This window comes from Mus musculus, chromosome 12 (genome assembly GCF_000001635.26).
Source record: "Mus musculus strain C57BL/6J chromosome 12, GRCm38.p6 C57BL/6J".
In the NCBI taxonomy this organism is placed as follows: domain Eukaryota; kingdom Metazoa; phylum Chordata; class Mammalia; order Rodentia; family Muridae; genus Mus; species Mus musculus.
Genome location: NC_000078.6, coordinates 88,074,913 through 88,147,001, shown reverse-complemented (window position 1 = coordinate 88,147,001; position 72,089 = coordinate 88,074,913). Strand labels below are relative to the sequence as shown.

The following is a 72,089-nucleotide window of genomic DNA, read 5'->3' as shown; positions in this document are numbered from 1 at the left end:
AAAATGAGCCTTGACTGTAAGAAAACATAGCCATCTCACGCCAAACACCTTTTTTTTTTTTTTTTTTTTTTTTTTTTTTTTTTTTTTTTTTTTTTTTTTTTTTTTTTTTTTTTGGTTTTCTGAGACAGAGTTTCTCTGTATAGCCCTGGTTGTGCCTAGAACTCACTTTGTAGACCAGGCTGGTCTCCAACTCAGAAATCTGCCTGCCTCTGCCTCCCGAGTGCTGGGATTAAAGGTGTGTGCCTTCACACCTGGCTCCTTTTTTTTTAAAAGATTAATTAATTCATTTATTTTATGTATATGAGTACACTGTAGTTGTACTGATCGTTTTGAGCCATCATGTGGTTGCTGGGATTTTAATTCAGGACCTCTGCTGCTCTGATCGGTTTTTTTTTTTTTTTTTTTTTTTTACCTTGAGCATTTTTATTGAAAAAATATTTATGTTTTATCTATTACAGCTGCATGATTTTCTATTCTTTTTTTTTCCATTTTTTATTAGGTATTTCGCTCATTTACATTTGCAATGCTATACCAAAAGTCCCCCATAGCCACCCACCCCCTCTCCCCTACCCACCCACTCCCCTTTTATGGCCCTGGCGTTCCCCTGTACTGGGGCATATAAAGTTTGTGTGTCCAATGGGCCTCTCTTTGCAGTGATGGCCGACTAGGCCATCTTTTGATGCATATGCAGCTAGAGTCAAGAGCTCCGGGGTACTGGTTAGTTCATAATGTTGTTCCACCTATAGGGTTGCAGATCCCTTTAGCTTCTTTGGTACTTTCTCTAGCTCCTTCATTGGGGGCCATGTGATCCATCCAATAGCCGACTGTGAGCATCCACTTCTATGTTTGCTAGGCCCAGGCATACTCTGACAAGAGACAGCTATATCAGGGTCCTTTCAGCATAATCTTGCTAGTGTATGCAATGGTGTCAGCATTTGGAAGCTGATTATGGGATGGATCCCCGGATATGCTAGTGTCTACATGGTCCATCCTTTTATCTCAGCTCCAAACTTTGTCTCTGTAACTCCTTCCAAGGGTGTTTTGTTCCCACTTCTAAGGAGGGGCATAGTGTTCACATTTCAGTCTTCATTTTTCTTGAGTTTCATGTGTTTAGGAAATTGTATCTTATATCTTGGGTATCTTAGGTTTTGGGCTAATATCCACTTATCAGTGAGTACATATTGTGTGAGTTCCTTTGTGAATGTGTTACCTCACTCAGGATGATGCCCTCCAGGTCCATCCATTTGGCTAGGAATTTCATAAATTCATTCTTTTTAATAGCTGAGTAGTACTCCATTGTGTAGATGTACCACATTTTCTTTATCCATTCCTCTGTTGAGGGGCATCTGGGTTCCTTCCAGCTTCTGGCTATTATAAATAAGGCTGCTATGAACATAGAGGAGCATGTGTCATTCTTACCAGTTGGGACAGCTTCTGGGCGGCGACATCTTCGACTCCAGACAACTGGCCACCTTCCTGGCCAAAGCAACACAGCTTCTGGGAAAGATCCTGTTTTGGGCCTTCACCTTCAGCCAGGAGGAGGTCCAAACACCAGATAACTGTACACCTTCCCTGAAAGAGGAGAGCTTGCCTACAGAGACTGCTCTGACCACTGAAACTCAGAGAAGAGAGCTTGTCTCCCACGCCTGCTGATAGAGGGTAACAAAATCAACAGAGGAACAATCTCTTAACAAAGACAACTATAACAACTAACTCCAGAGATTGCCAGATGGCGAAAGGTAAACGTAAGAATCCTACTAACAGAAGCTAGGACCACTCACCATCATCAGAACCCAGAACACCCACTTCGCCCAATCCAGGACACCCTAACACACCTGAAAAGGTAGACCTGGATTTAAAAGCATATCTCATGATGATGGTAGAGGACATAAAGAAGGAATTCAATAACTCACTTAAAGAAATACAGGAGAACACTGCTAAAGAGTTACAAGTCCTTAAAGAAAAACAGGAAAACACTGCTAAAGAGTTACAAGTCCTTAAAGAAAAACAGGAAAACACAACCAAACAGGTAGAAGTCCTTAGAGAAAAACAGGAAAACACATCCAAACAGGTGATGGAAATGAACAAAACCATACTAGACCTAAAAAGGGAAGTAGACACAATAAAGAAAACCCAAAGTGAGGCGACGCTGGAGATAGAAACCCTAGGAAAGAAATCTGGAACCATAGATGCCAGCATCAGCAACAGAATACAAGAGATGGAAGAGAGAATCTCAGGTGCAGAAGACTCCATAGAGAACATCGGCACAACAATCAAAGAAAATGGAAAATGCAAAAAGATCCTAACTCAAAACATCCAGGAAATCCAGGACACAATGAGAAGACCAAACCTACGGATAATAGGAGTGGATGAGAATGAAGATTTTCAACTCAAAGGACCAGCAAACATCTTCAACAAAATTATTGAAGAAAACTTCCCAAATCTAAAGAAAGAGATGCCCATGAACATACAAGAAGCCTACAGAACTCCAAATAGACTGGACCAGAAAAGAAATTCCTCCCGACACATAATAATCAGAACACCAAATGCACTAAATAAAGATAGAATACTAAAAGCAGTAAGGGAAAAAGGTCAAGTAACATATAAAGGCAAGCCTATCAGAATTACACCAGATTTTTCACCAGAGACTATGAAAGCCAGAAGAGCCTGGACAGATGTTATACAGACACTAAGAGAACACAAATGCCAGCCCAGGCTACTATACCCAGCCAAACTCTCAATTACCATAGATGGAGAAACCAAAGTATTCCACGACAAAACTAAATTCACCCATTATCTCTCCACGAATCCAGCCCTTCAAAGGATAATAACAGAAAAAAACCAATACAAGGACGGGAACCACGCCCTAGAAAAAACAAGAAGATAATCCCTCAACAAACCTAAAAGAAGACAGCCACAAGAACAGAATGCCAACTTTAACAACAAAAATAACAGGAAGCAACAATTACCTTTCCTTAATATCTCTTAATATCAATGGACTCAATTCCCCAATAAAAAGACATAGACTAACAGACTGGCTACACAAACAGGACCCAACATTCTGCTGCTTACAGGAAACCCATCTCAGGGAAAAAGACAGACACTACCTCAGAGTGAAAGGCTGGAAAACAATTTTCCAGCAAATGGTCTGAAGAAACAGGCTGGAGTAGCCATTCTAATATCGGATAAAATCGACTTCCAACCCAAAGTTATCAAAAAAGACAAGGAGGGACACTTCATACTCATCAAAGGTAAAATCCTCCAAGAGGAACTCTCAATTCTGAATATCTACGCTCCAAATGCAAGGGCAGCCACATTCATTAAAGACACTTTAGTAAAGCTCAAAGCACACATTGCACCTCACACAATAATAGTGGGAGACCTCAACACACCACTTTCATCAATGGACAGATCGTGGAAACAGAAACTAAACAGGGACACAGTGAAACTAACAGAAGTTATGAAACAAATGGACCTGACAGATATCTACAGAATATTTAATCCTAAAACAAAAGGATATACCTTCTTCTCAGCACCTCACGGGACCTTCTCCAAAATTGACCATATAATTGGTCACAAAATAGGCCTCAACAGATACAAAAATATTGAAATTGTCCCATGTATCCTATCAGACCACCATGGCCTAAGACTGATCTTCAATAACAACATTAAGAATGGAAAGCCAACATTCACGTGGAAACTGAACAACACTCTTCTCAATGATACCTTGGTCAAGGAAGGAATAAAGAAAGAAATTAAAGACTTTTTAGAGTTTAATGAAAATGAAGCCACAACGTACCCAAACCTTTGGGACACAATGAAAGCATTTCTAAGAGGGAAACTCATAGCTCTGAGTACCTCCAAGAAGAAACGGGAGAGAGCACATACTAGCAGCTTGACAACACATCTAAAAGCTCTAGAAAAAAAGGAAGCAAATTCACCCAAGAGGAGTAGACTGCAGGAAATAATCAAACTCAGGGGTGAAATTAACCAAGTGGAAACAAGAAGAACTATTCAAAGAATTAACCAAACGAGGAGTTGGTTCTTTGAGAAAATCAACAAGATAGATAAGCCCTTAGCTAGACTCACTAGAGGGCAAAGGGACAAAATCCTGATCGGTTTTGTTTATTGTTATATCTAATTATACTGGAACTGTCTTTAGATGCACCACAAGGAAGCGTCAGAACTATTTATGGATGGCTGTGGGCATCCATGTAGTTTTTGGGATTTGAACTCCGGACCGTCCCAGGGCATTCAGTGCTAACAATCACTGGGCCAACTCTCCAGCATCATCCCCTTTCTGTCAACCGTACATCCCAGGTTTTGGTCTATGTGTTTCTGATTTCCCACATTCATTATTTTAAATTTGTCCTCAGTAGCCTGTTTTGTCTCTCATTACCAGAGAAAACCAGTAGGCAGTAAGAAGTGTCCAGACTGGCCTCGAACTCAGATATCCACCTGCCTCTGACTCCTGAGTTCTGGGATTAAAGGCGTGGGCTACCACGCCCAGTTAAGAAGTGTCCTTTTGTTTCTTTGCTTCTTTGGTGTGGTGATTGAATTATGCTTGGATCAGGGTGTGGTACTATTGGGAGTTGTGGCCTGGTTGGATTAGAGTTGCATCACTGTGGAGGCGGGGCTTTGTGGACATGTATATATACTCAAGCTCTGCCCAGGGTGAGACACAGTAGCCTCATCTCGCTGCCTTTACCTTGGGAGACATAGGCAAGAGGACATCCAACCTAGGCCAATCTGTTCTGTAGAAAGCGATCCAGGACAGCCTCGAGTACACAGAAAAACCCTATCCCAGAAAGAAAGAATCATCGTTCTAACGGCTCTTAGTCTTCCTTCAAAGAAGATGGTACTCACCAGGTAGGTCATGGATTTGGGTTCTGGTTATAGGAAGTTCTGGGAGAACATATATTTTCCATTTTTCTTTGAGGATTGATATAAGCTGCGGAGCAGAGGTAACCTGGCCACAACCATGTCTAGAACCTCTTGTGCGCTTCATTGTTGATTATGCTCCTCAGAAGCTGGGGTCTTTCATGAGTTGCCTTCCCTGCCAGCTTCCTTCCTTCATTCCTTCCTTCATTCCTTCCTTCGTTCGTTCGTTAGTTCCTTCCTTCCTTCCTTCTCTGCAAGAAAGCACATTCCTCTTGCTTTTGGGATTTCACTATCTGCCTTGACATCCCTTGGTGGGTTGTAACCTGGAATTATAAGCCAGATAAGGCCCTCCTCCTGGAAATTGTGTTTTGCTGGAGTATTTTAGCAGCAGCCACAGAAATGAAACTGGAACCAACAGATGATGTTTACTAGTGTGGTCCTAGCCTTTGTCCAGAAAAGTAAGAGTGAGTTATGCTAAGTGTTAGAGGTAGCCAATATTGGAGTCTTCTTCAGGCACTGTGATATAGATTAATAGGACTATAAGGGGAAAGGTAGAATTTGAAATGGATGCACAGAAGAAAAATACCAGGGGTGTAGAGTGTGTCTTGTGCTCACCATAGCAATGGCCAAAAATAAAGTCTCAAAAAGGCTGGGCTTGGAGAACACAAAGCTTTCAGTTAGCTTTCATTTGTATGTTTTTAAATGTCCTTTGTATAAACTAGCAAATAGGGACTGGAGAAATAGTTCAGTTGTTCAGAGCATTGGCTGTTCTTGCAGAGGACCTGGTTTGGTTCCTGACACTATCTCTAGTAACTGCTCCCAAAGGAAAAGTTGGTTTTCTCCAAGGGGGTCTCACTATGTCCAAAACCACTCTTAAGGGAAAGCCCCATACCCAGAAGGAGATGGCCAACAGAAAATGAACTCAACAGTGTTTCTGGAGATGTTGTTGTTGTTGTTAATTTGTTTTGTAGTATTCTGGCTGGTTGGCTTGTTACTAAGCCTTTCTCACATCTTAGGAGATGGAGATGAATTTTCTGGTTGGCCTTTGCTTTTCTGTTTTCACTGGATGCACCAGGACTTCATACAGTTGTCATATGTGCCTGTGTCAACTGCTTTCATGTGTTATTTTGTGTCCCAAAGTGGATCTAAGTAACACAACCTGTGACTTTCTTCAATTTTTCATTCTTCTGTGAACTGAAAAAATTTTAAGAGTAATTTATATTTATGACCATACTGTACCTGTCCTAGATGCAAGAACCAAAAGCGGGTGTGAGGTACCCATTACAAATGGTTGTGAACCACTGTTTGGTTTTTGGGAAGAGAATGCACTGAGCAATCTGTCCAGACCTGAAATTGTTTTTATTATGCTCAAGCATGTCCATTTAAAGTGCAATGGTACACATTTTGAGTGTTCTTGTGATATATTAAAGGCCTGAACACCAATGAACTTGTAATTTTGGGAACTCTAAACTTGTTTAAAAATGTATTAAAATGGTATCTGAATCTACTAAGTGTTCTATTAAGTTTTAGAATGATTTTTTAAAATAGAGAACCACATACCTCAGAATGATACTTTCAATTTTTTTATTAAGCTATACAATTCAGCCACCTGGAGGAACAGAAATATGAACTAACCAGTAACCCCAGAGCTCCCTGGGACTAAATTACAAATTAAAGAATACACATGGAAGGACTTGTGGCTCTAGCTGCATATGTAGTAGAGGATAACTGAGTCAGTCATCAATTGGAGGAGAGGCCCTTGGTCCTGTGAAGGTTCTATGCTCCAGTAGAGTGGAATGCATTTGCCAGTAAGCAGGAGTGGGTTGCTTAGGGAGCAGCAGGAGGGTAGAGAATAGGGGATTTTTGGAGGGGAAACTAGGAAAGGGGATAACATTTGAAATGTAAATAAAGAGAATATCTAATTTTTTAAAAGCTATACAATTCATCGTTGTGTGCAGAAATTTTGATAAAAATTATTTCCCAAATAGATTTCAAACGAAAACTTATTTAATTTTTTTTAAGGTCAATGCATTAACTGCAAAGGTAAAGGAGTCCTGCTTCATTTTGTCACTACTGAGGAGACTACAACTTCCTGAGCACCAGGCCAGAAGCTGAAGTACTATTTTGTAACTATCAGAAGCCAGTACTCTGGGACATTTTGTGGCTTGTGGATCTTCTATACTTAGTTGCTTTCAGATCTACCACTGTTAGATACTTCCTGGCCCCCATCCTAAGACTGTAGTAGCTCTTGGAACTGAGTCACAGCCACTCTCAGCCACTGTCTGCCAGGAGTCCCTCACTTGACTCCTGTGGTTGCCTTTTCCATCATGCCAAAGAATAAAGGCAAAGGAGGCAAAAACAGGCGCAGAGGTAAAAATGAAAATGAATCTGAGAAAAGAGAGTTGGTGTTTAAAGAATATGGGCAAGAGTATGCTCAGGTGACCAAAATGCTGGGATGTGGATGGTTGGAAGCAATGTGTTTTGATGGTGTAAGGAGGCTGTGCCACATAAGAGGAAAGTTGACAAAAAAGGTTTGGATAAATACCTCAGACATTATATTGATTGGTCTACGAGACTATCAAGATAACAAAGCTGATATAATATTAAAGTACAATCCAGATGAAGCAAGAAATCTGAAGGCCTATGGAGAACTTCCAGAACATGCAAAATCAATGAAATGGATACATTTGGTGCTGGGGATGATGATCAAATCGTGTTTGATGATATTGGAGAGGATGATGAAGACATTGATGACATCTAACATAAACTAAGCTTGCTATATTCCAAGTTCTCTGAAGATTACTCAACACAATTGGCATCTTGACATTCAACTGTTAAGTAAAACTTCATTTGGCCTCCGTGTGTCTTGTTAATGCAAACTGATGTATTTTATGTTTTGAAGTATTATATATCTTTGCAAACCTAAGATGTTGAGTTATTTATCTTAAGTGACAAGTTAACACTTTGTGCTTATGGGTATAATTGAACTTAGGGCACAGCAGTGTACACTGTTAAGGGACTGACATTCCATTTGTGACCTTTCATTTCTAGCCCTTGTTTTATACACTCCCTTGATCCTTTAAGTTGTTTCCACCCATAAGTTGTTGCATCTTACAGTGCAGTTTTTAAGTTAGATGGGTAGCAATTGTGAGTTTTAAGAATTAGGCATAGCAGAAATTAAATGCTTAGAGGAGATGATCATTTTCTTGTGTTTAAAGATATAATACTTGACAATGTTTAGATAGAATCTTGTAAGGCATACTCAAAAAAAGAATGAAAATAAAAAAGAGAAGTAAATCTCTGATTCTTGCATAGAGAAATTTTCAAAGCAGGTAGTTGTTAAGAGCACATAGAGTAGTGTTTACTTTGTAAAATACATCCTTTGTCTTAAGCCATTTTCAAGAAGTTAGCTTCTGTATTGAGGCTTTGGAAAATGAATTACTGTGTATTGAGTAAAATTAGTTACATAATTGTAAAAGCTTAGTTTTCCTTAACCTAAGCTTAAGTTAATGGAAAAGGAGCCAGAGCTTAATGAAAATGATGTTACTGTTTTCTGAATGGAGGAGTCCAGAAACAGAGACACATTAAAAACGTGTTGGTATATACACATTGTTTTCTTTTTAATATGTTCATTATATCTCTGGTGTATAATGAAAATAAATGATTACATGACTCCTGAAAAAGAAAAAGATTAATGCAGTCTGATGGTCTCTGCTAGCAAACTAGGAGGGGACTCCCCAACACAAGCCTGCAAGTACTATGACTACCAGTATCTGCTCTGCTACCAGAATGTTTTGGAAGAATGCAGGTCTCTTCCAAAACCATCTTCTTACTCTGCATGGTTTTAGATCACAATTTCCTCAATCCCGCATGGTACTCACAAGAAAATGCTCCTTACTCTGATAATTCACCATCTGATTCTGTTTCAGGCCAGTACCAATTCTCAACACTCATAGAGTTAACTTTCTAGGATTGAGTTCAATGTAGCTCGTGTATCTGTATGGAAATTTACCCCCTTCTTTCAACCACTCCAAATTTTTATACCTTTTTTTTGGGGGGGCGGGATGGGTGTTAGACAGGTTTTCTCTGTATAGCCCTGGCTAGTCTGCAACTCACTTTGTAGACCAGGCTGGTCTCAAACTCCAAACTCAGAAATTCCCCTCCTCTGCCTCCCGAATGCTGGGATTAAAGGTGTGCAACACCATGCCCTGCCTTTTTTTTTTAAAAAAGACTTATTTATTTTATGTATATGAGTACTATAGCTGCCTTCAAACACACCAGAAGAGGGCATTTGATCCTATTATAGCACCCTTGATGAGGGTGCTCCCTCAATCACACAACCACTCCTGCCTCACCACCCTTTCATTACCCTATACTAGGCCATCAAGCCTTCACAATACCAAAGGCCTCCCTACCATTGATGCCAGATAAGGCCCCCTCAGCTCCTTCAGTCCTTCCCCTAACTCCTCCATTATGGTTCCTCTGCTCAGTCTGATAGTTGGCTGCATGCATCTGCACTGGTATTAGTCAGGCTCTAGCAGAGCCTCACAGGAGACAGCTCTATCAGCCTCTTGTCAACAAGCACTTCTTTGCATCAGCAATATGTCTGGGATTTGGAGTCTGCATGTGGGATGGGTCCCTAGGGGGAGCAGTCTTTGGATGGCCTTTCCTTCAGTCTCTGCTCCACTCTTTGTCCCTGTATTTCCTTTACACAACAGTAATTTTGGGTTAAAATTTTGGATATGGTTGGTGACACCATCCCTCAACTGAGGGTCCATGCCTAACCTCTGGATATGGTCTCTATAGATTCTCCCTCCCTCTCTTCTGGGGTATTTTAGCTAATGTCATCCCCATGGGTTCCTGGGAGATTACTGCTTTCCTGGCATCTGGGACTTTCTGTTGGCTACTCCCAGTTCTCCTTCCCTCGTTGCTACACACCTCAGTTCAATTTGCAGACCCTCTGTACATCTCATTTGTCTCCTCCCATACCTGATCCTGCCTCCCCCTTTCTCCCTTGCCCTTCTCTCTTCCTCCAAAGTCACTGCTACCCTCTCCCTCCCGTGACTGTTTTGTTCCCCATTCTAAATAGGACGGAAGCATGCACTCTTTGGTTTTCCTTCTTCTTGAGATTCATCCAAATTTTATTTTAGGGCTCAAGGAGGCCTTGTGCTTTTATTTTGACCCGGTTGCCACTGGGATATCAATTATCAACTGATGAAGAGACATTATCTTCAGGTTTTTGCAATACAGAATGTTGAACTGTATTAATTATCAACAAAAAAAAAGGTGGTTGATTTCCCTTTTACTTTCAGAGTTACACAAGGATTGCAGAGGGGGCACTTTTATCTTTAACCCCCTCCCCCGCTTATCTGTTTCTTCTGAAAGTGTCTGTTTTAGACATCTCTTAGAATCTTCTGATTTGTCTATGACTGCCAACAGGATCTCCGCGTGTTCTCAAGTCTGTTGCTTTTGTCTTTTTATCTGCTTCTCTTGTATAGTCTCTCTTCTATTAAATACTCTCTCTACCACTATCACTAAGTCCCTCAGACTCTTTTTGCATAACCTCTCAACTGTCTGTAGATTTTTCTTAATATCTGGTGCTGTCTGGATAATGAAAACTAGAGTGACTGCTACTTTTACTTCCAGTGATTCAGGGTCCATGGGACTGTGTTGTTGAAATGTCTCTATGGCCCTCTTTAAAAAAAGGTGTAAGGCATTTATTTTCTTGCTGCCTAATGTCATATACTCTGTCCAAAGGTGTGGTCTGTCTTGTGGCTGACTTGAGACCTGCCAGCAGAGCCAAATGGTAGACCAAGTGTCCCCTATTTCCTTCAATGGGGTTAAAATGCCAGTCTGGGTGAGTCAGAGGAAAGCGAACGTGTGTGTGTGGGGGGGCACTATATGTGTAATCGAACCTGTAGAATGTGGTAGACATAGCCTGTTAATAAGTCTGACAAACTCAAAGTTAAATCATCAAATTCATCTCATCAAATTCACCTCATCAAGGTTACATCATCAGAGTCATCTGACAAAGACATTTCCTCAAAGTTATCTTGTCAAAGTCATCTCACAATGAGCAATACAAAAATACAAATAAAACCTTCCCTGTCTGTGGAGCAGGAACAAGAAACAATCAGAAAATGTTGCTCATGAAATAGACCTCTCGATGACACCCGAAACACAAGTCCAACCATTTCTCTCTATCAAGTAGAAATGAGAAACAGCCAAAAGTGGTGAACAAACAAAAGAAAAGAACCAGACTGGTGGGCATCTCTCTACTCCCATAAAAATAAGTCCACCCCAGACCAAGAATCAGGACATTTCCTCTATCTGCAGTAGCCACACTCACAGATATGTCTATCTCTAACTGCAAATGGCCACAGGTACAAAATCAAGGAATTGTTTCTAGATGGGTGAACCTTTTAGTTCTCTGAGTCACGCCCACCCAAACTGGTACTAACAGTGTCTCCCAGCTCCACCATTGCCAAGGCTCCCAGACATGTCTGTCCTAAGCTTAAATCAACCACAGAACAAATTCAAGGTCTTGTTCCAAGAAAGATGTGGCAACATGTAGAATTAGTGAACAGAAAAAGGCACAACCAGGAACAAAAACTAACCAAAACCATTAAAAGATATAGCCTGAAGTAACAAGAACAAACCAGAAGGTGGTGCTCACAGAAGATGGATGTAGTACCACTCAGACATGGGGAAAAAAAATGATGCAGCATGCAGTAATAAGAACAACCATAAGTTGGTGCTCCACATGAGACAACTTGGAGTACTAATGTTTACTCAGGCCTGGGAAAAGTACCTTAACAACATAAGTCATTTCTCTTTACACAACTTTTGTTCTGCTCAGTAGATCTCATAGAAAGTTTCTAACACTCAGACAAATTTGGCACCACACAAATCACTGCACAAGTACTCACCTGTTCAGATCACATAGAAAACTTCTGGCACTCAGACAAATTCCTCAGCATGGCTTCAAACTTAGAAGAATTACCACGGCAACACAAGCCACCAGGTTCCACACAAATAAATCATCTCAACACAGCTGGAAGAGTTCCACATTTATCTTTACACAAGCTTGCTTCTGTTTTGCTCTGCAGATCTCAGAGAAAGCTTAGAGAAATTCAGGGATCAGATAGGAAAGAAGCAGGAAGTTTTATGCAATGTTACAAACATAAAAACAGAAATATCTAGACTAGTTTTGCCGCCTTCAAGACCCTCCAGATAAGTAGTCCTGTGTGTCATGTGCAACTTCCCAGCCAATGTAACAAAATATAATGCCACGGAATTGTTAGTGGCCCAAATCAGGACCTGATCTGATGCAACTAACAGCAGGGTCTTTATTCTATTTGAGCTAGCTCACCCACACCCCAATAACACAACTGTCACACAGAATGATTTGGTGGGGGTGGGGGGAGAATCAAATGTCTGTCTGGGCAAGGCTTTGTAGTAAGCAGTAAACTGAGGATACATGTTCAAGAATCTTATTACAAAGACATTGTGGCCTTTAACATAATTGACTGGTGCTGGCAGTCATATCATAAACTTAATTTCTGCATCACTCTGCATTAGTGGTTGTTAAGCAGGGGGTAGAGTATTGTTGTAGGATTAACCTGGAGATGCTGGTCATTTGGGTGTAACCTGAAGAAACTGGTCTGGTTGGGGATTAGCCTAGAGAGTGGAGCTAGTCTCAGGTTTTGTTGGGGAGTATCCTGGCAAGTATTGTGTCAACTTGACACAGCTGGAGTTATTACAGAGAAAGGAGCTTCAGTTGAGGAAATGCCTACATGAGATCCTGCTGTAAGGCATTTTCTCAATCAGTGTTCAAGGGGGAAAGGCACTTTGTGGGTGGGACCATCCCTGGACTGGGAGTCTTGGGTTTTATAAGAAAGCAAGCTGTACATGCCAAGGGACACAAGCCAGTAAAGAACATCCCTCCATGGCTTCTGCATCAGATCCTACTTTCTGACCTGCTTGAGTTCCAGTCCTGACTTCCTTGGTAATGAAAAGCAATATGGAAGTGTGAGCCGAATAAACCCTTTCCTCCCCAACTTGCTTCTTGGTCATGATATTTGTGCAGGAATAGAAACTCTGACTAAGACAGGGAGCAACTTGGAAACTAATGCTAGGTAACAGCCTGTTAGTTTACCTGACTTCAAACTTACGTCAGGTTCTTTAAAATGAAGTCTGAACTTAAAAGATTTGGTATCTCAAAATCTTCTGGGATGTATACTCTGAGTGCACAAAGAAGCTGTGTTCCAGAGATAGGCAATGTTTTACCTTGTAATGCAGCTGTACTTGGTAATGAGCAAGAGTCACCCAGGTGATACTGGTTTTGAGATCATGAAGAGCAGCTGAGCCTTGGGATTGTGTGAGATCAGGGAAGGACATTGGTGAAAGTGCATCCTCAGTTACAGTTGATGCCTCAGGACTTATGGGGTAATGCAAAGGATTTGAGACTTGGCACCTTGACTAAAGCTTATGAGAGACTATTTGTGAAGCCTTGTTGCTGCTGAAGACCCCAGTGTATTGGAGATGACATTACTATGGGATGATCACCATTAACAGCAGCAGTGATGGAGTGAATCAACCTGATCTTAGGATGCTATAACAGGCAGAGCTGGTGAAGTGATGCCAGGCCTTTGGAGTTGCCCAGAAGATCATGTGTGGATCTCAGTCATAACAAGGTATAACATTGAAATTGCATTGGAGACCCTAAGATGTTCATGATGCCAGAGCCATGGGGTATCTGCTTAGGAAAACTGCTAACAGGGTGTAGAACGAGCCCAGGGGAAAGAAGTTTGATGCAGTCAATAAAGCCAATACAGGAGTAGATATGAGCACAGCTTTGACATTAGACATGGAGATGCAGAGTTTTGAGTTTGCCCAGCTTATTTCCTGTCTTGCTTTGAGGATTACAGTTATGTGATTGGATGAAACTGAGAAGAGACCTTGAACTTTGGACTTTTAACATTGTTAAGACTGCTATAGGCTATGTTGGCTTAGGAAGTTATAGTAAATGTACTTTTTTATTATGCTATGATTAGATATGGCCATGGTCAATAGGTAGTGGCACTTTTAGGCATTGTAGCCTTGTTGGAATAGGTGTGTCACTGTGAGCTTTGGCTTTAATACCCTCATCCTAACTGCCTGAAAGTGAGTCTTCTGCTAACTGCATTCAGAACAAGATGTAGAACTCTCAGCTCCTCTAGCCCCATTTCTTCTTGGACACTGCCATTCTCCTGCCTTGATGATAATGGACTGAACTGCTGAACCTATGAGCCAGCCCCAATTAAATGTCATCTTTGTAAGTGTTGACTTGGTCCTGATATCTGTTCAAGGCAGTATAACCCTAACTAAGATACGTACAAAGCATTACACAAGTTTTTATTATTAAGTTAGCCAAAAGTATTCTGAAATGTCAAATATCAAGTTTTGATTATCCATGGCTTTGAGATTTGATCCTGTAGCCCCTTTGGACTGAGCTGGTTTTGTGTGTGTGTGTGTGTGAGGAAATAGAAGAAAAGCATTGCTATTGGCTGGCTGCTTCCTTGCTAACACTGATATTTCCTATTTAAAATTCTGTGGGAACTCCAGACCCTATTCCTTCCCAGATTTCATTATTCCTTTGGAACAACCCCATTCCTTCCCAGATTTCATTATTCCTTTCGAACACTGGCAATTAACCCCTTGCTCTGAGCCCTGCCATTTACTTTGATAATCTTCATTACTACCTAGTATTTTGTGGCTCAGAAGGCAGCCTTCTGATATCTGAGGCCACTCTTTTACAGTCTGTCTTAGCTATGGATTCTATTGCTGTAAAGAGACACTATGACCAGGACAACTCTTTTTATTATTATTAAATATTTTCTTCATTTACCTTTCAAGCGCTATCCCAAAAGTCCTCTATACCCTCCCCATGCCCTGTTCCCCAACCCACCCACTCCCAATTCTTGGCCCTGGCATTCCCCTGTACTGGGGCATATAATCTTCGCAAGACCAAGGGCTTCTCCTCCAATTGAAGGCTGACTAGGCCATCCTCTGCTACATATGCAACTAGAGACACAAGCTCTGGGGGGTACTGGTTAGTTCGAATTGTTGATCCTCCTATAGGGTTGCAGACCCCTTTAGGTCCTTGGGTACTTTCTCTAGCTCCTTCATTGGGGGCCCTGTGTTCCTTCCAATAGATGACTGTGAGCATCCACTTCTGTATTTGTCAGGCATTGGCAGAGCCTCTCAGGAGACAGCTATATCAGGACCCTGTCAGCAAAATCTTGCTGGCATATGCAATAGTGTCTGGGTTTGGTGGTTGTTTATGGGATGGATCCCCGGGTGGGGCAGTCTCTTGATGGTCCTTTTTTCAATCCCAGCTCCAAACTTTGTCTCCGTAACTCCTTCCATGTGTATTTTGTTTCTCATTCTAAGAAGGAAGAAAGTATCCACACTTTGGTCTTTGCAATGCGTGCTTTGAGCTTTACTAATGTTTCTTTAATGAATGTGTATGCCCTTGCATTTGAAGCATAGATATTCAGAATTGAGAGTTCCTCTTGGAAGATTTTACCTTTGATGAGTATGAAGTGCCCCTCCTTGTCTTTTTTGATAACTTTGGGTTGGAAATCAATTTTATTTGATATTAGATGGCTACTCCAGGTGTTTGCAGCCTTCACTGCACGGCCAATGCTCTCAAATGCCAGAACCGCCTCTCGCTTGCTGAGCTCCAGCTGAAGGAGAAGGAAGGTAAGTAACGAGGTGTCCATACCATGGCTCGTACAAAGCAGACTGCCAGTAAATCCACAGGTGTTAAAGCACCGAAGAAACAACCGGCTACAAAAGCTGCTAGCAAGAGTGCACCCTCTACTAGAGGGGTGAAGAAACATCATTACAGGCCTAGTACTGTGGTACTCCGTGAAATCAGACGCTATCGGAAATCCACTGAACTTCTGATCCACAAGCTCCCATTTCAGCATCTGGTGTGAGAAATTGCTCAGGACTTCAAAACAGATCTGCGCTTCCAGAATGCAGCTATTGGTGCTTTGCAGGAGGCAAGTGAGGCCTATCTGGTTGGCCTTTTTGAAGATACCAATCTGTGTGCTATCCATGCCAAACATGTCACAATTATGCCAAAAGATATCCAGCTAGCACACCGAATACACGGAGAACATGCTTAAGAGTCCACTATGAGGGGAAACATTTCATTCTCAGAAAATTTTTTTTCCTCTTCTTCCTGTTATCAGTAGTTCTGAATGTTAGATATTTTTTCCATGGGGTCAAAGGTACCTAAGTATCTGATTATGCGTGGAAACATAGGGGACAGAATCAGGTATTGGCGTTTCTTTACGTTCATTTGTGTGTGAATTTTTAATATAAATGCAAGATGTAAAGCATTAATGCAAGCAAAATGTTTCAGTGAACACATTTCAACAGTTCAACTTTATAACAATTATAAATAAACCAGTTAAAATTTTCTGGACAATGCCAGCATTTGTATTTTTTTAAGATAAGTAAAGTTCTTATTGATGGAAAAAAAAAAAAAAAAAAAAAACAAAGAAAGGCTAATCCAGCTTGTTTCTTCAGACCATTTGCTTGGAAAGTTGTTTTCCAGCCTTTTACTCTGAAGTAGTGTCTGTCTTTTTCCCTGAAGTGGGTTTCCTGTATGCAGCAAAATGTTGGGTCCTGTTTATGTAGCCATTGTTAATCTATGTCTTTTCATTGGAGAATTGAGTCCATTAAAGTTCAGAGATATAAAGAAAAAGTAATTGTTGCTTCCGGTTGTTTTTGTTGTTAGAAATGGGATTCTGTTCTTGTGGCTATCTTCTTTTAGGTTTGTTGAAGGATTACTTTCTTGCTGTTTTCTAGGGAGTAAGTTCCCTCCTTGTGTTGGGAGTTTTCCCTTTATTATCCTTTGAAGGGCTGGATTCGTGGAAAAATATTGTGTGAATTTGGTTTTGCCATGGAATACTTTGGGTTCTCCATCTATGGTGAGAGTTTTGCCAAGAGACATTCTGAGTTTCAGTTTAATTGGGCATGGCTCAGGAAGTTGAGGCATCCACCTGTGTAGGAACAAGGCCTTGATTTTGTATCTGTGGCCAGTTGCAGTTAGAGCTATCCATGGCTACATTGGGGCCAGGAGATGTCCTGAGTCCTTGTCTGAGGTGGGTGTGGTCTCAGGGGAGCCGAGAGATGGCCACCAATCTGGTTCTTTTCTTGTGTGTGTGCACCACTTTTAGTTGTTTCTCCTTTCTACCTAATAGAGAGAAATGACTGGAATTGTGTTTTGGGTGTCATAGAGAGTTCCTTTTCATGAATACCACTTTCTGGTTGTTTCTTATTTCTGCTCCATAGACAGCAAAGGTTTTATATGTGTATTTGTGTTCCTCATTATGAGATGACTTTGACAGATGACTTCCTGCATGAGCAATAAGTACTATATGGAGTAAGCAACATCCTCCTCAGCCCTTGTCATCTCACTTTAACTTTCTAATAACTTCAAGTTTCCAGAGTTTAAAGATGAGCTAGAGAGAAGTTAGGTCTTCTAATTTTTTTTGTTGTTGTTTATTTGTATTTTACTGCAAATTTTGGGTGTAGGGGGCTGAAACATAGACAACTTAGGTAACTTGCTATGTTCCAGAACCAGATAACATAGGGAAACAAATGAAAATCCAACAAAATAGAACCAAACCCACACCCCAAATAACTAAACGAAATCATTGCCTGGGGTAAGTCATTTAAAAATAAATTTCATTAGGTTGAAGAGACCACTTAAGAGCACTAATTCCTGACACACACATGGTATCTCAAATATCTGCTACTCTAGTACCCAGTGGGTCCAATGCCCTCTTTTGCCTCCTTGATACCAGGGATACATGTTGTTACAGATATACTAGAAGACAAAGCACCTTTATATATATAATAAAATTGTAAACTACATTTTGTTACATTTAGTACATGAGTGTATGGGAAACATGTTTGTGTATTTGAATAAAACAACAACAGCTTTGTGAATGTCAGAGAACAACCTGTAGTGATTCCATTTCTCTGAGACAGTACTTAAGGTAGTCAAGCATGGCAGAAGAGCCTTTACTCACTGTGACACTCAATCAGTTTTACAAAACTACTCTCTTAATTGTGTTCTAGTATAATTGCTGTTCTCTACATAACCATAGCACAAGGATCATCATAGTACAAGCATGACATATGATAAGTCTTTGTGGAAAATGAGACTTGAATGAAGAACAGATATCCATTCTTTTTTTTAAAAAGATCAATTTATTTATTTAACGTATATGAGTACACTGTAGTTGTACGGATGGTTATGAACCATGATGTGGTTGCTGGTAATATGAATTCAGGACCTCTGATAGATCTGGCTTGGCCCTGCTAGCTCCAGTCAGACGTAGTTGTCCTCAGGTGCCAGAATAGGTTGTCAGATACCTTTATTTGTGGTTGTGATCCTCCATGTGATGTCTGAGATTTGAACTCTGGACCTTTGGGAGAGCAGTTAGTGATCTTCTATCCAGCCCCATCACTTTCTTATAATCCTACACCCTAGGTTTTGGTCTATGCCTTCCTGATTTCTCACATTCATTATTTTAACATTGTACCATAGAAAACCAGAATGCAGTAAAAAGTTTCCTTTTGTTTGGTTTGGTGATTGACTTATCCTTGGAGCAGGATGTGGTAATATCAGAAGATGTGGTCTTGTTGGATTAAACATGCATCACTTTGGAGGCAGGGCTTTGGGGAAATATATGTATACTCAGGCTCTGACAAGGGTGAGACACAGTAGTCTCATTTTGCTGCCATTGACTTGGGAGAGGGAGGCAAGCAGTTATCTGATATAGAAAGTCCTAGTCTGTAGAAAGAGTTCCAGGGCAGCCTGGAGTACACAGAAAAGCCCTATCTCAGAAAGAAATAATCATCTTTCTTACTTGTGTCTTATTCCTCCTTCAAAGAAGATGGTACTCACCAGGTATGTTGTTGATTCAGGTTCTGGTTATGGAATGGTCTTGGAGTACAAATATTTTGCATTTTTTTCTACGGGGATTGTTCAAGCTTTCACATCTGATAGAGGATCCATGTTTAAGATCTGTGCCAACCAATGCCAGCCATGATACAAGCCATGATTGTGAGCCTCCTTCTGGATTCCATAGGGCCACTGTAGTTGGATGATGGTGGCATACAAATGGATCACCCCAGACATGAGTTTTAGAAAGTTGTCCTGTTGCTCAACCTTAGAATCCATCACTTGGTAGACAAGTATCCTTTGAGAATCCTCCAGAGTCATCCCTTCCTTGACACCTGGGTAGAAAGGAACAGAGTATGGACATTTCTTGTGAAGATGAGCAAAAATGAGGTCTCCCAGTTTGGTGTGTGCTGCAGACAGATATCACTTGGGTCCTCAATCCACAGGCAAACTCGGGTTCCGGTGGTTAAAGGCAAGCAAGGAGTTGGTGCAGATGACAGGCACAGAGAGAGTGTGTATCTGGATGTAATTTGTCAAATCAGGCATCAAACTTTTAATACAGAAGAAAATAGGGAAGTTAGGTGACACATTGGCAAGGTACAATGAGGGTACCAGATGCTTAATTACTCTTACACGAAACAGAGGAATGCAAACTTAAAGGCTGTCTGAAACTGGGCAATAAAACAACTGAGACAAAGTCAGCTCTATCTAAGGTCAGCTATATTCTTAGAAGCCAGGTGTGAGGTCTTTACACTCCCAGGCCAAGGGCTTTCATATCCAAGCCATAGTTCTAATTAGGGAGTTCCACTCTAGCTAACCTTCTCATGAATAATGCAATACTCTAGTTCCTCCTCAAACCACAGCCTACTACTACTTGCTAAACCATTGTAAATTCCTGTATATGGGAGTGACTCAGCTTTTATTCTAAGAGATTGTGTGGGGAGACTTTCTACTAATAAGTAATGTAGTCTGGCATACGTACTACAATAAGAATTCTAAACTTACGTTGCTAAGCTTGCCCTGAGATTTCTAACTCTATGTAGTAGATAGTAATGCCTGATTTCTCTCACTATCTCTCTTAGAATACTAGAGGCAATTTTGAATGTTACTGAATAGGTAATATTCTTACTGAATTGCAAGCCCAGGGTCAGCTCAAGGACTACCTAGGGCATTGGTGAAGGCCAGGAAGCAAAGTTTGATTTTGCTTAGGTATTTGGCAAGTCATTGCTTGGAGACACCTATAATATAGCAATCCTGAAAGAGAGCACACAGATCCATTCGCAAGGACAAGTTTGGAGCATTCGTTATATGGGATGCCACAGTTCCAGGAAACTATGTTTCCATGAACTTTTCACCTCGGGACTGTGTCCAGGTTTCTAGGACTGTCATGCAAGTCACTACTGGAGTGGGTGTAACAGGGGTGGAGCATCCAGATACCAGATGCCACCACTGCAATGGAGAATGCTGCTTCATGGTGAGAGCCCACTTCCTCCTCCCCTTGTTTCACAAATTTCTCTGCCAGTTTCTACTGGACAAAATCAAGTTCCTTAGGGCTAAGAGTGACAGACACAGAATGCCCACAGGATTGGACAGACTTTCCAGTGAGCAGGCTATGGATCTTGTCAAAGACCTCCTTTACCTTGAACCTGTGATGCTGGAGATATGGCTCACTGGGATGGTGGATGCTTCTGCAAGTCCATCTTTATCTTTTTGGTCTGTAATTTCTTACTGATATTCAAGTCAGCAAAGACCAACAAACATTTGGCAGAAACATCCTGAAGTTGTTGATAAAACTTCATCTTATGATCTTGTACCTTCCCCTGCAGGTTTTCTCTGCTGGGCTTGGACTGGGTACAGAGGTCTGGCCTGGAGCCCCTGTCCCATGCTGCACCTGAACTCCTGGGCTGCCTCCTGCTCTTCCTCTTCCTCCTCTTCGACCACCACCTCCTCCTCCACCACCATTTCAGAGATTCTGCTGATCTCCTGCTCCAAATTCAAGAGGAGATCCTACATTTCCTAAAGGGCTAGCCCATCCTCAGCTTGGTTCTCTGCTGGGGGATACCAACTCTCTAAGTTGTTGCGAATGATTCTTGAGATGAGGCCACACAGTTAGTTGCTCTGGGTCTGCAAGGTAGCCAGGTCCACAATCAGCAGGTGTTTGTGCTGACTGGAGGTGTCCACCTGCTGGATGAACTGTGGGGCCTCCTCTTGCAGGGGGTACAGGCTGTGCAGATTGACCTGGCCTTCCTCCTTCTGAATTTGCTCATGCTCTTCCTGATTCACTTCCTGCTGCTCTGACTCTCCTAGCTTTAGGTTGAGAATCTGGGCCCTCACCCCATGCTCAACTTTCAGCATCTGATGACCCAGGGCTTCTCTGGTATTCTTCTCCATCACTTCCTCTAAGCCCTGGAACTCCTTATGTAGCCTCAGAGGCTTCATCTTCTCACACCTCTTTAGCTGCTAGACAATTCTACCATCAGTATACACACACATGTCAGTGTCCGTCTGGGCCTGAGGTAAATTGATGTGGACTCACAGATGCAAGAACATTCAGCAAACTAAAAGACCAACCTTCTGATCAGCAATGGAAAGTGCTTCATCCAGTTTGTCAAGATATGACCCATGTGAAGACTTTCATCAGAAGCCAGCCATATATGCAGTGGTATTGTAAGGTATTGTATAACACTCTTAGTTCTTCCCCTTTGATAAATATGTTGGGATCTCACACATCTGCTGTGTTTGTACATGAGAAGAACACCAAGAACAGCAGCAGCAGTGGAGGACAGGCACCTGGAGCCTAGAAGTTGTGAATGATTTTTGAGATGAGGCCACACAGCTAGTTACTCTGGGTCTGCAAGGTAGCCAGGTCCACATTCAGCAGGTCTTTGTGCTGACTGGAGGTATCAAAGGGCAGAGCTACAAAGGGCAGAGCTGGAGAGGTGACCCAAGCTCTTGGAGGAACCTACAAGATCCTGAGTGAATCGCAGTCATTGGATGGTTGGAGTTTGATTGTGCTTTTAATTGTGACTGTGCCCTGATATGTTTCCCTCTTGAAGTAAGAAGGCATTTTAGTGGAGCCCACAGTTAAGAGACTTTGAATTTAAAAGATATTGGATATTTGAAAGGGATGGAACTTTTTTTTGACATCATCAAAGGTTTTATTCATGTGAACTATTAAAAATGACCATCTATAGAAGTGTCAAATGAGGGTGGGATAGGAAGGCAGGGTAGAGTGGGGCAAGGAGGAGGAAGAATTCCACTCTACTGGTAATAAAGCTCCAGCTTCATCCCATCATGGATTTCATAGTCTCCCAGAGACACGTGGTCCTTATAAATCGTGTACCACTTTTTAAGAATGATCTCATTCCAGCGGGTGCCAGTTTGAGCGGCTATCAGTTTCTTCAAGTCACCAATGGTATCATCAGTGGTGCACTGCACTTGGACTTTCTTTCCTGGACAGTCATTACAAACCACCTCAATCATTATGGCTGGAGCTCCAATGTCCTCAAACTTATGGATGGAACAACTTGCAGCTCCAATGCTGAACTCCAATTGAACTTTTAATATATAAAGACTGTGGAACTTTTAAACCCTCTTATAGAGGTGCAGCCACTGGGAAGGATCACCTTCCTCCCCTCTTTAGGGTATATTCATTTGCTAGGACAGTTCATGAACCTAAAAGGCAAAGCAAAATGAGACAAAAACAAATAAACATCAAACTAATACTTTCATTGTTTGTTTACAGTTTTAAATAAAAGTAGGCTAATTTCATCTTTATGTGTATGAGTGCTTTGTCTGGATGTATGTCTGTGTACCACATACATGCCTGGTGCCTCCAGACACTGGAAAAGTGTGTCAGATTCCTAAATTTTAGTCACCGATGGTTGGGAGCTGCCATGTGGGTGCTGGGAAAAAAAGTTTCTCTGCAAGAGCGGCCAATGCTATGAATCACTGAGCTATTCCTCCAAGCCATAGTTGCTAGGTTTATAAAGGACATTTAAAAACATAAATGAAAGCTAACTGAATGCATTGTAGTCCCCAAGCCTGGCCGTTTTGTGTCCACACTTTCCCTCATTGCAGCAATAAGCACACAATACACACTGGTGTTTTCCTAGTGTGCATCCATTTCAAGTTCAACCTTTCCCCTCCTGGTCCTACTAATCTATATCATAGTGCCTGAAGAAGTCTTGATTATTTGCTACCTGGAACCCTTAGTCAGCATAACTCACTAATTTTTCTGTACCAAGACCAGTACCACACAATTAAGCATCATTTGTTGGTTCTAGTTACACTTCCATTGCTGCTGTCAAAATACTCGAACCAAAAAAAAAAAAAAAGATTTAAAGGAGGAGGGACTTATTTGGCTTACAATTTAAGGTTACAAGCCACCAAGGGATGTCAGGGCAGCTAGAGAAAGCCCACAAGCAGAGGAACCTACTTTCTTCCCTTCTTGTCCATCTTTCTAATAACAACAACAACAAAAAAAATAGTACTCCCCTAGTCCCCTACCACCCACCCTCTGCCCTCCTCCATAGATAGATAGATAGATAGATAGATAGATAGATAGATAGATAGATAGATAGATAGATACACAAGGCAGGGCAACAATTCCTAATTTCCATGATCCAAATGTTCTTAGGATATTAAGGGCTTGGGGGACTGTGGTACTGATCTCGGTCCAGCCCATATTTGCTAGTTTTTATGAATGACATTTAAAATCATAGAAATGAAAGCTTTGTATTTGCCATGCTGGGCCGTTTTGAGACTTCACTTTTTCACATTCTATGATTACCACATACAATATACACTGCACTTCTGATGTTCTTCTTGTGCATCCATTTCAAATCCTACCATTCCCCTCATAGTCCTACTTATCTATATCATAGTGCTTTAAGTAGACTTGGATACTTGCTACCTCTAACACATAGTCAGCACCACTCAGTCTTATTTTTCTGTATCAAGGCAAGTACTACACTAGTAATCATTATCTGTTGGTTTCATTTCTGAGGCTGTTAAAATATTCTGAGAAAACTGAATTTCCAAGAGGAGGAGCCTAACGGACTTACAATTCCAAGTTACACCCCCCCAAGAGATGTAAAGGCAGCTTGTGAAATCCCACACATAATCAAAGTAAAGAGGGACTTGCTTTCTGGCATAGAAGTGAGGAAGGAGGTAAGTAGGCAGGAAAAGGCACCTCATTAAAGAACCCAGCTTCTGAGCATCCTTGTTGCCAAGGAAGCCCAGAAGAGGTCCTAGACATTATTGTGGCCAGATTAACTCTGCTTCAGAGCTTGAACAATCCTGGTAGAAAAATGAAAACTATATGTACTCCCAGATCATTCCATAACCAGAACCTGAATCAACAAGCTACCTGGTGAGTGCCATCTTCTTTGAAGGAGGACTAAGACACAAGTAAGAAAGATGATTCTTTCTTTCTGAGGTAGGGCATTTCTGTGTACTCAAGGCTGCCCTGGAACTCATTCTACAGACTAGGTTTTCCTAGATCACATAACTGCTTGTCTCACCCTCAAAAGTTGAAGGCATGAAGATGAGACTACTATGTCTCACCCTGGGCAGAGCTTGAGTATATATATATTTCCCCAAAGCCCAGCCTCCACAGAGATGCAACTGTAATCCAACAAGGCCACACTTCCAGATATACCACACCCTGCTCCAAGCATAATTCAATCACCACACCAAACAAACAAACAAGTGGACCCTTTTACTGCATTCTGTTTTCTATGGTAATGAGAGACAAAAGAGGCTACTGAGGACAATGTTAAAATAATGAATTCAAATCATTCATTAAAAAGAAATAAAAAAGACATAGACCAAAAAAACTGGCATGTAGGACTGAAAGAAAGTGATGGTGCTGGATCAAAGACACTGACTGTATGTATATTAAGGGCCTGGGAGAGAAAGTTTGTTAGCTGAGTCATCAACAACTCCCTTAACATAGTAAATTACTCACATCTGTAGATTTTTACAGGAGACAGGGTCTCTGAGTTTACCATATTGAAAGACCCCAAACCTCGGTCAGTGGTACCTAAAGACACCCCGAGTGAAACACAGATCGATGCAAAACAAAAGGTTTGGGCTCGAGAGATGGCTCAGTGGTTATGAGCACTGACTGCTCTTCTGAAGGTCCGAATTTCAAATTCCAGCAACCAAATGGTAACTCAAACCATCTGTAAAGAGATCTGACACCCTCCTCTGATGCATCTGAAGACACCTACAGTGTACTTACATATAATGAATAAATCTTTTATAAACATTTCACGAGCACAGGTTACATAAGCAAAAATACAGTTCTTATTGGCTAAGCATGTTGACCTTTAAATCTATTGGCTACCAAGAATGACACCCACTTGAACTCCCCCTCCCTATGCCCACTGTAACCCTAAATGTAAAAGAGAAAGAGACTAGGGTTTTTTTGCTGGTAATTAAAAAGATTCAACATTCTATACTGCTAAAACCTGAAGATAATGTCTCTTCATCAGTTTATAAATGACTTCCCAGTGGCAACAGAATCGAAATGAAAACATAAGGCCTCTTAGAGTCCCTAAAAATATCAGATGAATTGCAAGAAGAAGGAAGACTAAAGAGTGGACGATTGTGGACGATTCAATCCTATTTAGAAGGAGAAATAAAATAATCATGGGAGGTAGAGGGTTGGAGGGCCTCAGGAGGAAGAGAAGAGGGAGAACGGGAGGGGGCAGGATCAGATTTAGGCTGAGATGAATGAGATGCTGGTTTTCTGTTCAGGAAATTGAACAGAGGTCTGTAGCAATGAGGGATGGGGAACTGGGAGTAGCCAACAGAAAGTCCCAGATTCCAGGAAAGTAAGAACCTCTCAGGGATGACATTAGCTGAAATGCCCAACAAAGGGAAGAGACAACTTATATCCAGAGGTTAGGCAGGCCCTCCCATTGAGATATGGGGGATCCACCACCCATCTCTAAAATTTTAACCCAGAATTGCTCTGGTCTAAAATAAATACAGGGATAAAGAGTGGATCAGAGACTGAAGGAAAGGCCATCCAGAGACTGTTCCACTTAGGGATCCATCCCACATGCAGTCGTCAAACCCAGACAATATTGCTGATGTCAAAAAGTGCTTACTGATGCTGACAGGAGCCTGATAGAGCTGTCTCCTGAGAGGCTCCGCCAGGGCCTGACCAGTACAGATGCAGGTGCTTGCAGCCAAACATTGGACTGAGCACAGGGACCCTAATGGAAGAGTTAGGGGAAGGGCTGAAGGAGCTTATGGGGCCTTATCTGTCATCAATGGGAGGAGAGACCTTGTTCCTTTGAAGGCTTGATGCCCTAGTGTAGGGGAATGCTAGGGCAGTGAGGCAGAGGGGGATGTGTAGACGAAGGAGCACCCTCATAGAATTGGGGCAAGGGGGGATGTAATAGGGGGGTTTGAGAGGATAAAATGGAGAAGGGGATAACATTTTAAATGTAAATAAATGAAATATCCAATAAAATTTTAGACTATTGAGCCTCTACTAAGGCCTTACTCTGCCAACCACAGGTGTCCTCCCTAAACCTATGGCATGCATACTTGGACTCGGTGCCCCAGCATTCGCCAATGGCCAATTGGCAGAAGCTGACCTCCACCATGTTTACACATCAATGAAGCAATGACCTCCTTGTTAAAGATGATCTAGAATGACTCATTACCAGCCTGTGTTCTTGAATGCCCCAAGAAAAGCCTTTCATGTACCCTGCTGCCTCACCTTGAGCTCGATTTATGGGTTCAGATGGATGGAGAGGTAAAATGGTTCACCAAGGACAACAGTTTTATTTAGGATGGACAGAGGTATGCTGGGGTAGTGGTTGTTCTCAAACACTGGGATCATATGGGCAGAACCATTCTTGACAGGAATGTCAGCCCAGAAAACTGAACTGGCAGCTCTGACCAAGGCATTAGAGCTGAGAAAAGACAAGAGATACCGATGGCTGATGTGCCTTTGCTACTGCTCATATCTGTGGGGCTATTTATATAGAAGCCTGACAACAGAAGGACAGTATGAACTCCAACTCAGAGGGAAACAAGACAGCCCAATGGGGGAACCCTAGAAATTGGGCCTCTCAAGTCCTTGATTGTGCTAGAGTCAGGAGATCCCACACTCTCAGACCAGAGAGAAAATGTGATCTGGGTCAATAACCTGCCCATAACAGTGCCATAGAAGATAATGGAATGCTGTTGTGGGAAATATTAAAAAATGAATCTGCCAACTCTCAGTGGTGCCAGGTCACACTCCAGTACTCCTGACACCTAGCTCCAGTTTCTAGGCAAATCCCCCACAAGACCAGTGTCTCTAGGTTATACCCTCAACAAAACCAGCATCTCCAGGTTACACCCCCAACAAGACCTCCATCTCCAGGTTAATCCCCCAACAACCTTCTCCCCCAGATTTCAAACTCACCCCCTGCCTAAAAATCATCTAAGCAGAGGGGAACAGAAATGAAGTTTATGATATTTCTGGCAGCACCAGCCAATGATGTTAAAGACCACCCTGTCTTTCCAATTAGATGTTTGCATATGTACTCCCTGCCTGCTGCTTTCTATAACGTCTGGCCTTGTTAGACATTCAGGTCTCTACCACCACCAAAACCTGTTGGGAACAAAATTTTTAAAATGGGGAAGGGGGCCCGGGGGCACTGGGGAAGAACAGAAGGAAAGAGATGCCCCCGCCCCTTCAGAGTTTCCCTTTTCTCTGGTCAGTCAGACATGGGAGGGCTGCTATCTACCCTATCCACTCATCCCTGGGTGGGCATTCCTCTGTCCCACTCTTCAGGGGGTGGTCAAGGGTCATCCCTGCCTGGGGACACCCCCTCCACAAGCTACCTTGCTAAAGCCACCAGGGTTGTGGGAGAGAGGGAAGAGGGAAGAAGTTCCCAACACTGACCAGAGTGAGCAGCGGAACTTGAAGGAGCACAGCAGAGACTCTATGGTTTTAGAGCTTTATTATAGAAATGCAGGTGAAAGAGAGTAGGTAGAAAGGAGGAAGAGAGAAAGAGAGGAGAGGAGAGGAGAGGAGAGGAGAGGAGAGGAGGGGAGGGGAGGGGAGGGGAGGGGAGGGGAGGGGAGGGGAGGGGAGGGGAGAGGAGAGGAGAGAAGAGAAGAGAAGAGAAGAGAAGAGAAGAGAAGAGAAGAGAAGAGAAGAGAAGAGAAGAGAAGAAGAGAAAGAGAAGGGGAAGAGGAGAGAGAAGTGAGAGAAGAGAGAGGAGAGAACGAAGAAATAAGAGAGAGAGAAAGTTGCGGGCTGAGCACCCCTTTTTATGGTCTTCACTGTTCCTAGGTAACTGGGGAGTAGTTTAGCCTGAAGGTCAGAAGCTTGAGCCATTGCTTATGTGACTACTGACTATGCTTCTCTTGTGGGGGCTGTGGGAGGTGGTACCTTAGGCATGGGCCGGAGTTCCAGGAGCATGAAGGAATGCCTACCGTGTCTTGTAGGTGAATTATGACCATCAGGGTTCAGACCTCAGCTCAACTGGAGCATGACGTTTCAGCACCTGATGTGGCGTGACAGCTCCTGATTCGTTGCTCGCCCATCACCCCATTACTACGGTGTGAGATGGGCAGTGACTAGGCGTGAGTTCACTCTTGCACTTGCGCATAAGGCTTGTTTACTAGTTAGGCGCAGTGGAAGCCAGCGCCATCTTATAATGGCGATTGCTCATGGCACACATGCGATTGCTCATGGCACGGCTCTCCACATCTCCCCCTTTTTATTTTATTAAAATTTGAGGCTGGTCTAGGCCTCTGTAGTCATATCCATCTGCTGTGGCTCCTGTCTTAGGTCATTCCTCCAATGTCAAAGCCTTTCCTGTCATAGGGTAACCCTATCGCCACTGGGTCCCGTGTCTTAGGTTGGTCTGTGCATGAAGAAAGTTGCCCATCTCTGGATACCGCAGTACTGTGTGACAATAACTGCTAAATGACCTAGGGCGAACTCTATAAAAGAGGCCAGCCAAAAAACGAATTAGTAAACCTCAGCGAGGTGTAAGTGCTGATCAATGAGCGTTGAGTGTCTTACATCCCAGTGCAATGTATCCACAAATCCGTGGGACGCAATAGCAAAGAACTCAGATGCCATTTAGGTCTTAAGCATGGACAGCCAAATTTCAGGGGAGGCCCCTTGTTCAATGGCTGCAAGTGCTTGAGCAATCACAACTTTGTCATTTGTTTGTTGGGTTCTGAGCTTGCAAACTAACCAGAGCATAAACACAAGACCACAGCAGACGACAGCAGCAAATAAATCCACCCCCACCCATTCCTTAAAATAAGAAAAAGCAGATGAAATCCAGGAGGAGAGACTCTCTGTCAATGACAGGTCCACTCGTGTTGAGTTGATCCTGAGAACAGCTGCTCTCAGGGCCTCAAGGGTCTCATCAAATCTTTCAGACCAATTTCCTGCAAGATACAAAGAAATCTGCCTAGACAGATTAGCAAACATGTAAATATTGATTTTTCCCAAAGGAGGAAATATGCGTGACATCCATTTGCCAGCTCAAAGAACGGGAGTTAATAGTGGAGCAGGACTGATAGCCTAGCCCTTGTAAAGAGTGTGATGACTGAGTTATGGGCCAGGTTGTTGGCCACCAGTGAGAAGAAATAATACTTTTGTCTGCCCCTGTATCTAAAATTCCCTTAAATTGTTTCCCTTCTATAACTAACTCCACGGACGTTTTTATGGGGGCTCTGCAGTCCTTTTTTAAATGCCCTGGTTTGCCACAATTAAAGCAAAGTTTAAGCTCAGTTGAATCCAAGCGCCTCCTCCCCTGCAGAATGGCTGCTGCCAATTCAGCATTAGTAAGCGGCCCTCCAAGCTCACGGCAAACTTTTAACCAGTCCTGTAACCCCTTACTCTTTCTAGGTGTAATTGCTGATCTGCATTCCTGCATAGCTTGTTCATAAACCAATTGTTCAATTAAAGGCATAGCTGCTTCTGGGTCTCCAAATATCCTCCCTGCTGCCTCTGTCATTCTGGCCACAAAGTAGAGAAGGACTCCTGTGCACCTTGAGTAATCTTGGTCAAATGCCCACTTGCCTCTCCCTTCTTAGAGAGTGCATTCCATGCCTTAACAGCAGCAGCTGAGATTTGAGCGTACGCTCCCCAATGATAATCTGTCTGGTTAGCAGCATGCTTTCACTGACCTGTAAGTAATTCAAATGTCCACGTTCTTTGGTCCCCTTCCATGGTGGCATTGGCCCTTGCCTGCGTCTGGCAGGAGTCCGGCCACAAGGCTTTCCGCTCAAGATACATTCCCATACTGGGGGCTGCAGCTTTTACTACAGTCTGCCAATCACCAGGAGTCATAGCGTGATTTGCAAGCCTTTCGACTTGTGCTATAGTGAAATTAGCAACTGCTTCTGCGAGCTTCTTAATCTGTATATACTCTACCGGAGTGTAAACATGCCCTCCCTCAGCTCCTTCGAAAACTGGGAACGCTTGCTGCACTTTACTCTGTTCCTCTTTTGGAATGAATGAATCTGAATGATACCTCTGCACATAAGGCTCTGAATGGTACCTCTGCACATAAGGCTCTGAATGGTACCTCTGCACATAAGGCCTTGAATGGTACCTCTGCACATAAGATTCTGAACGGAACCTCTGCACATAAGATTCTGAACAGAACCTCTGCACATAGGGCAGAGTTGCACTAGGACCCTGAAGCCGGCAGTCTGGAGGCCGAGCAGCAAGCTGGCTTTCGCCAGCTGCTTTTTGCCTTTTTCTGGACTGAGTAGCTCACTTTTTATCTTGCTGGTACCTTTCTCCCTTATAACGAATTGCTTCCTTCTCCAAGTCCATTTCTTCAAAGGAGCTAAGTCCTTCATCTGATTCTGAGCTACTAAGAGCTAGCCGCTTAAACTCATCTAGTGGCGGGTATAAGTTCCTTCTCCTAGAAACCTCCGCTGATTGATCTTTTTTCTTTTCTTTTTCCTACTCCTTCCTTCCAATCTCTCCCCGGGTATTCTTCCCTGACATATTCTTTTCCTCTGGTTCGAGACCCATGGAAAGGCCTGTATGCTTAATTGATGCACCATGTTTCCTCTTTGTTCCTGCTTTCTCTCCCCACTTTACCTCTGATAGACTGTCTTGAATTTCATCCAGAATTCTCCACCCTGCCTTAACCACTTGTTGACATGTGAAAAGGAACAAAAAGTCTTCTAACACTGGAGAAAGTTCAAGGCCAGACATACCTCGTAAAGTTGTAATGTGTCCCGCAGTTCTGGTTCTGCCTCGCGAACAAGGGATCTCCCTTGCGCCGGTGTGATGGTAGTTCCCGGGTTTCTCGGCGCCACTTGTCCCAAGCTTTTGTCCCCGCCAGCAAGAACACACTCAGGACAACAGGAATCTTCTGCGGCAAAACTTTTATTGCTTACTTATCAGGAGGGAAGACCCCAAACCGGGAAAATGGCACTGCTTATATAGCCCGCAGCGTGACGTTTCAACACCTGATGTGGCCTGACAGCTCCTGATTTGTTGCTCGCCCATAACCCCATTACTACACCGAGAGATGGGCAGTGACTAGGCGTGAGTTCACTCTTGCACTTGCGCATAAGGCTTGTTTACTAGTTAGGCACAGTGGAAGCCAGCGCCATCTTATAATGGCGATTGCTCGCGGCATGGCTCTCCACAAATTGTCCCTGTAGTCTCTATCTACTCTTGACAATACAGCCAGATACACGTGTCCGAAGGTGCCAACGTTCTGCTGTTTGCTGGAGCTGGAACTTGCCCCTTTGGTGTATTACAGTATTATTACTACTACTGATCTCATCTACCAGACTTCAAAAGATGTGCTGCCTCTAGAGTTCAGTCCACACTTCCAAGGCTCAGGCTATGGCACTCACATGGTGTCTCAGAAATATCTGCTACTTTAGTAACCAGTAGGTCCAATGTCCTCTTCTCACCTCCTTGTATACCAGAAATGCATGTTGTTACAGATGTGTTTGCAGACAAAACACCTTTATATATATAATGAAATTGTAAACTAAGTTTTGTTACATATAGTATATGAGTGTGTGGGTAATATTTGTGTGTGTGTAAAACAACCACAACACCTGTGTGAAGGTCAGAGAACAACATGAGAGATTCTGATTTCTCCATCTATCTGAGACTGTACTCAGGCAGTCAAGCATGGCAGCAAGACCCTTTACCCACTGTGACACCCAATCAGTTTTACAGAGCTAGTCTCTTAATAGTGTTGTAGTAAAATTGCTGTTCTCTATGTAACCATAGGACAGTGAGGGATCATCATGGTACAAGCATTCCATATGATATGCATGTATGGAAAATGAGACTTGACTGAAGAACACATATCCATCCCTTTTTTAAAAAAATCAATTTATTTATTTTATGTATATGAGTACACTGTAGTTGTACTGATGGTTGTGAACCATCATGTGGTTGCTGGGAATATGAAATCAGTACCTCCAATTGCTCTGGTTCTGCCTTGCAGGACATTCGGGAGAGCAGTCAGTGCTCTTCTGTCCAGCCCCATCCCTTTCTTTCAATCCTACATCCCAAATTTTGGTCTATGCCTATTTGATTTCCCACATTCATTATTTCAACATTGTCCTCAGTAGATTCTTTTGGCTCTCATTACCGTAGAAAATCAGAAATCAGTAAAAAGTGTCCTTTTGTTTGTTTGGTGTGGTGAATGAATTATTCTTGGAGCAGTGTGTGGTACTATCCAAAGGTGTGGTCTTGTTGAATTACAGATGCATCACTGTGGATGCAGGCCTTTGGGGAAATTAATATATACTCAAGCTCTGCCCAGGGTAAGACACAGTAGTCTCATCTTGCTGCCTTCAACTTGGGAGGGAGAGGCAAGCAGATATCTGATCTAGGAAATCCTAGTCTGTAGAAAGTTCCAGGGTAGCCTTGAGTACAGAAAAGCCCTATCTCAAAAAGAAATAATCAGCTTTCTTATGTTTGTTAGTCATCTTTCAAAGAAGATGGTACTAACCAGGTAAGTTGTTGATTAGGGTCCTGGTTATGGAATGGTCTGGAAGTACAAATAGTTACCATTTTTCTACCGGGATAGTTTAAGCTCAGGAGCAGAGGTAATCTGGCCACTACCATGGCTAGAACCTCTTCTGGGCTTCCTTGGTGACTTGGCTGCTCAGAAACTGGGGGCTTTCATGAAGTGCCTTCCCTGCCAGCTTACCTCCCTCCTTCCTTCTCTGCAAGAAAGCAAGTCCCTCTTGCTTTTGATTGTATGTGGGATTTCACTAACTGCCATCACATCTCTTGGTAGGTTGTAACCTGACTATGTGTTAGAGGTAGCAAATATTTGAGTCTTCTTCAGGCACTATGATATAGATTAGTAGGACTATACTGGGAAAGGTTGAACTTGAAATGGATGCACACAAGAAAAACACCTTGCAGCAATGGGGAAAAGTGTGGATTCAAAACGGCCAGGCTTGTTGTCTACAATGCATTCAGTTAGCTTTCATTTATATGTTTTTAAATGTCCTTTATAAAACTAGCAAATATGGGCTGGAGGAATAGCTCAGTGGTTCATAGCATTGGCTGTTCTTGCAGAGGAACTTGTTTGTTTCTCAGCACCCGCATGGCAGCTCCCAACCATTGGTGACTACAATTTAGGAATCTGGCACCCTCTTCCAGTCTCTAAAAGCACCAGGCATGTATGTGGTACATAGACATACATCCAGACAAAGCACTCATACACAGAAAGATGAAATGAGCCTTCTTTTATTTAAAACTGTAAACAAACAATGAAAGTATTAGTTTGGTGTTTATTTGTTTGGTTTTGCCTCATTTTGCTTTGCCTTTTAGGTTCATAAACTGTCCTAGCAAATGAATCTACCCTAAAGAGAAGGAAGGTGATTCTTTCCAGTGGCTGCACCTATAGAGAGGGTTTAAATGTCTGACAGTCTTTACATATTAAAAGTTCAATTGGGGTTTGGCATTGGAGCTGCAAGTTGATCCATCTATAAGTTCGAGGACATTGCAGCTCGAGCCACAATGATTGAGGTAGTTTGCAACGACCGTCTAGGAAAGAAAGTCTGAGTGAAGTGCAACACCAATGATACTATCGGTGACTTGAAGAAACTGATAGCATTTCAAACTGGCTCCTGCTGGAATAAGATCATTCTTAAAAGTGGTACATGATTTATAAGGACCACATGTCTCTTGGAGACTATGAAATCCATGATGGGTTGAACCTGGAGCTTTATTACCTGTAGAGCAGAATTCTTCCTCCTCCTTGTCCTACTCTACCCTGCCCTCCTATCCCATCCTCATTTGACACTGGTATAGATGGTCATTTTTTGTTTGTTTGTTTTTGTTTTTTGAGACAGGGTTTCTCTGTATAGCTCTGGCTGTCCTGGAACTCACTCTGTAGACCAGGCTGGCCTTGAACTCAGAAATCTGCCTGCCTCTGCCTCCCCAATGCTGGGATTAAAGGCATGTGCCACCATGCCGTACAGATGGTGATTTTTAACAGCTCACATTAATAAAAACTTTGCTGCTGTTAAAAAAAAAGTTCAATCACTTGAAAATGTCCAATATCTTTTAAAATTCAGAGTCTCTTAACTGTGGGCTCCACTAAAATGCCTTCTTCACGAGGGAAACATGCCAGGGCACAGTCACAATCAAAACAAAATCATTCTCCAACCACCCAATGACTTCAATCCACTCAGGATCTTCTAGGCTCCTCCAAGGGCTTGGGTCACCTGTCCAGCTCTGCCCGATGTAGCATACACCTTGTCTTCTAGGCTCCAGCAGCCAATCCTTCACTGCTGCTGCTGTTCTTGGTGGTCATCTCATGTAAAAACACAGCAGGCTTGGAAGATCCCACCATGTATATCCAAGGGGAAGTGCTGCAGACCCTTTTTGGTCCCTGCCTGCGTAGAATGGGTCTCTGGTTGCAGGTGGACAAGGAGTTGGTGAAATAAATGACAGAAAATCAACACGAGAGGTTGTGTAGAATCTGAATGTAATTGTCAAGTTGAGTATCAAAACTTTTTATACAGAATAACAAGAAACCAGGAGAGATACATCCACCAAGTTATAGTGATGCAAAACATAAGGAATGTATACATCAAAAGAAGGTGGGGACCAGGCCGCTGCCACTAAGAAGGGAGCTAGGTTTAATGCTAGTCTATTGTTAAGCCCACCACCAGGGGTTCTTAGTAAATGCCTGATTTATGTTGTTTCTTTGGGCCTAGTTAAGAAACCTGTCTCAGGGTGGTTCCCTAATTCTTTTATGGTAAACCCACCTATTCACTAGGCCATTGTGAATTCCCTTGTCTGGGTAAGACTGGCTATTGTCTCAAGTAAACACCCCTCAGACCAGCTCAGAGCTATTTTGGCTCCCTTCTTTGTAATGCCTAATTAGTTTCACAGTCTCTACTAGAAGTAAATTTAAATGTTACTGAATAGATAACCTTCTCACTGAATTCCTACTGAATTCTAAGTTTTGTTGACTTCAAGGATTTTCTAGGATGTTGGAACACGGGGGAAGGATTAGCTATGTCAGAATTCAATCTTTAAAGGCACTTATAATAAAATAATAGTAAAAGATAGCACGTGGATCCATACACCAGACTAACACAGGGATAGGGTATGAGTATATGGGTTATGAGAATGCCAAGGTTCCAGGAGGTTGAGTTTCTCTGAAACTCTTTGCCTGGTGAGAGCTTCCAGGCCTCTCAGCCTGTCAAGCAGGCTTCAGTGGAGTGTGTGTAGCAGGGAAGAACTTGAAGGGTTATATAATTCTGCTGCATGTATGGCTGCCTTCTGATGAAAGACTTCACATGGGTCATATAAGTGAAAATCTTGACAAACTGGCTGAAGCACTTTCCATTGCTGATCAGAAGGTTGGTCTTTTACAGTTTGCTGAATGTTCTTCCAATCTGTGAGCCTACATCAGATTACCTCAGGTCCAGAGGGACACTAACATGTGTGTGTATGGTGATGGCAGAAGGGTCTAGGTGCAGCGAAAGAGGTGTGAGGAGATGAAGCAGCTGAAGCTGCATAAGGAGTTCCAGGGCTTAGAGGAAGTGACAGAGAAAAGTACCAGAGAAGGCCTGGGTCATCAGGAAAAGCTGAAAGCTGATCATGGGGTGAGAGCCCAGATTCTCAACCTGTAGCTAGGAGAGGCAGAGTAGCAGTGAGTGAAGCAGGCAGAGCAGGAACAGATTCAGAAGGAGGAAGGTCAGGTCCATTTGCACCGCCTGGACCCCCTGCAAGAGGAGGTCCTGCAGCTCAACCAGCACCTGGGTGCCTCCAGTCAGCACAAAGACCTGCTGAATGTGGATATTCTCTGAAGGAGGAGTGAGACAGGTAAGTTGATTCTTTCTTTCTCAGATAAGGTTTTTCTGTGTAGCCCTGGATGCTCTGGAACTCCTTCTATATACCAGGCTGGTCTTGATCAGATACCCACTTGCCTCTGCTTCCCAATTCAAAGGCAGAAAGGAGACTGCTGTGGCTCACATTGGGCAGAGCTTGAAAAAAATATATATGTACACACACACACACACACACACACACATATATATATATATATATACACACATACATACATATATTTCCTCAAAACCTTGCCTCCACAGGGACATAACTCCTCCAACAAGGTCATACCTCCTGAAATTACCACAACTGTACCAAGCATAATTCAATCACTAAACTAATAAAGCACACAAAAGGACAATTCTTTTTTCTTATTATGGTTTTCTTTTGATTAGTTATTCTATTTTTTTACATCTCATATGACATCTGCCCCTCTAGAGCTACTCCTCCACAACCCCCCCATCCCATCCACCCTGTCCCCTCTCTCCTTTGCCTCTATGAGGGTACTTCCACACCCATCCACCTCTCCACTCCTGCCCCACCACTCCAGATTCCCCTATGTTGGGGCATCAAGCCTTCCCAGGACCAAGGACCTCCCCTCCCACTGATGCCAGGCAAGGCCATCCTCTGCTACTTATGTATCTGGAGTCATGGGTCCTCCAAGATGCTGGTTTTAGATTTTTTTATTATTTTTGTAACATTTGGAATATTACATAATTCCATCATTTGAAAGATCCCCGAGGGGAGTCCCTCTTCGGGGAGGCATGCACCCAGTAGGACACTCTGACCTTACTTGTTGTAATAACACGAGGCTTTTAATGGCACACACACACACAAACAACAAAAAAGCGCTCAAGCCAGCATGCTGGGGTCAAAACTCATGCACCGCGCAGGGGGCAGGGGAGTTCGACCCCGGCCCAAACTTCTTACAGGCTTATAAAGGCAAAAACCACAAACCAAAAAGGGAGGGAGCTGAAAGAATTTGTGCGGTTACACATGATTGGCTTATTTAAATGTTGGCGAGGTGATTACAAATTAACAGGGCAGTACGTGCTAGTTAAGGTGTAGGGGGGCACAAAGGCTTGGACTTCTCGAGGTCAGCAGAACACCTGGTCAGTGTATGATTTATGGTGGGCTATAGGGAGGTGCCACCCAGGAGGCGCCATCCTGCCAGATGGCCATTTGGTCCTGATAGCCCTGGCTAGTTCCTGCACTTTCTTTTTTATCTTTTATGGCCAGACATTCTTAGCTACAGGGTGGATCTGGCTGTGCCTGGATCTGCTTGGGTCTATTCTTCAGCCCTGAATTTCTTGAGCTTAGATACCACAATGCTATAAGACCCAAAATTATAAGTTTTCTCTTCACATTCTCAGCCTACCCTTTTAACCTGTCCAATGTACCCCCTCTTTCTACCCCATCCCAAATTCATTGCCTGTTATTCTTTTTATTATTCTCTCTATGTCTGTCTCTGTCTTTGTGTCTCTCTGTGTCACACACACACATACACATGCACACACACACATGCAAATTAGAAGCTCATTTCTATGGAAGATGAATTCTGCAGGACTTGTGAATTCAAGCCAGTGTCGATGATCAGTGAGATCAGCTGTGATTTCCTGCAGGAGCTGTGTTGAGGGGAAGTCTAGAAGACAGCAGCATCCCTCTGGCCAACAGGCTCTGCTATGAAAATATCACCAAACTGCAACATGGGAAAAGCTAAAAGCAAGGGGCTTAGCAGTAAGGTTGTTTTATGTATCCCATGAAACTTTTATAGGATAGTAAGCCAACTGTTTATCCAAATAGTATCAGATGTTAGAACTCTAGAACTGTTATCATGATATTAAGTCATTTCTCATTGATATTGAATCCAAACTTTCTCAAATTGTGCATTGAAGAAGGTTTTATTTGCCATTTGAGAAATAAAACCCAATTCCCCAAATTTAAGTTTCAATTAAAATTTATTTTAATTATTCAGAGCTTGTGTGAATTACTTTTGCCATTGTCTTATTTTTCATCAGTGACTTTGTCATGACTAACATAAGAGAAGAACCAAAATGTTAATCTATTTTATACATGCTTATGGACAAATGAGCTTTCCAGAACACTAGAAAGTCAGAAGCAAACACATTATTCAGGAAAACTTGAGCATTAACTTAGCATGTAAGAAAGCAATGTCATGGTTTTTTTTTAAGTTTTATTATATTTAAACTTGTTTTTTGACACTCCAGTTTTTATCCCCTTCCTGGTCCCCCCTCTGAATGTTCTCCATCCCATTCCTCCTCCCACTTGTCTCCAAGAGGATGTGCCCACTCCTCAACAGCACACCCCACCCTACAAGGCCTCCACAGTCTCTGTGGTCTCAAGTATCTCAAGGGTTAGGTACATCTTCTCTCACAGAGGATAGACCAGGCAGTCCTCTGCTGTATATCTCACCTTTAGTTTCAAGAGGACCCTCTACTCCATCCTCTGCTTTTTGCCTTCACGCCTCTGCTCCTTGGGGGAACTGCTTTCAGAGGGCCTTTTAGAACTGCCATGTTCTTTTGCTTCTGCCAAAAACTTGTCCAAACCAAAAGGATTTTGCTCGAAGTGAACTGGTCCTTCTCGGTCCCTCAGTCTACAGTCTGAACCAGAAAAATGCCTTCTCAGGAACGAATCATTTGGTTCTTATCCTGGTTTTGAGATAATCAAGATACATATTTTTACAAGGTCATCATGGTCTAGATTTTTACTGGGCCTGTAGATACTCTGAGCCACATCTTTACCACCTCTCCAGGCCTGATCATAAACATTGTAATTTTTGTCTTCTTCACCACTTCTGTTTACCAAGTGCCTTTTGGAGCCTATTGTTTTCTTTTATGTGTTGAGGGTTAAAGACAGACTGTTTCATCTAGACCCAGCTTTGAAGGAGCCTCAAGTCTTGGAGTCCACACATGCTTTCAAAAACAGTCTAAAGCCAGGCACATGTCAGGACTGCTGCCCTGGTCAGATGCAGGAGTGAACACTGGGGCCTGGGAGTCAGGAGGAGTATCCTAAGGAGGCAGGATTTGAATGGAAACTTAAGTTTAAATAGCCAGAATGAGGCAGGAAAGTGTCACTAGACACAGTCACTAGGCTGTGCAATTCTTTTCTTTTCCTGCCTGAGGACAGTTTTATTAGAGTTTAAAGGGAAAATTTCGGGTCAGGCCAGTTGTCATTCCCAGTAGCTGCCCAGAAGAGGGAGACAGAGAAGAGAAAGACAAACCCATGCTGTTTGAGTTAAGCTGGTGCAGAGGCAGCCACAGGGCAAACAGCCACGTGGTGTGAATGGCACATTTAAAAGAGAGTGAACAAGCCAGGTTAGGCAGTGATGGTGCTCACCTTTATCCCAGTACTCAGGTGGCAGAAGGAGGCAGATCTATGTGAGTTCTAGGCCAGCCTGGTCTACAAAGAGTGTTCCAGGACAGGACAGCCTGGGCTACACACAGGACAAAATCAAAAACCAAAGTGTGATGTGTGTGTGTGTGTGTGTGTGTGAGAGAGAGAGAGAGAGAGAGAGACAGAGAGACAGAGAGACAGAGAGACAGAGAGACAGAGAGAGAGAGAGAGAGAGAGAGAGACAGAGAGAAAGAGAGACAGAGAGACAGAGAGACAAGACAGAGAGACAGAGGTGGGGTTGGTGGACATACTTAGGCTCTGGCTACCATCCAAAGAAAAAGACAGTAAAGAAGAATGGTAAGTATTGAGGTTTTTTTTTTGTTTGTTTGTTTGTTTTTTTGTGAAAAACCAAACCTCAAAAACTCACTTAAATCACAATCTAACAGCCCCAGTGCGGCAGACCTTTTGGGTCCCTGTGTCTGCGTGGAACGGGGTCTCTCGACGCGGGTGGGCAAAGCGTGGATGAATGACAGACAGACACACACGCAGGAGAGTTTGTGTGGAATCTGAATGTAATTTTACAACTCGAGCATCAGACTTTTTATGCAGAGGACAATAAGGAAGTTGGGTGACATATTCGCAAGGTACAATTGAGGTAACCGGAATCTTACATAAAACAGGAATGCAAACACAAAAGGTCTAACGGGAACCACCCAGGATAGAATACATTGATAACAGCTGGAATCAACAAGGGCTCCACCTAAAATTCACTAATCTTAGAAGCCAGGGTCAAGGGCTTCGAGTCCTTGCCCCAGTTCCTATTTTAGGCTCTTGTATAGTCCACCTTCCCCTTAGGCCATTGTAAATATGTGTATGGGTGTAACTCTGCTATAGTATCTATTCTGGTTTCTCCTTTGGTCTGAAACTTCCTTCTTCCTAAGCGATGGTAAATTCCTGTGTAAGGGAGTGACTTAGCTTTTACAATCTTGCTGAATTCTAAACCCTTGATCTTGGTCAAGGATGCCCTTGGACTGTTGGAACACTGGCGGAAGGCTTTAGCCATGTCAGAGCACTTATAGGAAAATACTGAAAGAGAGCACGTGGATCCATACTCTAGACTAGCGTAGTACTGGAACTCGGGAATGAAAAATTAATGTATGGGTAGAGAACACTAGCCTCCAGGAGGAGAGCTTCCTTGAAACTCTTTTGCCTCATGAGTGACTTTTAAGCCTTTCGGCTTGTCCAGTTGACTCGACCAGAGAGCGTAGCATTTCTCCCTTTCTATTTTTATTTTTCAGCCGAAGTTCCAGGATGTCCCGCCTCATCGTAGGTAGAGCTCAGGAGCACTTTAAAGATGAGTGGAAACACCACAATTACTAGTAAAACAATGTCAAAAATAATAACAAGTAGGATAATATATTGAACCTAATCCAGGGGGTTCAATGTACTAAGGTTGTTTTTTAAATCTCTAGCCAATTCATCAATGTTCCAAGTGTCCAAGTGACTTTTACTAATATCTGAAATTACCGTCTTTAACTGTTCTAAGTCATGAGAAATATCAGTATCTTTTCATACTCCCTGTAAATGAGATTATAAGATAAGGGGGTAACACAAATGTATTGGAAAGAAGCATGACATTTAGTAGCTAACCTGGTCTTAATATTAGCAACATCTTGCCCCATTGCTAGCACTACTTTTTTTAGGGCGTTAACCTTTGCTTCCAATTTTTTATCTATAATATGTAGCTCTGACAAGGCTACAGAGATGTTCTTATGCATATCATTTACAAAATGAGCAGTATGCAGTTGCTGGACTAAGGCTGTGGTGGACAATGTAAAAGAAGTTAAAATTGCAATTAAGGCAGTAATTCCTAAAATCAGTGCTGCTACAAATCTTAGGTCTAATAAGTTCGTCTAGTCTTTTTAAAGTTTGTAATCCTGAATTTTTGAACCAAGGAACATTTCCTAACTTTACAGGCAGCAAAACATAAGCAGGTCTTTTTAACAAAATCATAACAGATTCTTTATCTAATTTAGGATCTACACAATTAGTTAAATGACAGGGATTACAATGAATATGAAAAGACTTGCCAAGATTGGCGATCTTAACTCTTAAAATTATCTAACAATATAGCATACAGGTAAGGTGCAAACTTTCATAGCTATAAATAAGGAGCTGGCCTGAATGGCCAAAAACAGTGTCTCTGATGAAATCTTGTAGCAGTCCTTCCACCTCACGAGTCAGCTTTTCTAGTTGTCTCCAAGTTGACACCAGGTCAGCTCTCCTTGTTGTAGCCCATGGCGGAGATAGGAAGAGTTTCTTTATTTTGCTTGTGTGTGCTCTCTCTGATTTCTCCTTCTCTCTGCGCTCAATACAGCTTTTTTGTCACCACTGTCAGGGCACTGTCAGTTCCTACTCACAGGTCAGCCTGTCACATTGGAAGCTAGCATGCTCTTGCAGCATTCTGTGGAAAAAACAAAAACACTTTCCCTTTCTCTAATATTAAGTATCTGAACGGGATCATGCCATGTGCCAATAAGTGGATCTCTTTATCTCATGAGTATGCCTGATTGTAGGGTGCCATAGACACTCAGCGAGATTTTTGGCATCTAAATTTAATTTTTTTTTGAAGATATAGATTTAAAGTTTTACAGTACTGTTTTTTTGAGAATTATAAAAATTTCAGTAAGATGGGTAACATTAAATTGTTGACAAAACATCTAGTCACATGTGCATATTTTATTTTTTTAAATCAAAAATGAGTATCTATTTGTAATAATTGATTAAGTATAGGTCCTCGAGAATTAACACCAATGTGTGGAACAGGTAGAAACTAAGGACACTGAGAGCAAATCTTTAAAGACATGTACATTTATTTATTTATTTATTTATTTAAAATACCAAATTATTATCTCAAGCCATTACTATTTTGATGATGTAAAGAATGAGATTATATGGCCAATTATTTTTGTATAAGATTTATAATCTACCTGGGATATAAATCTAGCATGGCATTGTCTTAAGAGGTCTTTTTTAGGCAATCTTTAACATTTTAAAAGACCATCTACAGCACATAAATTAATTATCTGTGCTGAAGTAGGCGGAAACTCAAAAGAATAAACATGTGATCTAATTCACATATACCTTTTTCCCATAGATGGGTTGTTATTAAATACAGTAAATGTGATGCATGTATGAATTTATAGAAGAAACAAACAAAAGCATGTATATAAGCAATTTTTAACTTATTTTTAGGATGAGTATCAATTTTATTTAAAATGATGGTATGTAGGTCAAATATCAATATTCTGTAATAACCAATTGCTGTTTGGAACAAGGAATTCTTAATTCTTAATTAGCACACAGAAGCCTTATGATAGGATGTTAAAACTTTAAGGTGAAGAAGGATGATTTTACATTTATGTTTTTTCTTGCCAAAGAATAGCTGTGGACATTTTTAACAAAAATAACTAGAATATGTAGCTAATATTTGATTACCACCAATTACAATCCATACCAATAGATTACAGAAGTTTCCTCTACTTTCTGTTAAAGCCTTTTTGGTTATCACCAGTTAATTTGAATCTCACTTGATAGCACCTAAAGGCTTAGGTTCTCCTGTGGTGAGTTTAAGGTGAGGTCTTTTTTAATTAACATCTTTTGGAAGCTTTTGAAAATAAAATTTTGAAGCAAATTTGTACCACAATTTTTTAGTATAATTAACAACCCTAAATATTAAAAAAGATATTGTCTCTGAATCTTATGAAGCAACAAATTACTCCCCAGAACTTTAAGGCTCACTGTGTGAAAAACAAAGATTTGAAGTAAACCTTTTTTAGAGGCATTAGCTAATAAAATATTTTTTGTTTAGGAAACAATATACACTGAAAGATTTAAATTTTTTGTTTTTTGTAATGAAGTTGACAATAAAATTTCCTTACATATTATAAAGCTATGTTAGCCATACCTAGGGACAAAAATCTTTAATGGTCACCAGTTTACTAGAAGTAAACTCTTTACAATTGGAAAAAATAAACTTTTAAATCTATAATAATTTTATATGAAGTAGGCACACTATCTTGTAATGCCTTTATAAGTTCTACAGCCTGATTGACCTTTTATAAATCTTGAATTTAGACTTAATTATGAACAACACCTGGGTAGATCTGAAAAGAAAATGTTGTTCAGCTAATCTCCCTGAAGGCAGGTAGGGGTGAAGTTTTAAGAACTTTTTTAGGCGCAGTCTGTAAAACACAAGAAACCTTGTACAAGCTTTTCTGAGGCTGCTCTAAGCTTTGTATCAACCCAAATGTATATGTTTTTCAAACTGAGCATCTTGGCCCTCCTGTAATGAGGACCGATTTTTGAGGAACAATTTAACTCTCTATCCATGTCTCTAATTTTGGGCAATCTTTTTTAAGATGACTTATACCTTAAACACTTTTTTATAACCTTTTATGGTCCTGTAAGGCCGCAACCATAGCCAAACTGATTGTGTGAGGGTCTAATTTCTGCACAAGGACGAATATATCTAGTTAACTCTGCCTTGCTTTGTATGGCTGAATGGCCAAAGCAAGCGCCATTAGCACTCTCATAAGATGATTACTCTTGTAGCAATCTTAATTTTGGGTGAGTTAAAAATCTTAAGCTTTCGATCAAACTGCAAACTGCAGTCAATGGGACACTGGCAATTTTAACCATGATTTTTAAGTTTCCATTGTAATATTAGAATACATCTATAACTTTTGGAAAGCAAGACCCAATTTTAAACAATTTATTTTCCTTAAAAATCAATATTAAAAACATCACTATCATGTTATAAAATTTGGCTGTCAATTCATTAATGCATGACAGTACAAATTTTAATGTTTTATTAAAGACACATTGTTTTGAAATCTTATCTCTATAAGTCTACTTTTTAGGATAAGAATTACATAATATTTTATCTCAATTTAGAAGTATCTTTAGAGGACTGCTTTATGTCACGTGTTTAAAATGACTCTAACTCTGAGTTGCCAATTTAAAGCTAACTCCATGTTACATCTTTTTAATCAAACCCAATTACTAATAAGCTAACACTATGATAAAGACACGTAGAGCATATTTATACCCTTAAGACCAATTAAAAACTAAATGAAGTGGCTACATGAATCTTATAAATTTAGATCAAAGAATTTTACTTTTTATAGCTATACTTATGATAAAAACACACTTTGTCATTTGCTAAAAACATAATCACAAAAATGCAGAGAATTTTTTGGAAAAAACAACTATCAGCTTATTTGTATTAGAATTAAGAGGTTGCAGATTTTTTTTTCTTTAAAAACAGTTTTTTTCAGCAGGACCTTTTCTGCTGTGCTTGATTTTTGGCTAAAGTGAGGGGCCTCTCAGCCTCCGTTGTGCAACTGAGAGTGATTTAGCCGGTAAAGTTTTAACCATTTATTTATTTATTCATTTATTTAATTTTTAACATGAAACACAAAACAGTCAGTCATTCAGACAACGAAACAGTCACTCAGACAACGAAACAAAAGACACATGAATTGACATGATTGGTGCACCAAACATTAGACAATACATAAAGAGGGTAGGGAATTCCTCTTGTAGGGGCCAGAGAGAATAAAACAGGGCGTCCCCCGATTTCTCTCTGTCCCTGGGAGAGTTTTAAAATCCATTTTTTTCTATCTCTTCCTTTCTTTTTCTGCTTGTAAGAGGTAGCTTGTCAAACCAAGATTAAAATCTAGAATTTTCTAACAGCTTTTGCAAGCATCTAAAAATAATTTATTTAATCTGAGGGCAAATTTTTTAGAAAACACACAATCTCTATACACAAAATGTCTCAAATAGCCTAGAAGTTTACCATGCTGAATCTTTTTTGAAGCAATCAGTCCACACTTAGTCAAATATTTTATAGCCATCTGTAAAATGCTCTCTACTTTCTGCAACCAACAAAAATACTATCTATAGAATGAATTATATATGTTTGAGGAGATGACTTAACTTTCAAATAAGCCTTTTCTACGATTTTTTTTGACACAATGTAGGATTGGGAAATTGTAAATAAGGTAACAGTAAGAAGTGAGCTATATTTTGACCTTTATGAAGTCTCTTTTTATACTTTAACCATAATTTAACCATAACTTTTAATTTTACCTAAAGTATCAGAATCCACCACTTGAAGTTTTTCTTATAACTGGAGCTGAGTCCTATAATGAGCTCTACAATTCCTGAATGGGGCTAAGAGATTGCCCCTTTAGTTTTTTGCCTTACCCGCCTCTTTTGTGAGCTGAGTCCCATCTTTATGGGACTTTGACCTGTAATCATTCCTCCAAGGTTCTCTCCACCACAGCCTGGACAGAGACCTGGAGAAAGGCCCTTCTTGTTTCCCGAGGGATTCTTACAATCTTTATTCAGGTGCCCCGGCTTTTTACAACCGAAACATGCAGTTCCATAGTTTTCTGTCTTACCCGCTTCTTTTGTGAGCAGAGTCCCATCCTTATGGGACTTTGGTTTACATTTACTTTTCCAGTGTTTGTCACAACTCTGGAAAGGACCCAAAGGAATGCTCTTCTTGTCTACTGAGAGATTTCTACAATCTCTCAGGTGCCCCGGTTTTTTACAACCGAAACATGTAATTCCATCAGTAGCGCCGAATGTCTTCCCTTTCTTTGCTGCGGCGTAAACTAGATCCTGAATTACAGCCGGTGAGGCATCTACACATGCTTTAATATAATCTTGTAGGGAACTTGTCTTACAGATTGGTCTGTTCAGGTCTTGGCACAAGGTATTTACGTTTTCCCAAGCCAATTGTTTTATTAATATATCAGTTCCTTCCGAGGGGGAAAGCATCTTAGAAACTGCCTCTTCTAATCTAGCCACAAAACCTTCATAAGACTCATCATGCTTTGGCCTAATTCCTGAAAGGACTGTGAACTTAGCCCTAGGTGGAGGTAAACTCTGCCAGCTGAATACGGCTATCTGATTAATTTTCTCCAACACTGCCTTTGGGATTTTCAGCTGTGCTGCTGGTCTAGCATAGTCCTTCTGCCCAAGAAGCATAGGCACCGTGAGTTTAGCTCCATCTCTCGATGTAGATCTTTCCTGAGCTAACTTCCTGGCCCTCTCTTTATACTCTGTTCTCCAGAGAATGAAATCTCTGGGAGTGAGAGTAGCCTTTGCTGTTTGGTGTCAATCACAAGGGGTCAGCCACTGGCTTGCTACTGCATCCAGAATCTGTAAAGTATAAGGTGCAGTAGGGCCCAGCGTTTTTACTGCTGACTGTAATTTCTTAAGAGTTTTTAATGGCAAAGGTTTCCATCTTGGCTCACTCCCTTCTTCGCAAATTACCGGGTAAGTGAGTGTGAGATTGAAAGACCCCCGAAGGGAGACCCTCACTCAAGCCTCGGGATATGGCGCGGACCCAAATGAGACACAGAGACCGAAGTGCAAAGCAAACAAAGCTATTTAATGAAGCCAGGGAAAAACCAGCGCGCTGGGGCCGAGACTCATACACCTCAGCATAGGGTAGAGGAGTCTCGACCCCGACTCAAATTTTTCACAAGCTTTTAAAGGCAAAAACCACAAACTGGGAGGGGGAGTGGGGTGGAAATAGAGGAAGTTTAACGACCACGAGTTTACTCAACCAAAGTGTCATGCCCTATATTTGGCAATGTACTTGGCCTGTTGGAACATTTTGTGGTTGTTCCAGGAAATGTTTTTCTCAAGAATATTTCGGGAACTATTGGGCAAATGGGAGGGGTGGGCTCTGGGGTGAATAGTTCATGTTCCTACGAGAGGCCAGTATTTTTCCATCTTTCATTCCCCACTTCTTCTTGTAAATAGCTCTAATCTTAGAGCGGTGTTTCAGCTTCTCGTAGGGCTTGATATTGCTGTCGCAGAATCATTACCTGGACAGCATTTATTCTATCTTTAACAAAAGTTACTAATCTATTAATGATACACGGCCCAAAGATTAGCAAGAGCATAAGAATCACTAAAGGTCCAGCTATAGTCGAGAGAAGGGTGGTGAGCCATGGAGAACTGTTGAACCAACTTTCAAACCATCCCTGTCTGCTTTCTCTTTCTCGTTTGCCCCGTTCAAGCCGCTCTCTTAGTTTTTGCATAGAATCTCTGACTATTCCTGTATGATCTGCATAGAAACAACATTCTTCTTTTAAGGCTGCACAAAGTCCCCCTTCTTTGAGGAACAGTAAGTCTAAACCTCGTCTATTCTGTAGTACTACTTCAGACAGGGAAGTCAAGGATTTTTCTAAGGCATTGATTGACTTTTCTACCATTTCTAGTTCTTCGTTAACTGCATCTCTTAAGGATCTGATCCCATGTCTTCCTTCAATTAGGGCCGATACTCCTGTCCCCACTCCTACCGCCATACCGATGCCCATGAAGGCGGCTAGAGTTAGAGTAATTGGTTCTCTTTTAAATCTTGTAGTCATGTGCATCTCTTCTAAGCTGGAAGCTGGGTGATAATATACTCGAGGCAACAGTTGAATCATGACACAGAAATCATGGGAGGGGGTCAAAGACCTTGGTTGCTACACAGGGAGTAAGCCCTGAGTTACAGGCCCACCAACCAACCGGGGATGGCACAAGATAAGTATTGATTTCTGTTTTGGGCACAGACTGGGTTCGATTACATAAATGTTTGTGGGAAGGAGGGGGAGTGCCTATACAGAGACCTGGGCTTACTGCTGATACTTCAGTCAGAGTCAATTTTCTGTCTGTTCCCCACGAACAGGTAGCATGTTGGCTGGTTATATTAATATCTCCATTAAAGGTAATTCCCTCATAATAAGGGGGAGCTGAGGACAAACATAACCAACACTCTTTAGTTGCCTCTGGATTAGTTTCATTAAGGGCGTAGAAAGCTCCTCTCACTAAATTGAACATTCTCTGTCCTGTTGTGGGGTTTGTTGGATACGTTGGGGAACTCTGTAAGGGGGCGGTGGAAATCTGAGTGGTAATATAAGAGGGGCCCAGAATAAGGGATGGCAGCAGGGTCGAAGGTTTGGGTCTGATAGTAACAGGTTTAACTGTCGGAGGTTTAGGTTCTTTTGGAAGAGGCTTTACTGTGGTCGGGGGAAGTTTTGGTTTAGTTAGAGGAGGTATGGGCCTTACTGGAAAAGGAAAAGGTATGGGATTTACTGGGGGTATGGGATTTACAGGGAAACTCTGTGGAAAACCTTGTTCTATGAGGACCCTGTTAGGTCCCATGGGTGTTACTATAACTTCTTTTATTGTCAGCTTAATTTTAAAAATGAACCCAGGGTCTTGTGATGTTGTATACACTCTCCAGCCCCATCTATTTCCCTTAAGCCAACTCTGATGGTCTTGTTTTCCTTTTTCAGTAAACCTTATGCGTAAGGGGTTACAATACTGACCCTTGCATGGTCCTGAGGGGCTGTTCATAAGAGCACACCCATTTTCTGGATATTTAGAGGAATCCATCTCTCCCCGGTTTGGCCCATCACGGTGTTTTACTGTGATCAGGTCCCAGGAAGAGGTTGGATTCCAATAGGCGCTTCCTGTTGTTTCACATCCCCACTTTCTGCAATATAGACTTTCTGGTCCTCCACATGTTACCCGCAGTCTTTTGGGCTGACCCTGGCCAGGGCAGACACAGAAATCTGCTGCTCTAAGATTAGCACGGTAGAATTGCCCCGAACATCCATAAGAGCTTCCAATTCCATTTGGGACACAATTTTTTTCAGGGGGTGGGCTATTAAGATCGGTATGATCTGGGAGGTCCCAAGTGGGGGATCCAGCTGCCAACTTACAGATATCAGGTGTGAGATCAGGCCACCAAGTCCAGAGGGGGTGTGTTTCAGTAACTGACCATACAATGTTGTCCTCTTCATTATGTACTTCCCAAGTCTGATGAAATGGAGCGTGAGGGTTAGGATTGGGGGGGGGGCATCTCTGGGCAGCAGGCGTAGCTTAAGAGGATTGTCAGTAGTGGCCACCGTCCAGTCATCTTGCAGGTTTTCTTTATCTTGACGTGCGACTCTCTTGATGTGAGAGGCGTGGATCCATGCAGCGATCCCATCTACCTTTACTGCGGTGGGGGTTGTCAAGAGTACCAAATAGGGTCCTTTCCACCGAGGCTCGAGATTTCTGGTCCGGTGTCTGCGGATCAAGACCCAGTCTCCGACTTGGAACTCGTGTGGAACTGAAGTGGTCCCTGGGGCGTAGGCCTCTTTTATCTGGTCCCAAATCTGGGTTCGGATCACCTCAAGGACCCTTAAATGAGTAAGCAGAGCAAGGGGTAAGGTTGAGCCCGTGTCGGGAACCAATGTCCCTCCGGACTCAGTTAAAGGGGGCGGTCCCCCATACAGGATTTCAAAGGGTGAGAGTCCAAAGCATCCTGGAGTATTGCGGACCCTAAAGAGCGCAAAAGGGAGGAGGGCCACCCAGTCTTTCCCGCCGGTCTCAATGGCTAATTTGGTCAAGGTCTCCTTTAGGGTTCTATTCATCCTTTCTACCTGTCCTGAGCTCTGTGGGCGGTAGGCACAATGTAATTTCCAATCAACACCCAATTGTGTGGCCAGTCCCTGACTTACCTGGGCAACAAAGGCTGGTCTGTTGTCAGACCCTATTACCTTGGGAATCCCGAATCGGGGCAGGATTTCTTCTAGGATCTTCTTGGCTACAATCTTTGCTGTTTCTGTCTTTGTGGGGTAGGCTTCGACCCATCCTGAAAAAGTGTCTATGAACACTAGTAGATACTTGTTACCATATATTCCCGGTTTAATCTCAGTAAAATCTACCTCCCAATATACACCAGGGCGGTCTCCTCTCTGTCTTTTTCCAGGTTCCCTATAAGCTTTTGAGGTGTTAGTGAGGGCACAAGCCTGACATGCTTGTACTACTTTTTGAGCCGTCTTTCTGAGGTCCGGGACCTCGAACCTGGAATTGTCCTTGACTAGTTTTACCATTTTTTTCGGCCCCCAGATGTGTAAACCGATGGAGTCCAGTCATGAATTTAAGTCCTTCTTCTGGGGTTAAATCAATTTTTCCTGGAAAGAAGTAGGGGAGTGGGTCGCTTGTCCAAAGCAGTTCTCTGAGGTCGTATCTTTTGGGTCTGGGCGTAGACTTTTGTTATTCTTTTTTTCCTTGTCCTACCAGGACAATTGCCCCGTGGGCAGCTTGTTTTGCTGCCTCGTCGGCCATCCGGTTTCCACGGGCAGTTGGGTTGTCTCCTTTCTGGTGTCCAGGGCAGTGGATGATGGCTACTTTCTTTGGCAAATGTATAGCATCTAAAAGTGCCAGAATTTCTTCTTTATTTTTAATGTCCTTACCAGCTGAAGTTAAAAGGCCTCTCTGTTGGTAGATGGCCCCATGGACATGTGCAGTGGCAAATGCATACCGGCTGTCGGTATAGATATTTATGGCTTTGTTCTCTGCTAGGCGTAGAGCCTGAGTTAGGGCGATGAGTTCGGCCTTTTGGGCCGAGGTACCTTCAGGGAGGCCGCTTGCCCATATTGTTTGTGTCCCATCTACCACTGCTGCCCCTGCTCTCCTTTTTCCCTCTACTACAAAACTGCTGCCATCTGTATACCAGTTAGGCACTCCAGGCCAAGGCTGGTCAGTCAAATCTCTTCTTGTTCCGGCCTCACCGGCCAGAATATCAATGCACCTGTGAACTGGGGTTGAGTCTCCCTCTATGGGCAGGAGTGTAGCAGGGTTTAGGATTGCTGGGGGCGCGAAGGTCACCCGGTCGTGTAGGAGCAGGCTCTGGTAATGAGTCATCCGGGCATTAGTCATCCACCGGTCTGGAGGCTGCCGGACTATGCTCTCTAACGCATGGGGAGCTATGATAGTCACATGCTGTCCCATGGTAAGTTTATCAGCGTCCTTGACCAACAGTGCCACAGCCGCTATGGCCCTCAGACAAGCAGGCCATCCACTGGCTACGGGGTCCAGTTTTTTTGACAAATAGGCCACGGGTCTCCTCCACGGCCCTAGTCTTTGGGTTAGGACTCCTCGGGCCACACCAGCCCGCTTATCAACATATAGGGTGAAAGGCTTAGTCACATCTGGTAGGGCTAAAGCGGGTGCCTCTAGAAGAGCCCGCTTGATGGCTTCAAATGCTTTCTGGTGGTCCTCAGTCCAAACAAAAGGGGAGCTCTCTTTGGTTAAGGGATAAAGGGGAGCTGCCAGTGTTGCGAACCCAGGTATCCATAGCCTACAAAAACCAGCAGTTCCCAGAAATTCACGTACCTGTCGTGGGGTGGTTGGGACTGGAATCTGCATCACAGTCTGTTTCCGGGCTTCGGTGAGCCACCGTTTTCCATCTTGGAGGGTATATCCCAGGTAGGTGACTTTGGTCTTGCACAGCTGGGCCTTTTTCGCAGATACCCGATACCCTAACTCACCCAGATCGTTCAGAAGTTCTTTGGTTCCAGCTAGAATTGCTTCACATGTCTGGGCTGCGAGAAGAAGGTCATCTACATATTGGAGAAGAGTCACTTGGGGGTGGCATGTCTTGAAGGAGGCGAGATCTCGATGGAGAGCCTCATCAAAGAGAGTGGGAGAATTTTTGAAACCCTGAGGCAGCCTGGTCCACGTTAGCTGTCCGGTGTGTCCGCTTTCTGGATCTCTCCACTCGAAAGCAAACAGTAGCTGACTCTTAGGGTGTAGCCGGAGGCAAAAGAAAGCATCTTTTAAATCTAATACAGTATACCAAGCTCGATCTGGTGGCAATGAACTTAGTAGGTTATAAGGGTTGGGGACAGTGGGATGTATATCTTGTACTCGTTTGTTTACTTCTCTTAAATCCTGTACTGGTCGGTAATCATTAGTTCCTGGTTTTTGAACCGGCAGGAGAGGAGTGTTCCATGGTGATCGACAGGGCACTAATATGCCCTGCGCCAAGAGTCTCTGTATGTGGGGGCGGATGCTCTCCTTGGCCTCCCGGCTCATGGGATACTGTTTGACAGAGATAGGGGTAGCTCCCGCCTTTAATTCTACCACCATCGGAGGTACCTGTTTGGCCAGGCCCATTCCCGCTTGTTCTGCCCATACTTCTGGGAATTCTTTTAACCAAAACTGATCTATTGGACTCTTAATTTTTTGTTCATGCAAGCGATACTCTTCTTCTGCATGTAGGACCAAACACGCAATTGGGCCAATTTTCTTTCCCCAACTTATTTTAGGTCCTTCAGGTGTGAACAGAACTTGGGCTTTTAGTTTTGTCAGGAGATCCCGCCCTAAGAGCGGGGTTGGGCACTCGGGGATCACCAAGAAGGAGTGTTTTACCTGGTGACTCCCCACATGTAAGGTGCGATGGGTGGTCCAAGGGTAGAGCTTGCTTCCTGTAGCTCCCACTACTAAGGTCTTGTTATCTTTTAGCTGTCCTAATGGTTCTGTCAATACTGAATGTTCTGCTCCTGTATCTATCAGGAAATTGACAGGAGTCCCCTCCACCGACATGGTCACCCTAGGCTCAGGGAGGGGGGCTGAGCCCCGACCTCCCTAATCTTCATCGAGAGTCAATACCTTGGCTCTTTTCTTTGGGCATTCTCGAGCCCAATGTCCTTTTTCTTTGCAATAAGCACACTGGTCCTTTTCCAACTGGGGTCTGGGTCTGCGATCCTGGCTCTTTGCCCCGTTGCCCAGGTTTCCTGTCCTGCCTTTTCTTAACTGTCCTTCACCTATCACTGCGGCCATAATCCTTGTCAGATTCCTTTCCTGTCGACGGTCCCGTCGACTCTCCCTATCTTCTGCCTCCTTCTTTTCTCTTTCTTTTCTTTCATCCTCTGTCTCCCTTTTATGGAACACTTTTTCTGCTTCCTTCACTAGGTCCCGCAGGGTATAATCCTGGAGGCCCTCGAGTCTTTGTAACTTCCTTTTTATATTGGGAGCTGACTGTCCAATGAAAGCCATAACGATGGCTGCTTGCTGCCCCTCCGATGAAGGATCGAACGGGGTATACCTCCTGTAGGCCTCCATTAGCCATTCTAGAAAAACTGAGGGTGGCTCAACTGGTCCCTGCAAGACCTCTCTTACCTTTGCCAGATTTGTGGGCCGTCGTGCAGCCCCTTTGAGACCCGCCACTAGAGTCCGGTGGTAGACTAGGAGACGCTCCCTACCTTCTGCTGTATTGTAGTCCCAATCTGGGCGAGTCAAGGGAAAAGCCTCATCAATAAGGTTAGGGAGGTTAGTAGGAGTCCCATCGTTTCCCAAGACATTTTTTCTGGCTTCTAGAAGAATTCTTTCTCACTCTTCCGTCGTGAACAGGACCTGTAAAAGCTGTTGGCAATCATCCCAAGTGGGCTGGTGGGAAAACATTAGGGACTCTAGGAGTCCAGTTAACCCCGAGGGGTTTTCAGAAAACGGTGGGTGATTAGTTTTCCAATTGTAAAGGTCCGAGGAAGAGAAAGGCCAATACTGGAGGGGGACCAGGGCATGGGGGGCAGCAGGGGGTGGGCCTCCAATGTGGACCCGAAGAGGAAGAGCCACGGTCGAATCTGGCCCGTTTGCCCCTTCTGGGCTCCGGCCTTGCCGACTTCGAGTACCGCCTGCCGGACCCCGAGTATCGGGTTCGGGCGGCAGTTCTACCTGAGGGGGAGGGAATTGGGGTTGGGGGTAGGGTGGTGGAGGTGCCTGGGAATCTAACCATAAGGGATCTTCAATTTCAGGGTAAATCTTTGGGGGAGTGGATGGACTAGGGGTCTTTCCTTCGGTGGTCATTCCGGCTTCGGCTACAGTCACGATAGATCTGGATGGTCCTGAGGTCCAGGGTTTTACCCAAGGGGGTGGGAACTGGACTAAGCTTTGCCAGGTTACGATATAGGGGATCTGGTCTGGGTGTCCTCCTTGTTCCTGGAAAACAATTTGCCTGACGGCGTAAATGAGAGACAGATTAAAGGCTCCCTCTGGAGGCCAACCAACTCCAAAGGTGGGCCACTCTGCGGAGCAAAAAGTCTGCCACCGGCCCTTGCGGACCTCTACAGACAGATTATGAGCTCGGGCCTTGACCTCTTTCCAGTGGTCAAGCGTAAGAGACAGGGGAGTAGATGTAGACTGTCCCATTTCAACAAGAAGGATGATAGATGCAGACACAAATGCTAAGCCAAAGAGAAACCAAAACCGGCGCCGACTTGGGGTGGACAGACAAAAACTGAAAGAATCAGATGGCCGCGGAGTTGTCCGCGAACCCAGGTGGTCTAGGAGATTGATCTCCTTGTGACCTTGTTGGGGGTCCACCAGGCGTCCCTGGTCCTCCCCCGGTCCTCCTGGGACGTCTCCCAGGGTGAGCGGACGGTAGACACCTGGACACGTCTATCCTTATCTACGCCCTTCTCTCCGTCTCTGAGAGCGGCCTCCTCAAGCGTCCGCTAAAAACCGAAAGTGCGATCGCTTCAACCCGATTAAGACAAAATAACAGTAGAGACAAACAAACAACCAGGCGACAAAACTTACCTGATAAGAGGGTCTCGGTCTCTTGGGTGGTCGCGCCTATCCCGGACGAGCCCCCAAATGAAAGACCCCCGAAGGGAGACCCTCACTCAAGCCTCGGGATATGGCGCGGACCCAAATGAGACACAGAGACCGAAGTGCAAAGCAAACAAAGCTATTTAATGAAGCCAGGGAAAAACCAGCGCGCTGGGGCCGAGACTCATACACCTCAGCATAGGGTAGAGGAGTCTCGACCCCGACTCAAATTTTTCACAAGCTTTTAAAGGCAAAAACCACAAACTGGGAGGGGGAGTGGGGTGGAAATAGAGGAAGTTTAACGACCACGAGTTTACTCAACCAAAGTGTCATGCCCTATATTTGGCAATGTACTTGGCCTGTTGGAACATTTTGTGGTTGTTCCAGGAAATGTTTTTCTCAAGAATATTTCGGGAACTATTGGGCAAATGGGAGGGGTGGGCTCTGGGGTGAATAGTTCATGTTCCTACGAGAGGCCAGTATTTTTCCATCTTTCAAGATCTCCTAGTAAAGACTCCTTCTCACTGCTGTCTTGGTAGCTGCGAAAATGATCTCTTCTCCCCTTAAACTCACACTTTCTCATTCCCTCAGTAATATCCCATTCAACATCACCTTCGCTGTCAGTAGTCTCTGATTCACTTTCTTCTAGCCTTCTCCCTTTCTTGCCTGTATGGTTCAATTTCTTATAGAACTTTCTCATATCCTTACCTACACGCTTCCAATCTTCTAATGTTAAGCTTCCCTCCTCTGGAAACCAGGGACTGATTTTTTGTACGAAATCATAAAATTCTTGTAAAGATTTATCCGAGACCTTTAGGCCTCTTCCGGACAACATGTGCTTGAAGACCGATAGAAACAAACTCTTCCCTTTAGATTCTGACTGCCCCATGATAAAAACTTACTCGTCCTTTAACTGATCTACGAATCAGCCTGCCTGCAGCGCAGTCCGATGAGATCCTGTCTTTGCCTGAGAAAATAAAGAAGAAAAAGAAAAAAGAAAGAAGAAGAACTAAAGACTAACCCGCTCTGGTGTCCCTGTTCGGGCGCCAGCTGCCGCAGACCTTTTGGGTCCCTGTGTCTGCGTGGAACGGGGTCTCTCGACGTGGGTGGGCAAAGCGTGGATGAATGACAGACAGACACACACGCAGGAGAGTTTGTGTGGAATCTGAATGTAATTTTACAACTCGAGCATCAGACTTTTTATGCAGAGGACAATAAGGAAGTTGGGTGACATATTCGCAAGGTACAATTGAGGTAACCGGAATCTTACATAAAACAGAGGAATGCAAACACAAAAGGTCTAACGGGAACCACCCAGGATAGAATACATTGATAACAGCTGGAATCAACAAGGGCTCCACCTAAAATTCACTAATCTTAGAAGCCAGGGTCAAGGGCTTCGAGTCCTTGCCACAGTTCCTATTTTAGGCTCTTGTATAGTCCACCTTCCCCTTAGGCCATTGTAAATATGTGTATGGGTGTAACTCTGCTATAGTATCTATTCTGGTTTCTCCTTTGGTCTGAAACTTCCTTCTTCCTAAGCGATGGTAAATTCCTGTGTAAGGGAGTGACTTAGCTTTTACAATCTTGCTGAATTCTAAACCCTTGATCTTGGTCAAGGATGCCCTCGGACTGTTGGAACACTGGCGGAAGGCTTTAGACATGTCAGAGCACTTATAGGAAAATACTGAAAGAGAGCACGTGGATCCATACTCTAGACTAGCGTAGTACTGGAACTCGGGAATGAAAAATTAATGTATGGGTAGAGAACACTAGCCTCCAGGAGGAGAGCTTCCTTGAAACTCTTTTGCCTCATGAGTGACTTTTAAGCCTTTCGGCTTGTCCAGTTGACTCGACCAGAGAGCGTAGCACCCCAGGTGCAATGTCTGGGGACAGACTCTGGATACAATGCTGTGTGGCAACCACACACTCACATGGCTCTGAGAAGGCCCCTAAGGGGGACTTACCTCCAGGGACTGAGTCAAGGGACGGGGGGAAGGGACTGGGGTACTCCATAGGGAAAGGCGCTCCTTCTTGACAAAAGAGATCTTCATAGCATTGTTTTGTGTGATCTTAAAGCCTTGCAGGGCATCTAGTGCTGCCCCAGCCTGCACTTCATTGTCAAACTCCACGAAGGCAATGTCATGGCACCCAGGGACCAGATGCGCCTCCTTGAAGCCAGGGAACTGGGTAAAAAGCATGGAGAGCATGAGCTCATTGGTCTCCTCAGGCAGGTTGGTGAGGAACAGGATGTGATTGGGTGGATTCTCGGAGAGAGGCGGGGCAGGCGGCATCTGCCCAGGCATGAGCTGCTGTGGGGGCATGGCCCCAGGGGGGATCTGGCCAGGAGCGAGGCCTGTTGGCGGGATCATGCCAGCTGGTGGCATGTAGGGAGGCTGTCCTGGCACGTGGTGCATGATGCGGGGTGCCTGAGGCATCGGTGGCATGCCGGGTACAGGCTGGACAGCACCCACCACAGGGGCAGCTGCCCCACCCTGAACAGCCTTTTTGGCAGCAGGTGTCTCCTGACTCTTGGGCTTCCTCTTCTCTCCTTTGTGATCTCTCTCCACAAAGGTGCCCTTCATCTTGGCAATGTTGTCTGATTCAGTCTTTGTGTACTGGATGCGCATGGGTTTGTCATAGAAAGGGAAGCCCAGCATGGACCACAGGGCATTGGTGGCAATGGTGACCTCCTTGAAGATGACAAAGACCTGGCCCCTCATCTTCAGGCTCTGAGACACCAGGATATCCAGGATCTGGCCAAACTGGGAGAAGATGGCATACAGGGACTTCTTGAGCTCATCCTTCTTGATCTTCTCATTGAGATTGTTGATATAAATAGTGTGGTTGGAACGGGTCTCGAGAACTGGCATGGTGGCCATGGTGTGAGATGTTCAGGTACGGCTTAAAGAGGAGGAAAAAGCGACTTTAGCCCTAAGTTTCCCAAATTCTTTGTTCCAAAGGGCTGATGGGCTCTGCTCAGGGATCGCCCTTCCAAGAGGAAGTTGGAACTGGGGGAGGATGTCACAGCTTAGCAACAAAGCCAGCATAGGACCCCGCTTCTCCAACTCGCGTGCTAAGGGAGAGCTCAAGTATTGAGTTTTCACCCCTGCTTGTAACTTGTGAAAATTAGAAAAGCCAGTTCTGTATGTCTGTGATACCTATAGAACTACCAAACTTGATCAGAAACTGACAAAATCCTCATTTAAAAAAAATTTTTATTAGGTATTTTCTTCATTTACATTTCCAGTGCTATCCCAAAAGTCCCCCATACCCCCCCCCACTCCCCTATCCACCCACTCCCACTTCTTGGCCCTGCCGTTCCCCTATACTGAGGCATATAAAGGCATATAAATTATGCAGGACCAATGGGCCTCTCTTTCCACTGATGGCCAACTCGGCCATCTTCTGATATATATGCAGCTAGAGACATGAGCTCGGGGGGGGTGGGGTACTGGTTAGTTCATATTGTTGTTCCACCTATAGGGTTGCAGATCCCTTTTGTTCCTTGGGTACAATCTCTAGCTCCTTCATTTGGGGCCCTGTGATCCATCCAATAGCTGACTGTGAGCATCCACTTCTGTGTTTGCTAGGCCCTGACATAGTCTCACAGGAGACAACTATATCAGGGTCCTTTCAGCAAAATCTTGCTAGTTTATGCAATGGTGTCAGTATTTGGAGGCTGGTGAGATGGCTCAGTGGTTAAGAGCACTGACTGCTCTTGTTCTTCTGAAGGTCCCGAGTTCAATTCCCAGCAAGCACATAGTGGCTCACAACCATCCATAATGAAATCTGATGCCCTCTTCTGGAGTATCTTAGGATAACTACAGTGTACTTACATATACTAAATAAATAAATCTTAAAAAAAAAAAAAGCCAGGTGTGATGGTGCAAGCCTTTAATCCCAGCACTCGGGAGGCATAGGCAGGCAGATTTCTGAGTTCGAGTCCAGCCTGCTCTACAGAGTTAGTTCCAGGACACCCAGGGCTACAAACAGCACATAGTAGCTCACAACCATCCATAACGAAATCTGATGCCCTCTTCTGGAGTATCTTAGGATAACTACAGTGTACTTACATATACTAAATAAATAAATCTTAAAAAAAAAAAAAACAGGTGTGATGGTGCAAGCCTTTAATCCCAGCACTCGGGAGGCATAGGCAGGCAGATTTCTGAGTTCGAGGCCAGCCTGCTCTACAGAGTTAGTTCCAGGACACTCAGGGCTACAAACAGAAACCCTGTCTAAAAAAAATTTTTTTAAGAGTTATTTATTTATATTTCTATGAGTACACCACAGCTATCTTCAGACACACACAAGACGAGTGCATCAGATCCCATTACAGATGGTTGTGAACCATCCTCCAGTTGCTGAGAATTGAACTCAGGACCTCTGGAAGAACAGTTAATGATCTTAACCACTGAGCCATCTCTCCAGCCCTTAAAGACTCATTCACAGTGTACAGATATATAAAAATACACTGATGAATTCCTCAATCTGATAAGATTCTACCAAACCCACTGTCTCAGTTGCTTTATTGTTGCCCCTCCCACACAGTGTGATGAAAGATATCAAGCCCAACAAAAGGAGAAAAGCCAAAAACATCAGAAAGCCTCTGGGGACAGAAATCTCCCTGCATTGCAGACATTTCTCCAAGAACTGCTTGAGACATATGAAACAGACCATCAATCCTGAGCTCGTGATGGCTTCAATCCTGGGCAAGTAGTCCTCGGGGATGAGAAGCATCATTTTCCAGTACTGGACCTGGTACTGCTTCATGAGTGCATTCCCACACAACTCCAAGAAGTCAAACAGGAGAGTGGAATTCTCATCTGAGAGAGGCTCCATGTTTAAGATCTGTGCCAGCCATCATGTACGCCATGAGCACGAGCTCCTGCTGCTTTCTATAGGAACACTGGAGCTGGCTGGTAGCAGCATAGAAACGAATCATCCCAGACATGGCTTTTAGAAAGTTGTACTCTTGTTCAACCTTGGAATCCATCACTTGGTAGCCAAGCATCCCTTGAGAATCCTCCAAAGTCATCCCTTCCTTGAAAGCTGGGTAGAAAGGAAGGGAGTATGGATGCTTCTTTTGGATGTGAGCAAGAATGAGGTCTCCCACTTTGGGGTGGAGCAGCCAGATACCAGTTGCCACCACTGCAATGGGGATTGCCGCTTCATGGTGAGAGGCCACTTCTTCCTCCCCTTGTTTCACAGATTTCTCTGCCAGTATATGCTGGACAAAATCAAGCCCCTTAGTGTTAAGAGTGAGGGACCTGGAATGCCTGCCAGATTAGACAGGCTTTCCAGAGAGCAGTTTTTGGATCTTATCAAAGAGCTCTTTCAGCTTTGAAATTGTGATGCTGGAAGATCTGGCTCACTATGGTGGTGGCTGACTTCTGCAAGTCCATCCTTATCTTTGTTGTCTGACTTCCCTTGCTGCTGCTCAGGTCCTCGAGGACCAACAAACAATTGGTAGATGCATTCTGAAGTTGCTGGCACCATGGCATCTTACTACCTTGTACCTTCCCCTGCCAGTCTTCAATGTGTGAACCTGTTGGGCTTGGGCTGAGGGACAGAGATCTGGGCAGGAGCCCCTGGCCCCTGCTACATCTGTGACTCCTGACATTTGGCCAGGAAGTCGTCCTCATACTTCTTCTTATTTCAGAGACTCTAGTGATCTCCTGCTCCAAATTTAAGAGGAGGTCCTGCATTTCCTGCAGGGCCAGGTCAGCCTCCACTTGGTTCTCTGCTATGCAATAGCCACTCTTTAAGGTGTTGAGAATGATTCTCAAGATAAGGACACAAAGCTGGCTTCCCTGGGTCTGGAGGGCACCAGGTCTACATTCAGCAGCTCTTTGTGCTGACTGGAGGCATCCATCTACCTGCTGGTTGAGCTGCAGGACCTCCTCTTGCAGGGGGTACAGGCTGCACAGATGGACCTGGTTTCCTCCTTCCTAACTGCTCCTGTTCTGCTTGCTTCACATGGTGGTGGTGGTGGTGTTGTTGCTGCTGCTGCTGCTGCTGCTGCTACTGCTGCTGCTGCTGCTCTCCCTCTCCAAGCTTTAGGTTGAGAATCTTGACTCTGAGGAGATGGAGCTCAGCTTTCAGGTCTCCTGATGGCCCAGGGCTTCTCTGCTACTCTTCTCCATCGCTTGCTCTAAGTCCTAGAACTCCTTATGCAAACTCAGCTGCATCAGCTTCTCAAACCTCTTCAGCTGTTCAGATCTCTGAGAGCCTCGCACCTTCGCCTCTTGTTCCTGCACTACCTTAGGTCCTCTGTTCCTCTCATCCTGAATGCCAATTAGAAAACTGGATGCAACCTTCCACTTTGATCACAAGAAAGGACTGAAGTGCAATGGGTTCTGTTTATGGGGACTCATGTGTGCTCTGAGTTCCATATGGTGTTGAGGGTGAGGGGGGTTGTGGGGTACTTCTGGGCAGAGAATTTAGTGGTGAGGATTAGTATAGGCCTGAAGCAGATCCAAAGGATCCTGAATTTTCAGAGGAAGGAGCATTCTCTTGCATGTGCCCTGAGGTGTTGGGTAGGATGTGATCTACCACACATGCAAAATAAAAAGATAGTTTGGGAAGAGGCCTGCATTGTTCCAAAACATCCTGGTAGCCACTAATGTCTGTAATGCAAGCAGCCTTTTCTGGAGTTGGGGAGTGCCCTCCTGGTTTCCTAGCAGAGAGCATGGGATTGCATTGACCTGGTTTTTCCTTTCCAGAAATCATGTAGTCACTTATTTTTGTTATATACCAGAGATATAATGAACATATTAAAAAGAAAAACTGTTTTTAAACCAACATGTTTTTAATATGTCTCTGTTCCTTAACTTCTCCATTCAGAAAACAGGAACCACATTTTCATTGCTCTGTGGCTCCTTTTCTCTTAACCTAAGCTTAGTTTAAGGTAAACTTAGCTTGTACAATTATGTAACTAACTTTAATCAATACACAGTAATTCCTTTTCCAAAACCTCAACACAGAAGCTAACTTCTTGAAAACAGCTTAACACAAAGGCCCTACTTTACAAAGTATAGAATATTTTATGTCCTATTAACAGCTACCTTCTTTGAAAATGTCTTTTTTCCAAAATCAGAAGAGATTGACTTCTCTTTTTTATTTTCATTCTTTTTGGGGGTATGCCTTAGAAAAGTGAAATCATATGTAAACATTGTCAACCTTCATATTTTTAAAGTGAAGATAATGAAATATCCTGTCTAAGTACTTAATTTCTGCAATGACTAATTTTTAAAACTCAATATTGCTACCCATGTAATTTAAAAACTGCACTATAAGATGCAACAGCTTATGTGTGACAACTTAAAGGATAAAGTGAATGTATAGAACATGGATGTATAAAATGGCATGGCTCCATTAATACAAAAATAGCTATATTTGGTCTGACTCCAAGTGCAGACGCACACATCTGTAACTCTGCTGAGAAGTCTCAAATGCAGCCAGATGCTTACAATATAAAGGCCTGAAGCAGGTGTGCTGGACTAGGACTTACTTCAGCCCAGGATGGCCACCTGGCAGAACTGCTGACACCACACACTCACATGCCAGAAGTGAAGGGTCACAAATGGAATGGCAGGATCTCTCTTTCTCTCTCTCTCTCTCTCTCTCTCTCTCTCTCTCTCTCTCTCAAGGTTTTTTGAGACAAGGTACAAAGTGTTAACTTGTCACTTAAGATAATCAACATCTTTGGTTTTTTAAAAAAATATAATACTTCAAAAAATAAAATTCATCAATTTGCATTAACAAGCCACATGCATGCCAAATGAAGATTTACTTAACAGCTGAACATCAAGATGCCAATTGTGTTGAGCAATCTTCAGAGAACTTGGAATATAGCATGCATTGATTACGTTATATATCATCAATGTCTTCATCATCATCTCCAATATCATCAAACACGATTTCATCATCATCCCCAGGACCAAATGTGTCCGTTTCATTGATTTTGGCATGTTCTGGAAGTTCTCCATAGGCCTTCAGACTTCTTGCTTCATCTGGATTGTACTTTAAGATTACATCAGCTTTGTTATCTTGATAGTCTCTTAGACCAATCAATATAATGTCTGAGGTACTTATCCAAACCTTTTTTCTCAACTTTCCTCTTATGTGGCATAGCCTCTTTACACCATCAAAACACATTGCTTCCAACCATAAACATCCCAGCATTTTGGTCACCTGAGCATACTCTTGCCCATATTCTTTAAACACCAACTCTCTTTTCTCAGATTCATTTTCATTTTTACCTCTGTGCCTGTTTTTGCCTCCTTTGCCTTTATTCTTTGGCATGATGGAAAAGGCAACCACAGGAGCTGGGAGAGGGACTCCTGGCAGACAGTGGCTGACAGTGGCTGTGACTCCTTTTCAAGAGCTACTATACTACTAGGATGCGTGACAGGATGTATCTAACAGTGGCAGATCTAAAAGCAACAGTGTAAGTATAGAAGATCCACAGGCAGCCAACAGTGTCCCAGAGTCTTGTCCTCTGATAACTACAAAATAATTCTTAGGCTTCTGGCCTGGTTCTCAGGAAGTTGTAGTTGCCCCAGTAGTGACAAAATGCAGCAGGACCACTTTACTCTTCCAGACTCAGCCTTGACCTTTTAACAAAAAAAATTTTTAAGTAGTTTTTCTTTGAAATCTATTTGAGAAAGAATTTTTGCATCAAAATTTCTGCACACAACATTCAATTATACCACTTAACAAAAAATTTCATCTCATCATTCCAAGGAATCATGTTCTATAGAATAAAGATCAGGCTAAGATTTCATAAAACACTCAATAGATTCAGATACCATTTTAATAGATTTTTAAAAAGAAGTTTAGAGTACCCAAGAATACAACATCATTTGTGTTTCTCCGGCCTTTAATACAACTGAATGGTGGCTTACAACCATTTGCAGTGGGTTCAGATGCAATCTTCTGGTTGCTGTGTATGCTGTGTATAAAGACAGCTAGAGTATGCTCATAAAAATAAATAACTCTTTTTTTAATATTTACTTATTATTATACATAAGTTCACTGTAGTTGACTTCAGACAGACCAGAAGAGGGTGTCAGATCTCATTATGGGTGGTTGTGAGCCACAATGTTGTTGCTGGGATTTGAACTCAGGCCCTACAGAAGAGCAATCAGTGCCCTTACCCGTTGTTGAGCCATCTCACCAGCCCAATAAATAACTCTTAAAGAAAATTTTGTTCAGTTCACAAAATGAATGAAAACTTGAAGAAGCCACAGGTTTTGTTACTTAGTTCTACTTTGGGACACAAAATAACACATGAAAGCAATTGCCATAGAAACATATGACAGTAGCAGGAAGGAAGGCCTGGTGCATCCAGTGAAAACAGAACAGCAGAGGCCAACCAGAAAGTTCATCTCCATCTTCTTAAGATGTTAGAAGTGCTTAGTAACAAACCAACTAGCTAGAGTAGGAAAAAACTAATTAACAACATCCCCAGAAACACTACTGAGTTCATTTTGTGGTGGCCATCTCCTTCTGGGTATGGGGCTTCCCCTTAAGAGTGGTTATGTACATAGTGAGACCCCCTTCAAGAAAACTAACTTTTCCTTTGGGAGCAGTTACTAGAAATAGTGTCTGGAACCAAACCAGGGCCTCTGCAAGAATGGCCAATGCTCTGAACAACTGAGCTGTTTCTCCAGTCACTATTTGCTAGTTTTTACAAATGACATTTAAAAGCATACAAATCTCTGTGCTGTTGTTAAAATACTCCAGCAAAACACAATTTCTAGGAGGAGGGGCTTCTCTGGTTTACAATTCCAGGTTACAAACCATCAAGGGATGTCAAGGCAGCTAGTGAAATCACACACACAACAAAAAGCAAGAGGGACTTCCTTTCTTGCAGAGAAGGAAGGAGGGAGGTAAGCTGCCAGGCAAGGCACCTCATGAAAGACCCCAGTTTCTGAGCAGCCTAGTCTCCAAGAAAGCACAGAAGAGGTTCTAGTGATGGTTGAGGCAAGGTTACCTCTGCACCCAAGCTTGAACTTTCCCAGTAGAAAAATGGGAAATGTATGTACTCTCAAACCATTCCATAACCAGGACCGGAACCAACAACCTACCTGGGGAGCTCCATCTTCTCTGAAGGAGGACTAAGACACAAGTAAGAAAGACGATTATTTCTATCTGAGATACGGCTTTTCTGTGTAGTGCGGGCTTCCTAGAACTCTTTCTTCAGACCAGGTTGGCCTAGATCATATATCTGCTTGCTTCTGCCTCTCAAGTCAAAGGCAGCAAGGAGAGACTACTGTGACTCATCCTGGGCAGAGCTTGAGTATATATTCTTTTTTCCACAGCCCTGCCTACACAGTAATGCACCTTTAATCCAACAAGGCCACACCTCCAGAGAGTACCATACCCTGCTTCAAGCATAATTCAATCACCACACAATACAAACAAACAAAACCACAAGTCTTACCACATACTGGTTTTCTATGGTAACGAGAGACAAAAGAGACCACTGAGGAGAATTTTAAAATAATGAAAGTGGGAAATCAGAAATGCACAGACAAAAATCTGGGACAAAGGATTGAAAGAAGAGATGGGGCTGGATAGAAAAGCACTGAATACTCTTCGAGATTGACCTTGACTCAGAGATCTTCATGTCTATGTCCTGGGATTAAAGGTGTGTACCACCATGCCTGGATTTAAGCTTTTCTTCACCTAAAACTTGCTCTGTCTCTGGCTGACCTGGACCTCAGAGATCAGCTTGGTTTTATCTCCAGGGATTAAAGCAATGCACCACCATACTGGATCTAAATTTCATTGTGTCACATCTTGCCACAAGGTAACAACTCCCTTAATTCAATTTAATATCCTTGAACTCAGAATTCAGCACCATTTCACTTCCTGGTGCCCCACCCTCTTGAATACTATTTATTTTGTACTTTTCCTTTCTAAGCTAGTTATGCATATTCCAAATGTTCTTCATGAGATGTAAGCAGAGAACAAAGTCTATGATGGGCATTTCTGAGACCTCCATTGCCAATCTAATTAATCTGAACTTCAGAATCTTAGTCTCATTCTGGCTTTTCAGACTATGATAAAGAGTAGCCATACTGTTCACCAAAATGCTACAAAAAAACAAGCAAAAAAAAAACAGTTTCTAAGCCACATATTGAAGTTCTTCTCCACTGAAATCTCTTGGGCCAGTACTGCACATTTCAGACCACTCTCAGTAACAGAGTCTTCTATATTCCTTCTAAGATAGCCCAGTAATCCCCATTTGAAGCATTTCACTCCTTCCAAATCCAAAGACCCCAAATCTACATTCTCCCAAAGAGAAGCATTTTCAGACCTGTCACAGCAATACCCCATTCCCTGGTACCAACTTCTGACATGGCTGGGGTTTGACTGTCATGAGCAAACACCATAATCAAGGCAACTTCTAGAAGGATAACACTTCATTGGGACTGGCTGCAATATTCAGAGGTTCAGTGCATTATTATTAGGGCAGGAACATAATAGCATCCAGGTAGGCAAAGTGCAGGAGAGCTGACAGTTTTATATCTTCATCTGAAAGCTGCTAGCAGAATACTGACTTCCAGGCAGCTAGAATGAGGGTCTTAAAAAGTCCATGACCAAGGTGACACATCTACTCTAACAAAGCCAGAATTCGAATACTACAACAACCTGAGCCAAGCATATTCAGACCACAAAAGTTGCTGTTGGCTGCATCTTTGCAGGCAGAGAATCCAGTCTTTCTCTTTGTGTGGATCTTTGTGGCCCCACCAGCCAACACCTACATCTTCCTCTAGAACATGTGGTGTTTGTTGTTCTGGGTGTCCTGTGTTGGTCAAACCTGCTTTTCCAAGAACCAATGCTAGTGAACTGATAAAAGCTCACTGAAGCTATGCCGTTGGGGTTTGTTTATAATACATCCACCAGTTTTACAGAAATGAATTGCATCGAAATCAAGTCTTCTTGCTTGTGCAGTGAGTACTGCACGGAGTGAGCAACCTCCTCCTCAGCCCTGTCAGCTCACTGCAACTTCCTTACAACTTTGAGTTCTTAGGGTTTAAAACTGAGACAGAGACAAGTTAGGTCTTCTGAAGGTTTGGTTTGTTCTTTTTATGTTTTGTAAGTTGCAGGGGAGGAGGGGCTGAAACTCAGGTGACATGCTAAGTACTAGAGGCAGATTAACTAGGGCACTCATGAAAATCTAGCACAAAGGTATCAAACCCACAATCCCACATAATTAAAGGAAAGCATTGCTTGCAGTAAGTCATTTAAATTAATATATTTTTGGGTTTAAGAGACCAGTTAAGAGCAGTAATTGCCACCACCCACATGGTGTCAGACAAGCATGTGCTACTCCAGTACCCAGGGGGTCCAATGCCCTCTTTTAACCTCCATGGTCACCAAGCATGCATGTGGTTACAGATGGACATAAACACAAGATATCTTTATACATACATATATATAATAAAATTATAAAATAAGATTTGTTACATATAGTGTATGAGTATGTGTGTATTTGTTTTTGTGTGTGAGTGTGTGTTTGTCAAAGTACCACAACACCTGTGTGAATGTCAGAGAACAACCTGAAATTCTGTTTTCTCCATCTATCTGAGAATATTCCGGTAGTCAAGCATGGCAGGAAGAGCCTTTCCCCACTGTGACAGCAAATCAGCTTTACAGATCTACTCTGTTAATTGTGTTGTAAGTAAAATTGATGATCTCTGTATAACCATAGTCTATGAGGACAATGAGGGATCATCATGATACAAGCATCCCATATGATATGCCTTTGTGGAAAATGAGCCTTGACTGTAAGAAAACATAGCCATCTCACGCCAACCACACTTATTTTTTTTTTCTGAGACAGGGTTTCCCTGTATAGCCCTGGTTGTCCTAGAACTCACTTTGTAGATCAGGCTGGCTTCTAACTCAGAAATCTGCATGATTCTGCCTCCGGAGTGCTGGGATTAAAGGCGTGTACCATCACAACCCGGCTCCTTTTTCTTTTTTAAAGATTAATTAATTCATTTATTTTATGTATATGAGTACACTGTAGTTGTACTGATCATTTTGAGCCATCATGTGGGTGCTGGGATTTTAATTCAGGACCTCTGCTCACTCAGATCGGACTTGCTTGTTGTTATATCTAATTACACTGTAACTGTCTTCAGATGTGCCACGAGGAAGCATCACAGCTATTTATGGATGGCTGTGAGCATCCAATGTGGTTTTGGGGATTTGAACTCAAGACCTTCCAAGGGCATTCAGTGCTAACAACCACTGGGCCATCTCTCCAGCATCATCCCTTTCTTTCAACCCTACATCCCAGGTTTTGGTCTATGTGTTTCTGATTTCCCACATTCATTATTTTTAATTTGTCCTCAGTAGCCTGTTTTGTCTCTCATTACCTTAGAAAATCCAGTAGGCAGTAAGAAGTGTCCAGGCTGGCCTCGAACTCAGAAATACACCTGCCCGTGCATCCTGAGTGCTGGGATTAAAGGTGTGGGCTAACACGCCCGGTTAAGAAGTGTCCTTTTGTTTCTTTGCTTGTTTGGTGTGGTGATTGAATTATGCTTGGATCAGGGTGTGGTACTATTGGGAGGTGTGGCCTTGTTGGACTAGAGTTTCATCACTGTGGAGGCAGGGCTTTGGGGAAATGTATATATACTCAAGCTCTGCCCAGTGTGAAACACAGTAGTCTCATCTTGCTGCCTTCAACTTGGGAGACACTAAGTAAGAGAATATCCAACCTAGGCCAATCTATTCTGTAGAAAGAGTTCCAGGAGAGCCTCAAGGACAAAGAAAAACCCTATCCCAGAAAGAAAGAATCATCGTTCTAAGGACTATTAGTCTTCCTTCAAAGAAGATGGTACTCACCAGGTAGGTCATGGATTTGGGTTCTGGTTGTGGGAAGTTCTGGGAGAACATATATTTTCCATTTTTCTTTGAGGATTGATTAAGCTAGGGAGCAGAGGTAACCTGGCCACAACCATGTCTAGAACCTCTTGTGGGCTTCCTTGTTGATTACGCTGGTCAGAAGCTGGGGTCTTTCATGAGTTGCCTTCCCTGCCAGCTTACCTCATTCCTTCCTTCCTTCTTTGCAAGAAAGCACGTCCCTCTTGCTTTTGGGATTTCACTATCTGCCTTGACATCCCTTGGTAGGTTGTAACCTGGATTTGTAAACCAGATAAGCCCCTCCTCCTGGAAACTGTGTTTTGCTGGAGTATTTTAGCAGCAGCCACAGAAATGAAACTGGAACCAACAGATGATGTTTACTAGTGTGGTCCCAGCATTGGTCCAGAAAAGTAAGAGTGAGTTATGCTAAGTGTTAGAGGTAGCCAATATTGGAGTCTTCTTCAGACACTGTGATATAGATTAATAGGAATATAAGGGGGAAGGTAGAATTTGAAATGGATGCACACAAGAAAAAAACCAGGGGTGCAGTGTGTGTCTTTTGCTCACCATAGCAATGGCCAAAAGTAAAGTCTCAAAAAGGCTGGGCTTGTACAACACAAAGCTTTCAGTTAGCTTTCATTTGTATGTTTTTAAATGTCATTTGTAAAAACTAGCAAATAGAGACTGGAGAAATAGCTCAGTTGTTCAGAGCATTGGCTGTTCTTGCAGAGGACCTGGTTTGGTTCCAGACACTATCTCTAGTATCTGCTCCCAAAGAAAAGTTGGTTTTCTCCAAGGGGGTATCACTATGTACAGAACCACTCTTAAGGGAAAGCCTCATACCCAGAAGGAGATGGCCAACAGAAAATGAACTCAATAGTGTTTCTGGGGATGTTGTTGTTATTAATTTGTTTTGTACTATACTGGCTGTTTGTTTTGTTGCTTAGCCTTTCTCACATCTTAAGGAGATGGAAATGAACTTTCTGGTTGGCCATTGCTTTTCTGTTTTCACTGGATGCACCAGGACTTCATTTAGTTGTCATATGTGCCTGTGTCAACTGCTTTCATGTGTTATTTTGTGTCCCAAAGTGGATCTAAGTAACACAACCTGTGACTTTCTTCAATTTTACATTCTTCTATGAACTGAAATAAAATTTTAAGAGTAATTTATATCTATGACCATTCTGAACCTGTCTTAGATGCAAGAACCAAAAGAGGGCATCGGTATCCATTACAAATGGTTGTGAACCACTGTTTGGTTTTTGGGAAGAGAATGCACGATCTCTGAAAGAATAGCCAGTGCTTTCAAGCATTGAGCAATCTTTCCAGTCCTGAAATTGTTTTTATTATGCTCCAAGCATGTCCATTTAAAGTGCAGTGGTACATATTTTGAGTGTTCTTGTGATATATTAAAGGCCTGAACACCAATGAACTTGTAATTTTGGGTACGCTAAACTTTTTTAAAAATGTATTAAAATGGTATCTGAATCTACTAAGTGTTCTATGAAGTCTTAGACTGCTTTTTTTTATATAGAACCACATTCCTCAGAATGATAGTTTCAATTTTTTTATTAAGCTATGTAATTCAGACACCTAGGAGGAACAGAAATATGAACTAACCAGTAACCCCAGAGCTTCCTGGGACTAAATTACAAATTAGAGAAAACACATGGAAGGACTCGTGGCTCTAGATGCATATGTAGTAGAGGATAACTGAGTCAGTCATCAATTGGACAAGAGGCCCTTGGTCCTGTGAAGGTTCTATGCTCTAATATAGGGGAATGCATTGGCCTGTAAGCAGGACTGGGTTGCTTAGGGAGCAACAGGAGGATAGAGAATAGGGGGGTTTGGAGGGAAATCTAGGAAAGGGGATAACATTTGAAATGTAAATAAAGAGAATATCTAATTTTTAAAAGCTATACAATTCAATGTTGTGTGCAGAAATTTGATAAAAATTATTTCCCAAATAGAGTTCTCTGGTGGAATTTTTAGGGTCAGGTATATATACTATCATATCATCTGCAAAAAGTGATAGTTTGACTTCTTCCTTTCCAATTTGTATCCCCTTGATCTCCTTTTGTTGTCTAATTGCTCTGGCTAGGACTTCAAGTACAATGTTGAATAGGTAGGGAGAGAGTGGACAGCCTTGTGTAGTCCCTGATTTTAGTGGGATTGCTTCAAGCTTCTCACCATTTACTTTGATGCTGGCTACTGGTTTGCTGTAGATTGCTTTTATTGTGTTTAGGTATGGGACTTGAATTCCTAATCTTTCCAAGACTTTTATCATGAATGGGTGTTGGATTTTGTCAAATGCTTTCTCAGCATCTAACGAGATGATCATGTGGTTTTTGTCTTTGAGTTTGTTTATATACTGAATTACGTTGATGGATTTCCATATATTGAACCATCCCTGCATCTCTGGGATGAAACCTACTTGGTCAGGATGGAAGATTGTTTTGATGTGTTCTTGGATTTGGTTAGCAAGAACTTTATTGAGGATTTTTGCATCAATATTCATAAGGGATATTGGTCTGAAGTTCTCTATCTTTGTGGGGTCTTTTTGTGGATTAGGTATCAGAGTAATTGTGGTGTCATAGAATGAGTTGGGTAGAGTACCTTCTGTTTCTTTTTTGTGGAATAGTTTGTGAAGAACTGGGATTAGATCTTCTTTGAAGGTCTGATAGAACTCTGCACTAAACCCATCTGGTCCTGGGCTTTTTTTTTTGGTTGGGAGACTATTAATGACTGCTTCTATTTCTTTGGGGGATATCGGGCTGTTTAGATCATTAACCTGATCTTGATTCAACTTTGGTACCTGGTATCTGTCTAGAAACTTCTCCATTTCATCCAGGTTCTCCATTTTTGTTGAGTATAGCCTTTTGTAGAAGGATCTGATGGTGTTTTGGATTTCTTCAGGATCTGTTATGTCTCCCTTTTCATTTCTGATTTTGTTAATTAGAATGCTTTCCCTGTGCCCTCTAGTGAGTCTGGCTAAGGGTTTGTCTATCTTGTTGATTTTCTCAAAGAACCAGCTCCTCGATTGGTTGATTTTCTGAATAGTTCTTCTTGTTTCCACTTGGTTGATTTCGCCCCTGAGTTTGATTATTTCCTGCCATCTACTCCACTTGGGTGAATATGCTTCCTTTTGTTCTAGAGCTTTTAGGTGTGTTGCCAAGCTGGTAATGTATGCTCTGTCTAGTTTCT

At 42.8% G+C, this 72,089-nt stretch overlaps 1 protein-coding gene and 6 pseudogenes across 1 annotated transcript; 2 read left to right on the top strand and 5 right to left on the bottom strand.

Annotated features, from left to right (window-relative positions):
- Nucleotides 1–7,101: 7,101 nt before the first annotated feature.
- Nucleotides 7,102–7,642, top strand: Gm8607 (annotated as a pseudogene).
- Nucleotides 18,935–21,313, bottom strand: Gm8605 (predicted gene 8605; annotated as a pseudogene).
- Gm5955 (predicted gene 5955) lies at nucleotides 22,115–22,336 on the bottom strand. The gene has a single exon (XM_006516435.2). It carries the CDS (start codon nucleotides 22,334–22,336, stop codon nucleotides 22,115–22,117), a length of 222 nt encoding a protein of 73 aa, XP_006516498.1.
- An 11,524-nt stretch (nucleotides 22,337–33,860) lies between these two features.
- On the top strand, nucleotides 33,861–34,081 carry Gm33654 (annotated as a pseudogene).
- Nucleotides 34,082–56,947: 22,866 nt separating this feature from the next.
- Gm8587 lies at nucleotides 56,948–57,960 on the bottom strand (annotated as a pseudogene).
- On the bottom strand, nucleotides 59,598–61,701 carry Gm5442 (predicted gene 5442; annotated as a pseudogene).
- On the bottom strand, nucleotides 62,763–63,392 carry Gm16368 (predicted pseudogene 16368; annotated as a pseudogene).

Bases quoted from the DNA above. Each gene is read 5' to 3' on its own strand.
- Gm5955 (XM_006516435.2), bottom strand. From the start codon at position 22,336: ATGATTGAGGTGGTTTGTAATGACTGTCCAGGAAAGAAAGTCCAAGTG.